Genomic DNA, 60,948 nt, shown 5'->3' on the forward strand with positions numbered 1-60,948 from the left:
CTATTTTATAGAGAACAAAGAGCCAAAATATTTCTAAAATTAAGCAATTTCTTATCAAAATTGCTTAATAAACATTTATTTTGTTTATTTGTATTTTATTAGTATTTTCCTTAAGTGTGTCAAATATATATTTTCTCATCTAAATGTCCACTGCGTTGTGAGCCAGGGGGCGGTAATGCGCCTTAACATTGGTTGCCAACCAAGAAGAAGAAGAAGCTGTGAGCCAGGAGGGAGGGGGTGAGTGAGTCCTGAGTGATTCGTTCGCTCTTTGATTCAGCACAGTAGCTCAAATGTGCTGTTAGCATGTTAGCAGCACGATGCTACTGTGAACCGAGGAGCTATTTTCTTGATGTGAGTTCAGAGCAGAAATGCTTTTGTTACGAAACTGGCTGTTGTTTTCCCCCCCACAATTTTAATTATAAGCTAGATATATTTCTACTAATGGAATTAGTTTGCTAACAGCAACAGGGATGAGTCAGTGAGTCAGTTGGGCTTGTGAATCATGATTCACGAGTCAGTAAAGTGATTCTCGAGTATTGAACGATTCGTTCATGAATCGAACGTCACTAGTACCTGTTTGTCTGTGTCTATGGCTACGTTCACACTGCAGGTCTTGATGCTCAATTCCGATTTTTTGATCAAATCCGATTTTTTTGTCTGCTCGTTCACACTACAAATAAAATGCGACAGCAAACGCGCTCTAGTGTGAACGCTCAAAGCGGCCCGCATGCGCAAAAGAAGATGTCACACACAATGCGCTCTGTTTAGACCCAGAACAAACAGTATTGTTTGACTGATGGCCGTTAATATAAAGACTTCGGACTTTACGTTTCCCAATTTTTGCTTTAAGTTATTTTGTTATTTACATAATAATGTAAATAACCTAATAATGATCCTTATTGCCGTTTAAGAGAGGAGCGGTGCTTCAAAGGATAGCTGCAGATTTCTGTCAGAATCTGCAGATTATACAGTACAAATAAAATGTTTACGTTGTCTTCCCAACAGTTTCACTGACATCTACACTGGATGGCCAGGAAGCGTTCGCGATGTCTTCTCGGGCGCTTCTCTGGCGCTGATAATTGGCTTCAGTCTTGTGTCAGTGACGTAAAAGGCGGATTTAATGCGACTTGACCGTTCAAACAGCAGTCGCTTTCTAAAACATCGGATATGTATCGGATTCAGTACCACATACGAAAGTGACCCAGATCGGATTTGAAAATATCGGATTTGCGCCGTTCACACTGTCATAGCATGATCGGATATGGGTCGCATAGGGTCAAAAAAATCGGATTTGATGCGCTTTCGCCTGCAGTGTGAACGTAGCCTGTATGTCAGGTCGGGTCTTAGGCTACGTTCACACTGCAGGCGAAAGCGCATCAAATCCGATTTTTTTGACCCTATGCGACCCATATCCGATCATGCTATGACAGTGTGAACGGCGCAAATCCGATATTTTCAAATCCGATCTGGGTCACTTTCGTATGTGGTACTGAATCCGATACATATCCGATGTTTTAGAAAGCGACTGCTGTTTGAACGGTCAAGTCGCATTAAATCCGCCTTTTACGTCACTGACACAAGACTGAAGCCAATTATCAGCGCCAGAGAAGCGCCCGAGAAGACATCGCGAACGCTTCCTAGCCATCCAGTGTAGATGTCAGTGAAACTGTTGGGAAGACAACGTAAACATTTCATTTGTACTGTATAATCTGCAGATTCTGACAGAAATCTGCAGCTATCCTTTGAAGCACCGCTCCTCTCTTAAACAGCAATAAGGATCATTATTAGGTTATTTACATTATTATGTAAATAACAAAATAACTTAAAGCAAAAATTGGGAAACGTAAAGTCCGAAGTCTTTATATTAACGGCCATCAGTCAAACAATACTGTTTGTTCTTGGTCTAAACAGAGCGCGTTGTGTGTGACATCTTCTTTTGCGCATGCGGGCCGCTTTGAGCGTTCACACTAGAGCGCGTTTGCTGTCGCATTTTATTTGTAGTGTGAACGAGGAGACAAAAAAATCGGATTTGATCAAAAAATCGGAATTGAGCATCAAGACCTGCAGAGTGAACGTAGCCTTAGACTCCACCTCTCTGGAAACTCCCAGGCCCTTCTGGAGGCCTTTCTCCCCTCACCACACTCCCTGCCGGTGGCTGATGCCCTCAGAGGTCGGTGCGTTGGTGGTTCTTGGTGTCCGGGGCTGGGCGCTCAGGTATGTACCAGCTCACTCTCGGTGGCTACTTGGCGGGGCCTAGGTGCACACAGGTGTTCACTGTTCGTAGACTTAATAACGTGATGGTGTTGTGTTTAGTATGTTGCTCTGGTTTTTTGTTTTGCTTGTTTTCTTTTGTTTTTCTCTCAACAGGTGATCCAGGAGATTTTTTTTCCCCTTTCTCACTGTCCCTCGTCCCTTCTGTTTTTCTTTTCCTTCATCTTTCTCTCTCCCTTTCCTTTCCCTCAGTCATGTCTGTCCCGTCTGTAACAACTGAAAATATAATAAATAATAAAAACAAAGGTCGATCAAATGGACCAATACGGCAATGCCATGATGATCCATTTGGCAAAATAAATCCATTGGGTCTCCTTGTTGGTCTTCAGACAACAATTCTGATGGCTAAAGAACCAAATGGGACAGGCAAAAGGAAAAAAACAAAAACGAATTGAATTGCATTAAATTGAATTAACGAAAAAGGGGATCCGGCTACTCTGTTCAATAAATGATGTTTTACCCCTTTTTCCCAGAAGGCAGGAAAAGGACATTTCACTGTGTCCTTGTCAGGGGCGATTTTAGCCCCAAAGATTTCTTACTTTTTTGACAATATTTGCTGTTTTTGTGACACACTACTAAAAACGATAACAAAGATGAAGACAACAGACGATGAGGACAGGGAGGAACAGGGGTTTAAATGCACCAAGGAGACAGTCACAGAGAACTCTGGACAACTGGAGACATTTAAGGATGCAGGGACTGACAGAGACGGGGAGGAAGTCTCATCGTGACGTGTAAAGTTTATTTTGCCTGGCTGGGCAGCTCTCTGGGTGCTCAGCGCCACCAAAGCTCTGACCCTAGAATCGCCTCTGGTCCTTGTCAAGTAAGCATTTATAAAGAAAGACCTGTTCACAGGGTGCCCCCTGATGGCAACAAGAATTAATCGCTGATAAAGTGGACTAACTGAAGGAGAATAACTGTAACATCAAATTCCTTTAAGGAGTGGACTTCCTTTGTATTACTCACTCGCAGTTGTCAGATTAAATTTTTGTGATGACTGGTTTTTACTGATGGACTGCTGTCACTGATGGTGACTAATGAACTAATGGTGAGCAACCCAGTCTTTAAATCCAGCTGGAACCTTTCTCATGGTTTTTCCACCCACTTTCCATTTTCACAGTGAACGATGACTTTGTTCTCTGGACCATAAAACCAGAGGCTCTGATATCTACGGTGCTGTTCTGTGATTTCACTGACCACAGTGATCTCTAACCTGGACTGAAACATGTTACGATACTGGTCTGAGGGGTTTTTGCACTTCCAGGTTCTTTCACTGTGTTTGTTCTTTAGCAGGAGTTTGATTAGAGGAAAGAAACCGGAGTTGTTTTAATGTGGTCGTAGATTTTTGTTGTTGTGACATTGAGTTTTGCCAGCAGGTGGCAGTGGCGGCTCAGATAAATAAGTAACTGGCAAAGTAATCCCTTATTACAAAAGTAATGCAGGCCAGTCAAGGTAATGGAAACCAACACTAAGACAGAGCTGCTATTTTGCTGTTTCTGAACACCTGGACGAACGCTGCCTTCCTTCAGTGTGTAAAACAATGTTGGCATTATTTTAACACATGCTAAGTAATGTCTGTAAATCTTAATTTGTAGGAGTTCTAGAAACAACAGCTTGATCTCTTCAGAAAGTTAAGACGAACTCTGTCAACTAAACTACTTTCAGCAGTAGCTGAATGTCTAATACTGTCATTTAATGATTAACCTATTACTTACTTTGGAGGAGTGTGCCAGGTCCCGTGGGTGTCTTTGTCAGCAAAAGTGCTGCAAAACAGAAAAATTTTAAACAGTTTTTACAAAATCTGCCTTTTTGCTTCTGTGGTTTGGTCCTGGTGTGTGTTTCTCTGTGGCTGTGGATTTTCCACTTTGTTTTTCAACGTTGCAGGTTTGCTGCAGTGTCCTCGATGCACCTCCTCACAGTTCTTACATTTCCCCTGACATTCTCAAACACAGTCTCCCTCAATGATAAACTCTGTCAGAGAACGTTTTTGGGACGTTTTGGAAAATCAAAAATCTGGTGTCGACTGCTCCATTCTGGATGTGCAAAGCTTGCTCAGTCTCATCATCAGATTCAAACTGTAACAGGCTAACAGCAGCAAACTCAGCACAGCTTTATCTCTGACATCACTGAGTGAGTCTTTAGACGGGTCGGTCTCTCTTTAATGTCAGCTGATGTCATCTCTCATAAACAGCTTTTCTAAACATTTAGAAGCTGCGTTTACACATGTAGTGTTACACACTTACTCGTTAGTGTTACTCATCTGTAGTCGCTGAGAAACTGGGAAGATTTGCTAAACTACATGTGTATATATATCAGTTTTACTATGTAAACTGAGTCGGAGCTTTTTAAGACACCTGGAAAAAAAAACATGTTTAATTACCTCATATTAATCAATATATGTAATTATCAATTACTAAGTAATAGTGTATAGCTTTAGTGCAGTTCTTAAGTTTTTAAAAGTAACACTTCAATTTCAAACTACTTCTGAAAAAATCTGTTGTTTCTGCCTTATGGTCAAATATCTATAGTCAATATGTGAGTCACGATGATGAGTTAAAATTTTTGTGGCAGCTGCAAAATAAACCAGCTTCAAATACCATAATTCTGGTAGTTTGTTGGAAATATAAAGAGGATTTAGAACAACTGAGTTTACACACAAAACGTCCCCCATGCAGGACTGAGTGCCATTTTGGGCACATTACTCTTTCTGATATATTTTTTTTAGCATTTTCCACCTTTGGATGGTGTAGAACAGAGACTGCACAGGAAACCAGGGACAGAGTGGGGCTGATTTGACAAGACAGCACCTCATACATGAAACAGAAAATGCCGTCTGATCTGGACTTTAGGCCTCGGTTGGTGACCTCAGGAACACAGCTGCTTTCCCATCGTGCCGTTGCTTAGATTTGTACAGTGGCTTTAACTAGTTTACTGTTTTCATTGGGTTTTTTTAACTTGTTCTTTTGTAGAAGTTGTTCCCGTTTGCTTAATTATAGAGGCACCGGCTCACATTATACTCAGCTTTTTACTTCTCTCACTTGTTTTGTTTGTGACTGCGCTCACTACCTGTGTAGTTTATGTGGTGTAGTTTTACAACATGTTTTCACACACAATAAAGATGTGATGTGTAGACTTCAATTTAGACTTTAATTCAAGGAGATTATAGAAAATACTAAGACCAAAGACTTGCATTTTAGGTTAACTTGTCATTTTAGATGAACTTATTACTTTAATATTATAAGCAGACAATCTTCATATCAAATGCAAGATACAGACGCAAAGAATAGCTACTAGTGACTACTCTCTACTCAAATGTATGGTAGTGGGCCTATGGCAATGTTAAAATGTAATTTTTCTTGCTACATTCTCTTCCCACAAATATCCTCAGTCACACAGCATGAGGGTGCAATGGATGGTTTCATGAAGATTAAACGCTGTCACTAGAGCTAAATCCAGGTAAACACCTCTGTCAATATTTACTGATATAGATTGAAGCAGCTCTTCCTCCTCTTACACCCATGGCTTAAAGACATGTTCAAATAAGGGCATGAAGCCATTCAGAGGGTTTGGCCATCATCAGCCTGCCCTCTATAAAGGTGTCTTCTCCTTGTAGCTGCATCCACTGCAGCAGCATCTCGTCCTGAACAGAGCCTCCAGCATCAGACCTTTCTCCACCACTGCAGGTAACAAAGGTTTAAACTGGCACAATATTGATTAGAATTCAGAATAATGTCTGACATGCTGCAGACTGTGAGAGTTTTTTAGTTTTTTTTATTAAAGACACTTTAAAATGAATTTTTAGACAAACACCTCCTGAAAGAGCAGAGCTGTTAATCTGGTTAATTATGGTGAGTTTTGGAGAATAGTCTGCAGATATTTGGACACTGTTATATATTGACTCATCTAATTTTTCCATCCTTGTTAAACCCACTCAGATGGCTGCTCCTTACTGGGTTTCTGTAGCCGTCCTTGTTTTGATAACCGTTACAAACGGCGAGACTGTTATTGACCCACACCAGCTCGCACCAATTGTAGATGACATTCTGAACAGGTGAGTGAACGTTCTGTGAAATACAGAAGAAAACTGAACATGATGATGATGATGATGTTTACAGCAGCTGTTTTTAACAAAGAAACTGTAGCAACGTGTGAAAATGAATACAGAGTAACATGTGGCTAATATGCTATTAAAAGCTGTATCACACTGGACTGTAACACAGATCAGCCTCTGTTTAACTCTGTCCAAACTCTCAGTGAAACAAACCAACACTGTTGTGGTTTCATGTAAATCTTTCCAAGTGAAATCAACATCAGAACCTGTGTTTGTGTCTTTTGGCAGGTACACACCTAGCTACAAAGGTGCAAACAACCACAGGTCAGTAACAAAGGTCACTTTAATCTGCAGCACAGTACTTACAGTGTGCTTTATAGTAACGTGGCAGAAACAGAGATCATTAGAGCTACATGTAGAAGCAGAGACTGAAAGAACAAATGCAGCATTACATACTCACTGTTATTTGTAACTGGATGTTTAAGTTGTTCTCAATTTCAGGGCTTAAAAAAACAAAAAAAAAACAAAAAAAGAAATAGACTGGTTTCCTCAGCAAAATGAGACTGAACTCACTTTGACTGGTTTAACACTCTGGATACTTTAATCTGCACGTTATAAAGAAAATGTTTTACAGGTGAATATTCTCTGTTTACTTCGACAGACAGTTTCCCATGTTCAGTGTGGCCGTGAGCGTCCCACGCAATAAAGACAAGTTTGATATGAACAAAGTCACTGATGATGGTGAAGCTGTGAGGACGAAGATTCTAAACTGTGACATATACATAGGTAACAGAGTGGTGGCAGCCACAGTGCTGAGATGGCCTAATGTTCGATATCAGTGTCCTAATGCTCCTGTACAGTGGTGTGTCCCAAAAAAATGTAATGGAAAGGAGATAAAGACATGGGCTGATATTGACAAATTTTGTGATGAAGAATATATTGAAAATAATCTGTATCCTCAGGCTGCTCATGCTGAGTCCCGAACCCTGGACTATTTCAAAGAAAACGACAAAATTAGGAAAAACTCCAAAGATGATCTGATGGTTTTCTACGTCCGTGCCTCCCCATGTGATGAAACATGTACCAACCCAGGGAATAGGGATGGGTATTGATAAGATTTTAACGATTCCGATTCCATTTTCGATTCTGTTTAACGATTCGATTCCTTATCGATTCTCTTATCGATTCTTATTTTTAAAAAAGGAGAACACTAAGGTCGATTAGCTTAGAACTTTGTTTTATATCTTCTCTTTGAACAAGATAGAAATTTAGGAGTAACATGGCCTTACAAACCCAACAGTGGGATCTTAAGAGATCCAGCCTACGGCTCTTCAATGGGGTGTCACAGGGTCCCCAGGAAAAAAAACGTATATGTAAAATAATAAAATAAATATTCTCCTGTAGCAATAACAAAGTTTAACATAAATTATTCTGTAGCAATTACACAAGAATATCCAGTAATGTCCCTGCCTACAATTAAACACATTCACTTACCAAAGTGAAATCGGGGGCATCTGCTGTGGCAAATGGGTGCAAGCCTTTGACCACAAACTTAGACACTGCTGGGTGACGTTCGTCTATCCTGGCCTGAAAGGAGACGCTACCGGTAGACTGCAGCGAGAACTGCCAGCATCTGAGCCAGCCAGACTCTGTCTCTCTCATCATGGTTATCTAAATGCAACGCACAGTAATAGCAGGTTTTGTAATAAGGTAAATCGCGCTAACATAATATGCAATGCTAATTGATTAGTTACCTGCAGTATTAACGGGAGAGGACGTGGAAACGCTACCGCTGCTGCTGGGTTGAGCTTCGCTAGTCCGGAGCGGATCAAAAACACGACATTCGTTGAAAGCAATCGCGTGTTTTTTGAGCAAATGCTTTTGCATATTCGTAGTGTTTCCTCCCTTTGATGAAATCTCTACTTTGCAAGTATTGCACGTTGCCCTGTTGTCATCCTTTCTCATAAAGTGTAACCAAACTTTTGAGCGTTTGTGCCGCTCAGGCGCCGTGTTTCCTACTGGGTAAAAGACGCTACTCAACGTGATGACGTCATTCGGGGCGACTGGAATCGATAAGGGAATCGTTTTTAAAAGTGGCAAACGATTCCAAGGAATTGAAACAGTGGGAACCGGTTCTCAACAAGAACCGGTTTTCGATACCCATCCCTACCAGGGAATACTCGGAATATTCTCAGTAAAATACCAGCGATAAGGAACTGGAAGAATTATGTTGTTGTGTTTTCAGATGTATTTAGACCTGATGATAATAATAATAATCGTGTGAATGCACTGCGTGGATCACTTGAGAGGCTTGGGGACGCAATCGCAGAAGAAGGGACAAAGGAGGAAGAAAAAAAGTCAAATGGTCTAAAGCATATATTCCGATGCTACAGGCAGCAAAATATGAATGAAATGAAGTGTCTTATCTGCAATACCAATGGTGCTGTTGCAGAAAAATGTATTAAAACTGCTTGGCAACAAAGGGGAGAAAGAGAATAAGACCAAGCGGAAGAGTAACATGCAGAGAGGAGGAGTGATGAGAGAAAATCATCAGAATTAACCAGAGAGGGAAAAAGAAAAACAGAAAATGTAACCCGTGCTTTGCATCGTTTTCCTGCATCCGTGTTTAACTTTTAAATGTGTGTGTTCGTCACAGCAAGATTAACATGTGCTCCTGAAATCACAGCTGCATCGTGCACTCTGGTCATTCTGGTCCACGATACTGTCGGCGCCTCTGATTGTGTGAACTGAAACACAAACAGTGTGTGTGGAGTGTAATCCATTATAGCCTCTGATACTGTCTCTGATTAAAGCTTAATAAGCTGCATCAAAACATGTCACAGCTTTGTGGTGGATTTTTGTGTGATATGTATAACTATGTAACTATATACACTATATATCTATGTGAACTGAACATATATATTTTAACTTTCATGTAGAGTCTTAAGCGCAAGACATTTTGCTTCACCGAGGTTTATTAGGGTGGCACAGTAACAGGGCAGTTGATGCTGTTGAGAGTTCACCTGAATAACTCACTCTCCAGCTCCGGTAACCAACCTTCCCTAATACTCACTCAACGTCTTTCATGCAGCACAACCAAAACAGTAACATTGTAACAGAGATCCTGAACACATCACAATAAAATATCATACGATATAATCACACACACACACACACTTTGAACCACACTGAAGTGTTTTTATATATGAGAAAGCATGTAACCTATGTAGTTATAAGATTATATGTTATAAGATTGTGCCACTTGCTGTATAAGATTTAATAATTAGGATTAATGTGTGATGTTTGACCGTGTCATGACCTCTTGTGATAAGCCAGAGCAGGGGGTAGTCAGAGTCCTGACTGGCCTCTGGCCAAGACCTTGGCCGCTACCTGACCCCTGCAGCTGTGTTTGAATGGGTGGGAAAGTTACGCAGCAGCAGGGGGCGGGGATACTGGTCCCTATATATTAGGGGACCAGAGGACACCCCCAGCTCTTTTTTCCCCTCTGCTGTTGCTCTCTGTCCATCTCTGTGTTGCTCTGCTGTCTGTGCTTAAGGCTGTACACCCCGGGGTTTTGCTTTGCTTGCTGTCTGCTTTGTAATTCTCTTGCTAAATGTCTGTATGTATTTTTCCTGCTGTTCATATGACTCAGTGTAAAGATGCTGCAGGTTTCCTATTCACGGGTCACTCCACAGAAACTCTGTCATACAAACTGTCGGCTCCCAGATTTGAAAGCCAACATGGTAACCTCCTCCAGCCAGCGGTGTGGAGATCCAGCTTTTTAGATCCAATTACAATCAAATCACTCAAAAAGATCCTCTGGAAACAGCAGAGTTATTGAAACAGAATAAACAGAATCACATGAACACTGAAACATTACAACACACAGCAAAGCAAGCTGAGAAAAGCCCGAGTCTAGAGCCTTAAACACAGAGAGAAAAGAGCCATGATGTCACCTCCGTCCCTCCATAACCCCTCCTGCAGCTGATGGGTAACTTTCCCCTTGTCATCCAGCTAAAAACAACAGGTGCAGGTCAGGGGTCCGGCCAGGCGCCATCTTCAGGTGGGCCAGCTTTGCTGTGTCACAGTCGGCCATAACGTGATTAAAGTTACACATCGGTCCTAATTATTAAACCTCGCTACAAGCAGTGCACACCAACAGGTGGCATAAACCGATGATATATGTGTGAATAATACTTAACATGGTGATTCCAATCAAGGGTGTAGATTTGGTTTTGGCATTGGTGGGGACGGATGATTCAACCACTGAACCCTGCCCCGTTTCTTTATTTCCCCTTTTCGTCTTTGCTTCTTGATAAAAAAAAAAAAAAAGGAGAAATATACTTGCCTACATATGCTATTCTACCTGCTTTTAAACCATTTAAAATCACAATTCATAGTTTTATATGTGAATTATATAATGTTAAATTACTATTAAACAAATGACTGACTAAATAATTTTAGGCTTTAGTTTACTTCAGCCGTATTCCATATAACTCAGGTATCATACAAAAATAAAAACAGCTTCAAATACAGTCATGACAATAAAAGAATATGACTTTAAGGACTTAACAACATTACTTCAGTTATAATACAGTGGGGCAAAAAAGTATTTAGTCAGCCACCGATTGTGCAAGTTCCCCCACTTAAAATGATGACAGAGGTCAGTAATTTGCACCAGAGGTACACTTCAACTGTGAGAGACAGAATGTGAAAAAAAAAATCCATGAATCCACATGGTAGGATTTGTAAAGAATTTATTGGTAAATCAGGGTGGAAAATAAGTATTTGGTCAATAACAAAAATACAACTCAATACTTTGTAACATAACCTTTGTTGGCAATAACAGAGGTCAAACGTTTACTATAGGTCTTTACCAGGTTTGCACACACAGTAGCTGGTATTTTGGCCCATTCCTCCATGCAGATCTTCTCGAGAGCAGTGATGTTTTGGGGCTGTCGCCGAGCAACACGGACTTTCAACTCCCGCCACAGATTTTCTATGGGGTTGAGGTCTGGAGACTGGCTAGGCCACTCCAGGACTTTCAAATGCTTCTTACGGAGCCACTCCTTTGTTGCCCGGGCGGTGTGTTTTGGATCATTGTCATGTTGGAAGACCCAGCCTCGTTTCATCTTCAAAGTTCTCACTGATGGAAGGAGGTTTTGGCTCAAAATCTCACGATACATGGCCCCATTCATTCTGTCCTTAACACGGATCAGTCGTCCTGTCCCCTTGGCAGAAAAACAGCCCCATAGCATGATGTTTCCACCCCCATGCTTCACAGTAGGTATGGTGTTCTTGGGATGCAACTCAGTATTCTTCTTCCTCCAAACACGACGAGTTGAGTTTATACCAAAAAGTTCTACTTTGGTTTCATCTGACCACATGACATTCTCCCAATCCTCTGCTGTATCATCCATGTGCTCTCTGGCAAACTTCAGACGGGCCTGGACATGCACTGGCTTCAGCAGCGGAACACGTCTGGCACTGCGGGATTTGATTCCCTGCCGTTGTAGTGTGTTACTGATGGTGACCTTTGTTACTTTGGTCCCAGCTCTCTGCAGGTCATTCACCAGGTCCCCCCGTGTGGTTCTGGGATCTTTGCTCACCGTTCTCATGATCATTTTGACCCCACGGGATGAGATCTTGCGTGGAGCCCCAGATCGAGGGAGATTATCAGTGGTCTTGTATGTCTTCCATTTTCTGATGATTGCTCCCACAGTTGATTTTTTCACACCAAGCTGCTTGCCTATTGTAGATTCACTCTTCCCAGTCTGGTGCAGGTCTACAATACTTTTCCTGGTGTCCTTCGAAAGCTCTTTGGTCTTGGCCATGGCGGAGTTTGGAGTCTGACTGTTTGAGGCTGTGGACAGGTGTCTTTTATACAGATGATGAGTTCAAACAGGTGCCATTCATACAGGTAACGAGTGGGGGACAGAAAAGCTTCTTACAGAAGACGTTACAGGTCTGTGAGAGCCAGAGATTTTCCTTGTTTGAGGTGACCAAATACTTATTTTCCACCCTGATTTACGAATAAATTCTTTACAAATCCTACCATGTGGATTCATGGATTTTTTTTTCACATTCTGTCTCTCACAGTTGAAGTGTACCTCTGGTGCAAATTACTGACCTCTGCTCGCCAGGTTCGAGCTGAGGCGGGTCCAGAGCTACGCAGCTACGCAGTGGACGTGACGTTTGATCCAGACACAGCAAATCCTTACCTCGTCCTGTCTGATGATGGGAAACAAGTTCACGATAGTGACGTGAGGCAGAAGCTTCCAGACAACCCAGAGAGATTTTCTTACTGCATCAATGTTTTAGGAGAGCAGAGTTTCTCTTAAGGCAGATTTTACTTTGAGGTTCAGGTTAAAGGAAAGACCGAGTGGACTGTGGGAGTGGCCACGGAGTCGACCAACAGGAAGGCTCAAATCACACTGAGTCCTGGGGACGGTTTCTGGACTGTGAGGCTGAGAGATGGATACAAGTACAACCACAGGTTGATTTTTGGTAACACCAGCAGTAACCAAAAGTTACCGTTGGTGTTAAATCTTGTGCTAACAGATAACTAACAGTTTATGGGTTTGAAGCTTGCAGCATAACTGCACAGGATGACGTTATGTACAGTTGAGATCTTTAACTCATCTGGATCATAAAGAAATCATTTCCTTTTTATTTATTTATTTATTTATTAATCCTAACTCTGAAAGCATGTAGTTTTGTGTATATGGATACAATTATACTTATCAGAACTATTTGAAGTCAAACTGAACTACCTATAATTTCCTAGTTGTGCCACTAGAGGGCGTCATTGTTGAAGCTTAAACTAAAGTTCTAGTTCAGCCTGGAAAAAACTCAGCAGATAATCCAGTAAACATCATGTATTTGAATCTTTGTCTGCTACAAAAGATAAACAAACATTATGACGATGAACTGTTTCACAGCTGGATTTTATTTTTCTTTGTACAAACCGCTCGGCCAGAGCTGTTTAAAGCTAAGAAGTAGTCCCACCCACAAAGCAGGGTAAAGTATTTTTGGATGTTTTGTGATGTAAATAATTTAATCATGTGTTTTCTTAGGCAGACTGTTATCATGTAACTTGGCCAATCAGCAGTGGACTTCCAGAGACACTTGCTGTTGACCTTGATCATTTGACCTTAATCTGCATGCACAGAATTCATCCTGCTCAGCCGGAAGTCAGGAAAGTCGGACATCTTGTTAGCAGAAAAGCGTCAGCTAGCCGCTAAGCTAATGGCTACAGTAGAGAGAGTACTGTGCTGGCAGCATTAGTGTGTGAAGTGTAGGGATGGGTATTGATAAGAGTTTCACGATTCCATTTTCGATTCTGTTTAACGATTCGATTCTTTATCGATTCTTTTTAAAAAAGGAGAACACTAAGGTCGATTAGCTTAGAACTTTGTTTTATATCTTCTCTTTGAACAAGATAGAAATTGAGGAGTAACATGGCCTTACAAACCCAACAGTGAGATCTTAAGAGATCCACAGCCTACGGCTCTTTAATGGGGTGTCACAGGGACCCCAGGAAAAAAAATTGTAAATGTAAAATAATAAAATAAATATTCTTCTGTAGCAATAACAAAGTATAACATAAATTATTCTGTAGCAATTACACAAGAATATCCAGCAATGTCCCTGCCTACAATTAAACACATTCACTTACATCTGCTGTGGCCAATGGGTGCAAGCCTTTGACCACAAACTGAGTCACTGCTCGGTGACATTCGTCTATCCTGGCCTGAAAGGAGACGCTACCGGTAGACTGCAGCAAGAACTGCCAGCATCTGAGCCAGAATCGTTTGCAAAAATGGCAAACACTTCCAAGGAATTGAAACAGTGGGAACCGGTTCTCAACAAGAACCTGGTTTCGATACCCATCCCTAATGGTGACCCTCTTGGCGTGGCTGGTGTTGTCGAAGAGGCTGACCAGGCCTCCTGGTCTTGCTGGCCTCCTGCAGAGCCATGATGGTGGAGCACTGGAAGCGCTGGTCGGTCTTGAAGTCCTGAGTAATCTCTTACACCAGGCCCATTAGGAGCAGTTTGCATATGAGCAGCTTGGAGGATTTCTGCTAACAGCAGACCTCTCAGAGAACCACGGGCCAGGGCCTGTAGCAGTGAGGCTTCTGGTCGCTGCTTCAGAGGTGCTTTGCCTCCAGTGGCTTTGCAGTCATCCTTTCTTTATGTCTGCTGTCAATAGGAGAATATGGAGGAAGAAGAGTGCATGCACGGTGTGCAGGAGCAGCTGTGATGCTGTGGCTCCTGATTGGTGAGGAGACCCCACCATCTCAGCGTGCACTGCTCATGTATAGCAAGTCACTAGTGCCATATATCGACACATGTCCATCCCGTCCAGTGAACAAATCAGCACTATTTGCTTAACATACTTGTTAAGTGATTCGTTCGACTGCAGTTCCGCGTGGGTCGTGTCCACCGGGGCTAGCCAGAAACGCTGCCCGTGGCAAGGATCATACGGATCATACGCACAACAACGAGGGGCTCAACAAGCTGCTGGGTGGAGTCACCGTCACTCAGGGTGGAGTGTAGCCCAACAAACAGACAGTGCTGCTGCTCAAGAAGACCAACAAGTCTGTGAAGATCCAGGAAGCACAGCAGCAACAGAAGTCCAGCTGCAAACAAACACAAAGACTCTTTTAAGAACTGCACACTGTTCTGTCTCAGCAAACATCGTTACCAGTCTAAACTTATTCATCATTCCTTTTTGTTTTTTCATTTTATACTGTTTTCCAAATAATCCCAAATAGGTAGAAGAAATTAAAAATACATCCCGAAGGTTAAACTGTCACTGAAACTACTTTCAGCAGTAACTGAATGTCTAATAGTGTCATTTAATGATTTATTCATTACTTATTTTGGCGGAGTGTGCCAGGCTCCCGGGATCTATATGCCAGTAAAAGTGCTGTAAAACAGAAAATACAGTTAAAAGAAAACTTCCTTTTTGTTTCTGTGGTTTGGTCCTGGTGTGTGTTTCTCTGTGGCTGTGGATTTTCCACTTTGTTTTTCAACGTTGCAGGTTTGCTGCAGTGTCCTCGATGCACCTCCTCACAGTTCTTACATTTCCCCTGACATTCTCAAACACAGTCTCCCTCAATGATAAACTCTGTCAGAGAACGTTTTTGGGACGTTTTGGAAAATCAAAAATCTGGTGTCGACTGCTCCATTCTGGATGTGCAAAGCTTGCTCAGTCTCATCATCAGATTCAAACTGTAACAGGCTAACAGCAGCAAACTCAGCACAGCTTTATCTCTGACATCACTGAGTGAGTCTTTAGACGCCGGGTCAGCTGATGTCATCTCTCATAAACAGCTTTTCTAAACATTTACCGTGAAGCTGCATTTGTTTGCACATGTGTGTACATGTAGTGTTACCAGAGATGGGCAGTAACGTATTACTTTTTTCAAGTAACAAGTGAAGTAAGGGATTACTATTGCAAAAAAGTAATTAGATTACTGTTACTTTTTTATTGCGTTACTAAACTGTGATGTTGTTTGTGAGAGCGTCTCATGACAATGACGTACGAGTGTGCGACGTCCATGGCAGCAACAGACGTGTGCAGATCAACAATGGATAACATGGAGTGATGGAGAGAGTACGACCATGCATCGTTTAAAGTGTGGAAGTACTCACATTACTTTGAGTTTGATTCTGTAAAAAGTGTCTGAAACTTCTTTTTACAGCGAAAAAAATCCTAAACTTCTGACCAAGCAGCGAGCACGCTGCCACGGGAATGTGACAGAGAAACCCCGGATCCTCCCACTGACATGACCGCTGTGGGCAAACCTCCACCCGCCCCACTCCTGCTAAACAGGTGACAATAGATTAGACAGATCTATGATTTTAATTCTTTTCTGCTGTGTTGTATTTGCATCTATTTGAAAGAGTGTAAACACAAAACATGATTTTATTTTATATGCTGGATTATGCAGGAAATAGGTTTAAATGTTAAACACATTTCTTCAAGTCAAAGACTGTTGCATATAATATAATTGTTGCCTAATGCAATGTGCAGTAAGTTAAAAGATTAAAGCTGATAAAACAATTTTAAAAAGAGATTTTTTCATTTGATTACATTTCATTTGATGATTAAGCAGAAAAAATAGAATGGGGCTGAAAGGTCTGTTGCTTCATTACATATTCAGGTTGTGTATCATATTTAAAAAAAAAATACAAAGTAATGAAGCAACTAGTTACTTTTGAAAATAAGTAATCAGTAAAGTAATTGGATTGCTTTCTTGGAGAAGTAATCAGTAATTAGTAACTATTTACTATTTTTAAGTAACTTGACCAACACTGAGTGTTACACACTTACTCGTTAGTGTTACTCGTGTGCTGTCGCTCATTGTCACCTGGAAACAGGAAGATGATAAACTATGTGTTGTGTTAGTGTTGGTGAGTTTCTTTAGTGCACTTCTAAAGTTTTTCAAGGTAACTCTTCAAACTTCTTCTTTTGAGTTGAACTGTTGTTTCTGCTTTATGGTCAAATGTCTACGGTCATTACTCGCGTCACAATGATGAGTTAAAGTTTAAATAATTCAAGTTTTACTAGTTTGTTGAAAATGTGAGCAAGATTTAGAACAACTGAGTTTACACACTGCAGGGACATTTCCAATAGACCAAGTTCAACAAAGGACAGACCTGAGTGGATTTTTACTGAGTGGTACTGGTTTGGGGTAAATGTTACATGTTGTATGATTTTCATAACATTAAAGCTCTCAGACTCACTACCCGTGTAGTTTATGTGGTGTAGAATTACACCATGTGTTGTGGCCATTTTTGTTGAATGTTTATAAAATGCAATTTGTATTCATTTTTGTTTTTTCTTTAAAGGTGTAAGAATATTCTGACCTGGTTTTGTTATGTAAATTTGTAATTAATTTTATTGGAGAAGCTTTTGGAAAGTGATTGGTTTATTAGCTTATGGACCCTCCCATTAATCAAGAGATTAAGAGCACCCCGGATGGGTGTGGTAAAGGTTTTTCGTTTTTTGTTTGCCAAATGTCAGATGGGAAGACGGGAGGGTTAGAAAATGATTTTTTGACCACTTTTGAAGTTGTTAAAGCAAATTAAATTAGCTTTCGTTTAATTTTAAGTTTAAAGAAGTTATTTGGTTGATTTTTGTTTATAATTTTGCACGAAATAAACCACATATGATTTTTAAACAATGGAGTCAGAAGTGCGTTCTAAAACAAACCTCCCGTTGCCACCCACGGCCTTTTCTTGGACTTTTTTGGTGTTTGGAAAGTAAAAGGCCGCGACATTTAAGTCAAAAAATCATTTTGTCTCGCTTGGATGTCAACTTGGAAGATGGAAAAGCTTGCAAGATTGGACTTGGAAGACTGGATCTTCGCAGAATGGACTGAAAAAGAAATGACGCAAAGTTCGTGAGTAAATGCGAAACTTTGTTTGGATCAACCGAGATGCTGAGCTGCAACATGAAACATTTGTATTAAACAATTATCTTTTGGACCCTGTGAAACGAATTTTCTGGTTAAAATGGAGGAACAAGAAAGAGAGCTTTTTAATTTAATTAAAAAACGCAGAGCGAAGCTTGGCGTTCTGACAAGAAAACGAAATGACATTAATGCTCTCATTGATGCTGGAGAATCAAAAGCCTCCATAGATGAACACATGAGAACATTTAATGATTATTTGGGAGAGTTTATGGACTTACAGACTTCAGTTCAAAAATTGCTGAACGATGATGAAAAGGAAACTGATCACAGCGATTGGTATGAACCTAAGCTGATCAGTTTTAAAGACTTTCTGCATGAAATTGACACTTGGATAAATGCAGACCCTGATCCACAAAAGGATGAATTTGCAGCCTCTAATGTTGAATCAAAGGTAGCATCTCATGACAGTGACATTGCGCCGCATGATAGTGTCTCACAAGTAGCGCAAGAAGCGAGCGACATGATTTCTGAACGAGTTGCTAAACCTGTCAGCAAGGGCTCTAGTAAAGCGCCCAGTAATGTTACTGCAGCCTTAAGTTTAAGGAGTAAAAGCTCGCGTGCGGCTTCAATGGCGCTGATGGAAGCTGAAGTGGAAAGAGCCGCTTTAAAAGCGGAGGTGGACGCACTGCAAGAAAAACATGCGCTCGAACTGGAAGAAGTTCAATTAAAAGCAAGAAAAGAAGCATTGGCTCTAAGAACTAAGTTGGTAAAGGCTGATGCAAAAAGGCAAATTCTCACCTCTGCTCAGGATCGGCAGAGCCTTGCATCCAGGGCTGAGGTTGAATCAGAAGGCGGGATTACAGCGCCTTCTGGAACATCTACTGAGTTCATACCTGCTGCTACAGCTCAAAAGGCTCCAAGAACAAAGAAAGCCCCTTTAGTTCATTCTCCTTTGCCAATGCCCCTAGAGACACATGCACCTGCTAAGGTCAAACCAGAAGGGGAAAGCCCAAGGCCAATCTCTTCACAGGTTGATGTTCACAGCAGTGCCCTAATAGAGATTATGACAAAGCAAAATGAAATTACTCAGATGCTTGTAAACCAACAGAGGTTGTCACTGCTTCCAGCTATAGACATTCCTGTTTTTGGTGGGGATCCTTTGCGTTTTAGATCCTTTCTTAAGGCTTTTGAGCAAGGAATAGAAACTAAAACTGATAACATGCAGGATAGGCTTTATTATTTAGAACAGTTTACTACAGGACAGCCCAGAATTTTAGTGAGAAGTTGCATGCACATGAGTCCACAGACAGCTTATGTTGAGGCAAAAAGGCAGCTTGAGTGGAACTTTGGTAACAGAGCAAAGATAACATCTGCATTTATAGACAAGGCTCTTAACTGGTCAGTTTTAAAGTCTGATGATGCTTCAGCATTACGTGCTTACACATTCTTTCTAAGAAGCTGCTTCAACACAATGGATGAAGCTGGGTTTCTTGATGAGCTGGAAAATTCAACCAATATGAGGATTCTTGTTTCAAAGTTGCCTTTTAGACTTCGTGATAAATGGCGACTAATAATCGTTGGTATAACAGAAAAGTGCGATCGCAGAGCAGGGTTTAAAGATCTTCTTGATTTTCTTGAAAAGCAAACAAGAGCTGCATTAGATCCTGTTTTTGGAGAAAGTCAAAACACAAAAGAAAAGATGGCTTCAAAACCATCAAAGACACTGCTTAAAACTAAAAGCAGTAGCTTTGCTACTTCTGTAGCTGTAGTTTCAGAACAGATCAATGACAAACACAAACCGGAACGGATTCAGATAAGCCATGAAGTTAAAGGGTTAAATCAAACTCGATGCTTGTTTTGTGACCAAACTCATTTTTTGGACGTATGTGACTCATTCAAACTAAAAGCCAACAAAGAAAAGGTGACATTCCTTAAAAGTAAAGGTTTATGCTTTGGTTGCTTAAAGAGAGGCCACATGAGTAAAGCTTGTCCACATCGTTTGACGTGCCACACCTGTAACAAAAATCACCCTACTGTTCTTCACATAGACTCAAATGAACGGCAGTGGCAAGCAGCTAAAGCTGAATGTAAAGAATCATCAGTCTCAAATGCTCTTGTTTCTTTGAACTTTGGTAGCCATACTGGGGCCGGGTCTAATGAATGTGCCTTGTCAGTTGTTCCAGTAAAAGTGAAATTGGAAAATGGGACGAAGGTTGTGGAGACGTACGCCTTTCTTGATCCCGGCAGCTCTGCAACTTTTTGCACTGAGGCGTTGATGATGCAGTTAAATGCATCTGGAAAAAAAGTGGAAATCATGTTAAAGACTATGGGTCAGGAAAGGCCAGTACGTAGCTATAAACTTTTTGGTATGGAAGTAGCTGCTTTGAAACAGAATGAGTATTTGAGGTTGCCTGTTGTGTACACTCAAAAGTTTATTCCTGTCACTAAAGAAAATATCCCTAAAGAAGAAAACTTAAGAAAATGGCCTTACTTAAAGGATGTTGAGTTGACACCGATAAATGCTGGCATTGGGCTGCTTATTGGTGTAAATTCTCCCAAAGCGCTGGAACCTTGGAGAATCATTAACAGTGAGGGTAATGGACCCTATGCTGTGCTAACTCGTCTCGGTTGGGTTGTCAATGGGCCACTCAATCAGGGTAGTGAAAAGGATGAGCATGATGCTAGTTTTGTTCAGGTAAACCGCATTTCTATAAGTAGTTTAGAGGAAATGCTGGTTACGCAGTATAATCAAGATTTTGTGGAGAACCAGTGTAATGAGCGTGCAGAAATGTCTGTAGAAGATAAACAGTTCATGAACATAATGTCAGAGTCAGCTGTACTTAAGGATGGCCATTATTACTTGAAATTACCCTTTCATAAACCTGAAGTAAGAATGCCAAACAACAAGCAGGTGGCTCAGCAGAGGGCGCAATATCTGCTAAAACGGTTTCAGAAGGATCAGTTATTCTTTGAAGAATACAAAGAATTCATGCACAATGTTAGTATGGAGGGACATTCAGAAATCATACCACAAGAACAGTTGAAGAATGAGGAAGGAAAGGTGTGGTATATACCTCATCATGGGGTCTACCACCCCCGCAAGAAAACACTGCGTGTTGTGTATGATTGTGCTTCAACATTTTCTGGAACATCACTGAACAAAGAGCTATTACAAGGCCCAGATCTGACTAGCACTTTATTAGGTGTGCTGATTCGCTTTCGGCAGGGTCCAATAGCACTTATGACAGACATTAAAGGGATGTTTCATCAGGTCAGAGTAGCTGAGGAACACGTAAACTTTTTACGTTTTCTCTGGTGGCCCGATGGTGACATCACAAAACAGCTGGTGGAACATAGAATGCTAGTCCACATTTTTGGTGCAGTATCCTCCCCCAGCTGTGCCACCTATGCACTACTAAAGACTGCTGATGACAACCAACATCTGTACCCAGAGGAGGTTATACATACAATCAGGCATAGTTTTTATGTAGATGACTGTCTTAAATCTACTCAGTCTGTTGAGCAGGCCATCTCACTTTATCAGCAGCTTACTGAAGTGTGTGCCAAGGGGGGATTTAAGCTCAATAAGTGGGTATGTAGTGATCGCTCTGTCCTCTGTCAGATCCCGGAGGAAAATAGAGCCACAGGTGTAAAGATGCTGGACCTTAGTCGGGATCAGCTACCCACAGAAAGAGCTCTCGGTGTGCAATGGGATATTGAACGTGATGTTTTCACATTCAGTATTGTGAACAAGAACAAACCACTTACAAGACGTGGTATTCTGTCCAATGTCAGCTCCATTTACGACCCTTTGGGTTTCTTAGCTCCAGTCATTCTGCCTGCAAAACAAATTCTGCAACATCTATGTAAACTGAGGTTTGGCTGGGATGAGACAATACCAGCAGAAATGGCACAAACTTGGCAAAAATGGGTTGAGGATTTAGTTCTTCTTAACAAGTTTAGTATTAGTAGATGTGTCACACCCAAAGGATTTGGGGAGATAAAAAATGCACAGCTGCATCACTTTTGTGATGCCAGTGAAACTGGGTATGGTGCTGTATCATATCTTAGGCTATCTAATAGCAAGCAGGAAGTGTGTGTTTCCTTTACTATTGGTAAAGCAAGGGTGGCGCCGTTAAAACAAGTCACCATCCCACGTCTTGAGCTGGCTGCTGCAGTTTTAGCTGTGCGCTTGGACAAAATGCTATCAGTTGAACTCAATCTTAATCTGAGTGAGTCAGTCTTTTGGTCTGACAGCACAACTGTGCTACAGTACATTGCAAACACAACCACACGGTTCAAAACGTATGTAGCTAATAGAGTCTCCACCATTCATGCTTTGACAAAAGTTGAGCAGTGGAGATACATCAGTTCAAAGCTGAATCCAGCTGATGCAGCCTCTCGAGGAATGACAGTTGGCTGTTTCCTGAAATCGTCCACCTGGATCAGTGGTCCAGAATTTCTCAGTAAACCTGTTGTTCACTGGCCTGTAGGCATGAATTGTGTATCTGTCCATTTGGAAGCTGACCCAGAAATAAAAGGGGAGGGCCTGATGTGTGCAGCTGTGCTGAAAGAAGATGTGTGTCCCACTACTAAGCTGCTGTTGTACTTCTCCAGCTGGGCAAAATTAAAAAGGTGTGTGGCATGGATCCTGAAAGTAAAAGAAAGACTTAAACTGCAAACAAGGAAAAGACAGAAGTTGCTGGGCACGCACTGTGGAAGTCAAATATGTGTTAAGCAAGATGATAAATGGAACACTCTGCTCAAAACTGAGGATTTGTCCAAGGCTGAGGAAGCTATAGTGAGCTTTGTGCAGAGAAAACATTTTGCTGATGAAATGACTGCCCTAAACTCTGGCACTGTAAGGAAGTCAAGTCATCTGTATAAGCTTGATCCTGTAGTTGCTAATGGTGTCTTGAGAGTGGGTGGAAGACTGAGCAAAGCGGATTTACCTGAGGAAACAAAACATCCTGCAATTTTGCCAAAAGAAAGCCATGTTTCAAAGCTTATTCTTCAGCATATTCACAAAAAGATTGGTCACAGAGGAAGAAATCACATGCTTTCAACCCTTCGCCGTCAATACTGGATCCCTCATGCTAATTCAGCAGCTAGAAAAATAATCAAAGATTGCATAGTGTGTCAAAAACAACGGCAAAAGCCAGGTGAGCAGAAAATGTCTGATCTTCCTATTGACAGAATCTCAGCTGATCTTCCACCATTTACTTATGTTGGTGTTGATTATTTTGGACCAATAGAAGTAAAGAGAGGCAGGAGTCTTGTTAAGAGGTATGGAGTTCTCTTCACATGCCTAACCTGTCGTGCAGTCCACCTTGAGGTGGCACATTCTCTTGATACAGGCTCCTGCATTAATGCCATCAGGAGATTCATCTGCCGCAGAGGACAGGTCAAAGAAATCCGGTCAGACAATGGAACCAACTTTGTCAGCTCAAATCGTGAGTTAAAACAAGCTATGTTAGAGCTAAACCAAAGTAAAATCCAAAAAGGTTTAGCACAGGATGGCATAAAGTGGACCTTTAACCCGCCCTATGGGGCCCATCATGGTGGAGTATGGGAGCGCTTGGTGCAAGAAATAAAGAGAATATTATGCTCTATCACAAACCAGCAAGTACTAGATGATGAAACCTTGCATACAGTTTTTTGTGAAGTGGAGGCTATACTGAATGACCGCCCAATCACACCTTCATCTGATGATCCTAATGATGTAGAAGCTCTTACTCCAAATCACTTGCTCCAGTTAAAAGGCAAACCTGTGCTGCCACCAGGTTTATTTAAAAAAGAGGATCTGTATCTGCGAAGACGATGGAAACAAGCCCAGTATATTGCGGATCTATTCTGGAAAAGGTGGGTGAAAGAATACCTTCCTATGTTGCAGGAACGACAGAAATGGAACAAGATTCATAGGAACTTTTGCATTGGTGATGTTGTGCTTGTTGTTGATGGAGCTGCACCAAGAAATTCTTGGCCCATTGGCCGCATCACTGAAACCATGGCCGATGCACACGGAGTAGTTCGCCGTGTTAGAGTTAAGACACGAACAAATGAGCTGGAGAGGCCAATCAACAAAATATGTCTCCTGGTGGAGGCCATCTAGAGGAAACAATGAATGTTTGCCTCCAACTGAGCCAAGTTCTGGAACCTCTGGCTCTACATTTACACTGACACTCACTTTGCTCTACACTCCATTATGCAACATACACCTTTTTTGAATACACACAAAGCAAACACATGAACATCAGAGACTTGAAATCATAGAACATTGACCTTTCCTTTTGTTTGTTTTTTAAGAAGACCTATACGGATGGACTACTGAAGAAAATTATTGGTATTGCATTTTGTGATGGCCACTTAGAAAGAATTAATTCATGTTACACAAGAATTAGGGGCCGGAATGTTGTGGCCATTTTTGTTGAATGTTTATAAAATGCAATTTGTATTCATTTTTGTTTTTTCTTTAAAGGTGTAAGAATATTCTGACCTGGTTTTGTTATGTAAATTTGTAATTAATTTTATTGGAGAAGCTTTTGGAAAGTGATTGGTTTATTAGCTTATGGACCCTCCCATTAATCAAGAGATTAAGAGCACCCCGGATGGGTGTGGTAAAGGTTTTTCGTTTTTTGTTTGCCAAATGTCAGATGGGAAGACGGGAGGGTTAGAAAATGATTTTTTGACCACTTTTGAAGTTGTTAAAGCAAATTAAATTAGCTTTCATTTAATTTTAAGTTTAAAGAAGTTATTTGGTTGATTTTTGTTTATAATTTTGCACGAAATAAACCACATATGATTTTTAAACAATGGAGTCAGAAGTGCGTTCTAAAACAAACCTCCCGTTGCCACCCACGGCCTTTTCTTGGACTTTTTTGGTGTTTGGAAAGTAAAAGGCCGCGACACCATGTTTTCACCACACAGTAAAGATGTGAGGTGTGGACTTTCAGCTTTATTCAAAAATACTACATTACCTGTTTAGGACAGTCCCCTCTATTTGAGAGGTTCAAAAGTATCTGACAAGCAGTTTCAAGGGTGGGTGAGGCCTGTTCTAATTATTCTATCATTTGATAATAATCATCATCATAATAGGGTGCCTTTCTAAAACCCAAGGTCACCTTACAAAGAGGAAAAAAATATTATTACTTAAAATACTATTATTATCATTATCATTAAGGATACATCTGTCACCATCTTACAGTGCTATGATTGCAGCCATTCCCCAACTCTATGTGACTGGTACTGATGGCCATTGATCAGTGGTCATGACAATTTGCATATTAATGATCATAACCTGACCTCCCAGCCATTGTTCCATCACTGGGCTGGTTCCAGTCAAATGTGCTGTTTATAAGGTTGGAAACCTGCAGTCAGCTGAGACTGAAGGAGTGGGTGAGTGATGAAACGTTTCTCCCACTGAAAACATCCAGATGAACAGAATCAACTTTTGGGTTATGTGTAGGCAGTCAGGATTTTTACTGTGTCACCAGCTGCACACAAATGACTCTTTATTGGATGCTTTTGTCATCATCAAGACTCAAACGTTTTTCACTCCATAACGATGATTATTCTGACCCTGTTTTGGTCTTTAGGATGGCCTGGTTTATAAGATTGAGTCTGTAACAGCATCATGACAGTTTTATGGAAAAGTAATACATAAGCTTGTGCCCCAGTCACAATTTGTTGTTTTTCTTTATTTCAAGATGCATGATGACCAGAAGAACTAGTCATCCACCAAGCAGAAGTCTTCATCTTTATCTGGTAATGACTAAGCAGGTTACAGCTCGCACAACTGAGGCTGTCGCAACAGATTTATGATCACAACGCCTTTGCTCATCTGCTTCCTGCTTGTTTTCAGAAACCTCTGCTTTCATTTGAGACAAATAACCGAGAGCAGGGTGACTGTTGGGGTGAGAGTGTTAAAGTGTGTTAAGCTTTAAAGCTGTGCTGCTTTGAGTGACATGAGGCTGTCAGCAGCTCCCACTGCTAAAAGTTATCCTGAAACACAAGTCTCTGTATGTGTGTGTCTTCCTCCTCTTACACCCATGGCTTAAAGACATGTTCAAATAAGGGCATGAAGCCATTCAGAGGGTTTGGCCATCACCAGCCTGCCCTCTATAAAGGTGTCTTCTCCTTGTAGCTGCATCCACTGCAGCAGCATCTCGTCCTGAACAGAGCCTCCAGCATCAGACCTTTCTCCACCACTGCAGGTAACAAAGGTTTAAACTGGCACAATATTGATTAGAATTCAGAATAAACCACAGAGAGAATGTTTTGTTTTTCATCATCTCAAAGTGATGAGTAAATTTAACAACAGTAAACATAGAAAACAGGCAGACAGTTTTTTTTTCAGAGTCATTCTAGAGTAAAACAAAAGTTCAGTGAAAATCTGCACTGAAAAAATATTTAGACTAAGACCAAACTCATGTCTGTGAAACTGAGCCTAAAACTCTCATTTAGTCCTGACATCCTGCAGACTGTGAGAGTTTTTTAGTTTTTTTTATTAAAGACACTTTAAAATGAATTTTTAGACAAACATCTCCTGAAAGAGCAGAGCTGTTAATCTGGTTAATTATGGTGAGTTTTGGAGAATAGTCTGCAGATATTTGGACACTGTTATATATTGACTCATCTAATATTTCCATCCTTGTTAAACCCACTCAGATGGCTGGTCCTTACTGGGTTTCTGTAGCCGTCCTTGTTTTGATGACCGTTAGAAACGGTGAGACTGTTATTGACCCAAACCAGCTCGCACCAATTGTACAAGACATTCTGAACAGGTGAGTGAACGTTCTGTGAAATACAGAAGAAAAACTGAACATGATGATGATGATGATGTTTACAGCAGCTGTTTTTAACAAAGAAACTGTAGCAAGGTGTGAAAATGAATACAGAGTAACATGTGGCTAATATGCTATTAAAACTGTATCACACTGGACTCTAACACAGATCAGCCCCTCTGTCCTTTCACAAACTCTCAGGGAAACAAACCAACACTGTTGTGGTTTCATGTAAATCTTTCCAAGTGAAATCAACATCAGAACCTGTGTGTGTGTCTTTTGGCAGGTACACACCAAGCTACGGTGCAAACAACAACAGGTCAGTAACAAAGGTCACTTTAATCTGCAGCATAGTACTTACAGTGTGCTTTATAGTAACAGAAGCAAGCTGAGATCATCAGAGCTGCATGTAGAAGCAGAGACTGACAGAACAAATGCATCTTTACAAACTCACTGTCATTGACAATAATAGTCTCTGTTATGTTCTTTAGCTCTGACACGCTGGGTGTTGGTGAGACGAACATGAAACTGTCGTTAACCACAACCTGCCAATGTAACATGCAGACTTTATAGATCAATAAAACAAGTGTTGATTATTGAAGCAGGAGCATAAACACACAAACACAGCCAAAAGCAGTTTGTGTGTAATGGTGAGGTGCAGGTGGTAGAACACTTTATCCCGAACGTCGATTCTGTTCATCTGGTAGAAACGTTTCATCATCATCCAGCTGACTTCTTCAGTGTCAGCTGACTGCAGGTTTCCAACCTTATAAACATCCAGATGAACAGAATCAACTTTTTGTGGATTTCCTTACCTGATGCTTGAGCTGCATGAAGATGTGTTGCTGTTACACTTTCAAAACAACCAAAAGATTTAAATCAATTTTCCAAAAGTCAGAAAAAGACTGATTTCCTGAGCAAAAGGAGACTAAACTCACTTTGGCTGGTTTAACACTCTGGATACTTTTGTCTTCACGTTATAAAGAAAATGTTTTACAGGTGAATATTCTCTGTTTGCTTTGACAGAAAGTTTCCCATGTTCAGTGTGGCCGTGAGCGTCCCGTACAATGAACAAACAAACACGTTTGATATGAATGGAGTCCCTGATTATGGTGAAGTTGTGAGGGAGACGATTCTAAACTGTGACGTATACCAAGGTAACAGAGTGATGGCAGCCACAGTGCTGAAATGGCCCAATGTTCTCGATCAGTGTCCTAATGCTTATGTACAGTGGCCTGATGTTTTGCGGAAATGTCATAGAGAGCAGATGAAATGGGCTGAAGTTGAAAGGTTGTGTGGTGCTGATACAATCAAGTATGGCAGAGCTGATCATGCAGAGTTTCGAACCCTGCAGGATTTTCAACCTTTACTCGCAACACAATCCAAAGATGATCTGATGGTTTTCTACGTCCGTGACTCCCCATGTGATCAGAGATGTACCAACAAACTCGACGATCAGAATATTCTCACTATGATACAAGACATAACAAACTGGAAGAATTATGTTGTTGTGTTTTCAGATGTATTTAGACCTCGTGATAGTGGGCACCTACTTATGAATAACCTGGGTGAATCACTTAAGTGGCTTGGGAAGGCAATCGCAGATCGAGGGTCAAATGGTCTTCAGAACATATTCCGATGCCATGGGCAGCAAGAAATGAAGTGCTTTAGCTGCAATAACAATGGTGATGTTGCATTTGAATGTATTTTAGATAGTTTACCAACCTAAAAAGCAAACTATCTGATGTTGGGAGAAGTCAGGATAGTGGGGAGAAAGAGTAAGGGCAAGAAGAAGCAGAAGGGTAACATCCAGAGAGGAGTGATGAGAGAAAATCATCAGAATTAACCAGAGAGGGAAAAAGAAAAACAGAAAATGTAACCCATGCTTTGCATCGTTTTCCTGCATCCATGTTTAACTTTTAAATGTGTGTGTTCGTCACAGCAAGATTAACATGTGCTCCTGAAATCACAGCTGCATCGTGCACTCTGGTCATTCTGGTCCACGATACTGTCGGCGCCTCTGATTGTGTGAACTGAAACACAAACAGTGTGTGTGGAGCGAGTGTAATCCATTATAGCCTCTGATACTGTCTCTGATTAAAGCTTAATAAGCTGCATTAAAACATGTCACAGCTTGGATCTGGTCTGTCCTTCTTTTAAAGCTCGATGTTGTATTTTCTGTTTCTATGATTAAATATGAAGTTTGAGGTAAAGATGCTGCAGGTTTTCTATTCACGGGTCACTCCACAGAAACTCTGTCATACAAACTGTCGGCTCCCAGATTTGAAAGCCAACATGATAACCTCCTCCAGCCAGCGGTGTGGAGATCCAGCTAATTACAATCAAATCACTCAAAAGGATCCTCTGGAAACAGCAGAGTTATTGAAACAGAATCACATGAACACTGAAACATTACAACACACAGAGCAGCAAGCTGAGCAAAGCCCGGGTGTAGAGCCCGATGTCACCTCTGACCCTCCATAACTCCTGCAGCTGCTGATGGGTAACTTCCCCTCCTTGTCATCCAGACAAAAACAACAGATGCAGGTCAGGGGTTGGGCCGGGCGCCATCTTCAGATGGGGCAGCTTTGCTTTGCTTTGCTCTGCCACACAGCCGAAACATGACAGAATGCATGTTTGTAGTGATGGGCAGATGAAGCTTCATGAAGCACTGAAGCTTTTCATCCAATTGGTTCACCCCAGCACAAAGCTTCTTGAAGCTTCATTTGCTCTAGCAGGACACCTACTGGACGTAAAAATATTAGTTGGCATGAATTTGAAGAGTGTGGCCTTTTGCACACAGCCTGTAAATGTCAACAACAAAAGGAGTGTGTAAAACATGTATATTGTAGTGATGCAGTATACTGTGTATATTTATACTGGCAGTATGGGAAATGATCATTTACTGTGAGGTGAGGTGTGGTTGGGGTGTGGACAGTGGTTGTGCTTTTGTAACGTTGAGGTATGGACAGCTACACACTGAGGCTTTGAGCCTCAGTCCTGCCTGTTCACATTTTATTCTGTAAAAACTAAATTTTTACTGCTTTTATGACCTTTAGTGGGGAGAACATAGCTGGGATTTAATGATTTAACAAATCTTTTAAATCCTTTGTCCTCCACAATGCTAACTGGCTGGGAGTCCTCAATCACCATGGTAACCAGGTCTTCATCTATTGGAGATTGTTCTCCTGAGGAAAGACAATAAAGACAAAGCACAAATATAAATATCACACATGTAACTTATAACAGTTGTATAATATTGTTATATCATTTAGTAACATTACTGCATGCTATATTATCATGGCATTTGATGGCTCACCTGGTCTTGCTCCACAATCGGTGTCCCCCTTATTCTCATGCAAAGCTCTGTAGTGCCTAAGCATGGATGAGGTGTTGTTGTTATATCCCAGCTCCCTGGCACAGAGCAAACACTTCACCTTGTACAAAAGTCAAGACAGCTCAACATAAATTGTATTGCACCATCAGTATCATGAAAATACATCTTCTGTAGAAATTTACATACCTTGTTGGGAGGAATAAGATCAAAATGTTCCCACACAGGGGAGGACATCCTCCTCTTCTTAGCTGGCTCCATTCTCTCCTGACTTTCTCTCCTCACTCTCATAAACCTCCAAACTGTCTCTAACTCTCACTAACTGCAACTCTCCATCAAACACCCACATTTTGAATGAAGTCTGAGGGGTTTATATCTGTCATAGCTCGCGGCAAAGTTCGAACAACTTCATGAACCAGTCACGTGGTACAGCCGGGCAGCGAGGCTTCGGACGTCATCATTTTCAGCTCCTCCCATAAATAAAGCAAGCCTCGATACGCGCATCGCGGAAACGCCCCCTCCATTACTCGACACAAGCTTCGAAGCCTCAATACAGAACGTCACGTCACTACATGTGTGTGCCTGTTAGTGATGGTAAATTTGATTTTTTTTACTGAATCGAGTGTTAATGAGTCACTCACCAAAGTGAATTGGGTGTTTTGAGTCATTTGATTCACTGAGTCAGTTGACCAGAGAGTGCAAAAATTTTACATTTTCACTCAAACTTAATTTGTTTGACTTTTCATGTAAATCCCACTGCTAAGATGAATGATTAAAAACAACAACAACAACAACAACAACAACAACAACAACTATTTTATAGAGAACAAAGAGCCAAAATATTTCTAAAATTAAGCAATTTCTTATCAAAATTGCTTAATAAACATTTATTTTGTTTATTTGTATTTTATTAGTATTTTCCTTAAGTGTGTCAAATATATATTTTCTCATCTAAATGTCCACTGCGTTGTGAGCCAGGGGGCGGTAATGCGCCTTAACATTGGTTGCCAACCAAGAAGAAGAAGAAGCTGTGAGCCAGGAGGGAGGGGGTGAGTGAGTCCTGAGTGATTCGTTCGCTCTTTGATTCAGCACAGTAGCTCAAATGTGCTGTTAGCATGTTAGCAGCACGATGCTACTGTGAACCGAGGAGCTATTTTCTTGATGTGAGTTCAGAGCAGAAATGCTTTTGTTACGAAACTGGCTGTTGTTTTCCCCCCCACAATTTTAATTATAAGCTAGATATATTTCTACTAATGGAATTAGTTTGCTAACAGCAACAGGGATGAGTCAGTGAGTCAGTTGGGCTTGTGAGTCATGATTCACGAGTCAGTAAAGTGATTCTCGAGTATTGAACGATTCGTTCATGAATCGAACGTCACTAGTACCTGTTTGTCTGTGTCTATATGTCAGGTCGGGTCTTAGACTCCACCTCTCTGGAAACTCCCAGGCCCTTCTGGAGGCCTTTCTCCCCTCACCACACTCCCTGCCGGTGGCTGATGCCCTCAGAGGTCGGTGCGTTGGTGGTTCTTGGTGTCCGGGGCTGGGCGCTCAGGTATGTACCAGCTCACTCCCGGTGGCTACTTGGCGGGGCCTAGGTGCACACAGGTGTTCACTGTTCGTAGACTTAATAACGTGATGGTGTTGTGTTTAGTATGTTGCTCTGGTTTTTTGTTTTGCTTGTTTTCTTTTGTTTTTCTCTCAACAGGTGATCCAGGAGATTTTTTTTCCCCTTTCTCACTGTCCCTCGTCCCTTCTGTTTTTCTTTTCCTTCATCTTTCTCTCTCCCTTTCCTTTCCCTCAGTCATGTCTGTCCCGTCTGTAACAACTGAAAATATAATAAATAATAAAAACAAAGGTTGATCAAATGGACCAATACGGCAATGCCATGATGATCCATTTGGCAAAATAAATCCATTGGGTCTCCTTGTTGGTCTTCAGACAACAATTCTGACGGCTAAAGAACCAAATGGGACAGGCAAAAGGAAAAAAACAAAAACGAATTGAATTGCATTAAATTGAATTAACGAAAAAGGGGATCCGGCTACTCTGTTCAATAAATGATGTTTTACCCCTTTTTCCCAGAAGGCAGGAAAAGGACATTTCACTGTGTCCTTGTCAGGGGCGATTTTAGCCCCAAAGATTTCTTACTTTTTTGACAATATTTGCTGTTTTTGTGACACACTACTAAAAACGATAACATAGATGAAGACAACAGACGATGAGGACAGGGAGGAACAGGGGTTTAAATGCACCAAGGAGACAGTCACAGGGAACTCTGGACAACTGGAGACATTTAAGGATGCAGGGACTGACAGAGACGGGGAGGAAGTCTCATCGTGACGTGTAAAGTTTATTTTGCCTGGCTGGGCAGCTCTCTGGGTGCTCAGCGCCACCAAAGCTCTGATCCTAGAATCGCCTCTGGTCCTTGTCAAGTAAGCATTTATAAAGAAAGACCTGTTCACAGGGTGCCCCCTGATGGCAACAAGAATTAATCGCTGATAAAGTGGACTAACTGAAGGAGAATAACTGTAACATCAAATTCCTTTAAGGAGTGGACTTCCTTTGTATTACTCACTCGCAGTTGTCAGATTAAATTTTTGTGATGACTGGTTTTTACTGATGGACTGCTGTCACTGATGGTGACTAATGAACTAATGGTGAGCAACCCAGTCTTTAAATCCAGCTGGAACCTTTCTCATGGTTTTTCCACCCACTTTCCATTTTCACAGTGAACGATGACTTTGTTCTCTGGACCATAAAACCAGAGGCTCTGATATCTACGGTGCTGTTCTGTGATTTCACTGACCACAGTGATCTCTAACCTGGACTGAAACATGTTACGATACTGGTCTGAGGGGTTTTTGCACTTCCAGGTTCTTTCACTGTGTTTGTTCTTTAGCAGGAGTTTGATTAGAGGAAAGAAACCGGAGTTGTTTTAATGTGGTCGTAGATTTTTGTTGTTGTGACATTGAGTTTTGCCAGCAGGTGGCAGTGGCGGCTCAGATAAATAAGTAACTGGCAAAGTAATCCCTTATTACAAAAGTAATGCAGGCCAGTCAAGGTAATGGAAACCAACACTAAGACAGAACTGCTATTTTGCTGTTTCAGAACACCTGGACGAACGCTGCCTTCCTTCAGTGTGTAAAACAGTGTTGGCATTATTTTAACACATGCTAAGTAATGTCTGTAAATCTTAATTTGTAGGAGTTCTAGAAACAACAGCTTGATCTCTTCAGAAAGTTAAGACGAACTCTGTCAACTAAACTACTTTCAGCAGTAGCTGAATGTCTAATACTGTCATTTAATGATTGACCTATTACTTACTTTGGAGGAGTGTGCCAGGTCCCGTGGGTGTCTTTGTCAGCAAAAGTGCTGCAAAACAGAAAAATTTTAAACAGTTTTTACAAAATCTGCCTTTTTGCTTCTGTGGTTTGGTCCTGGTGTGTGTTTCTCTGTGGCTGTGGATTTTCCACTTTGTTTTTCAACGTTGCAGGTTTGCTGCAGTGTCCTCGATGCACCTCCTCACAGTTCTTACATTTCCCCTGACATTCTCAAACACAGTCTCCCTCAATGATAAACTCTGTCAGAGAACGTTTTTGGGACGTTTTGGAAAATCAAAAATCTGGTGTCGACTGCTCCATTCTGGATGTGCAAAGCTTGCTCAGTCTCATCATCAGATTCAAACTGTAACAGGCTAACAGCAGCAAACTCAGCACAGCTTTATCTCTGACATCACTGAGTGAGTCTTTAGACGGGTCGGTCTCTCTTTAATGTCAGCTGATGTCATCTCTCATAAACAGCTTTTCTAAACATTTAGAAGCTGCGTTTACACATGTAGTGTTACACACTTACTCGTTAGTGTTACTCATCTGTAGTCGCTGAGAAACTGGGAAGATTTGCTAAACTACATGTGTATATATATCAGTTTTACTATGTAAACTGAGTCGGAGCTTTTTAAGACACCTGGAAAAAAAAACATGTTTAATTACCTCATATTAATCAATATATGTAATTATCAATTACTAAGTAATAGTGTATAGCTTTAGTGCAGTTCTTAAGTTTTTAAAAGTAACACTTCAATTTCAAACTACTTCTGAAAAAATCTGTTGTTTCTGCCTTATGGTCAAATATCTATAGTCAATATGTGAGTCACGATGATGAGTTAAAATTTTTGTGGCAGCTGCAAAATAAACCAGCTTCAAATACCATAATTCTGGTAGTTTGTTGGAAATATAAAGAGGATTTAGAACAACTGAGTTTACACACAAAACGTCCCCCATGCAGGACTGAGTGCCATTTTGGGCACATTACTCTTTCTGATATATTTTTTTTAGCATTTTCCACCTTTGGATGGTGTAGAACAGAGACTGCACAGGAAACCAGGGACAGAGTGGGGCTGATTTGACAAGACAGCACCTCATACATGAAACAGAAAATGCCGTCTGATCTGGACTTTAGGCCTCGGTTGGTGACCTCAGGAACACAGCTGCTTTCCCATCGTGCCGTTGCTTAGATTTGTACAGTGGCTTTAACTAGTTTACTGTTTTCATTGGGTTTTTTTAACTTGTTCTTTTGTAGAAGTTGTTCCCGTTTGCTTAATTATAGAGGCACCGGCTCACATTATACTCAGCTTTTTACTTCTCTCACTTGTTTTGTTTGTGACTGCGCTCACTACCTGTGTAGTTTATGTGGTGTAGTTTTACAACATGTTTTCACACACAATAAAGATGTGATGTGTAGACTTCAATTTAGACTTTAATTCAAGGAGATTATAGAAAATACTAAGACCAAAGACTTGCATTTTAGGTTAACTTGTCATTTTAGATGAACTTATTACTTTAATATTATAAGCAGACAATCTTCATATCAAATGCAAGATACAGACGCAAAGAATAGCTACTAGTGACTACTCTCTACTCAAATGTATGGTAGTGGGCCTATGGCAATGATAAAATGTAATTTTTCTTGCTACATTCTCTTCCCACAAATATCCTCAGTCACACAGCATGAGGGTGCAATGGATGGTTTCATGAAGATTAAACGCTGTCACTAGAGCTAAATCCAGGTAAACACCTCTGTCAATATTTACTGATATAGATTGAAGCAGCTCTTCCTCCTCTTACACCCATGGCTTAAAGACATGTTCAAATAAGGGCATGAAGCCATTCAGAGGGTTTGGCCATCATCAGCCTGCCCTCTATAAAGGTGTCTTCTCCTTGTAGCTGCATCCACTGCAGCAGCATCTCGTCCTGAACAGAGCCTCCAGCATCAGACCTTTCTCCACCACTGCAGGTAACAAAGGTTTAAACTGGCACAATATTGATTGCAACTTAGAGTAAACCACACAGAATATTTTTCACTACGTTCAAGTGATGAGTAAATTTGTCTCTCTTTAAAGACAGATAAAGTAGAAAACAGGCAGACAGATTTTTTTCAGTGTCATTCCAGGAGAAAATAAAAGTTCAGTGAAAATCTGCACTGAAAAAATGTTCAGACTAAGACCAAACTCATGTCTGTGAAACTGAGCCTAAAACTCTCATTTAGTCCTGACATCCTGCAGACTGTGAAATGTTTTTTGTTACAGACACTTGAATTTTTAGACAAACATCTCCTGAAAGAGCAGAGCTGTTAATCTGGTTAATTATGGTGAGTTTTGGAGAATAGTCTGCAGATATTTGGACACTGTTATATATTCACTCATCTAATTTTTCCATCCTTGTTAAACCCACTCAGATGGCTGCTCCTTACTGGGTTTCTGTAGCCGTCCTTGTTTTGATGACCGTTACAAACGGTGAGACTGTTATTGACCCACACCAGCTTGCACCAATTGTACAAGACATTCTGAACAGGTGAGTGAACGTTCTGTGAAATACAGAAGAAAAACTGAACATGATGATGATGATGATGTTTACAGCAGCTGTTTTTAACAAACAAACTGTAGCAAGGTGTGAAAATGAATACAGAGTAACATGTGGCTAATATGCTATTAAAAGCTGTATCACACTGTGTTGAGCAGTGCAGTGTCAACTCAAAGGGAAAATATTGTTTACTTCTCTGGAAACACATCCATACACAATACATCCTGTTAGAAAGTCCTCCTGTCCGGTCATGCGTTACCTGTGTAACCCCTGGTCAGCTTCTCTTTCCAGCGCTGTGTAAATAAAACTCTCTGGACTCGAGGTAGGTAGAGCTCAGGCGTGATTTATTCCCCTTTTTGCGGGTCCCTGCAATAACATGGGACATGAATAACCATGGGTTTCAGCAACAGGATTCCGCCCAAACACAGCGAAAGCTTCATTGCTACTCACTATAGGCTTATGATCGTATAGTGGAACTCTTAGTTTTCCCAAATAAATAAAAACAAATATTGATTGAAAAATAAAATGGCAACAATACTTATCACGGAAAATAAAATAGAAACATTACTGCGTTGTGGTTTAGATAACAAAAGAAAAATTAATTCACTTAAATGCACATTCATGTAAATATAAATAAACCAAAGCCAAAATTCCCTTTTACGTACAATAGTAAATGGAACAATGCTGCCATCTACTGGGCAAACTTAATAAGCAATATGTCTTAAACAGAATTAGCCTGCAGCTCAACCATATACATGTTTCAAAGTACCTGCAATAACATGGGACATGAATAACCATGGGTTTCAGCAACAGGATTCCGCCCAAACTATTGAGAGAAGTTTCAAAATTATTAGACACGACAGCCTCCTCTAGCTGTTAGCCGCTAGCTCCACGTGTCCATTTTTCCTACCGTCTAATCTATTAACTGCAAAACACGGTCATAAACCTGAAATCTACTCAAATACTGCCGTATGGGCAGTTCATGCAATTAGTGCACTGTCATATTAGCTTCAATGAGGATTTTCAAATATGTTTTAAACTCATGCTCTGTGAGAGCGGACGGAGAGGAACTTACCACAGCGAAAGCTTCATTGCTACTAACGATAGGCTTAGGGGGTAGCCCGTTTACCAGTAGCAGACTACCGCTGCGGATTTTCAAAATAAAAGTTCCAAAATAAACCCATGGTTGCAATCCCAAGTTTAACAGGAATTTAACAACAACAAAACCATATCCATTCTTTTACATCGTTACATACACCCCCCTTAAATTCTGTTAAACTCCAAACCAGTTCAAGGGAGTATCAAGGGCCAGAAACAAAAGAACTATGAACAGCAGGTGCTTCGGGGTAAAATCGATACACTAATATTAATCATTGTCGATACAGAATCCTTTTATATAAAAGTGTCGAGACATTGGGTGGTACCAAGCCCAATACCTTCAACAGACTAGAGAAGATGCCATCTACACCTCCTTAACATCACATATAAGAGCACCCGAAATAATACTCCAAATCACATCCTGGACCACACAAAAAAATAAGTCGAAAGATACATGAAACCAAGTCAATTCCCTCAGAGCTAAAACATACTAGTCAGAAATGCAAAAACTGACCCTGAAACAGAAGAAGTTTCCTCAACTTTCTGCGCTGCCATCTCACAAATCAGTCTCTTGGGAGGCCTAACACTTCTCCCATACCTAGTGATAGCTAACCCATCCATGCCCGCCTGAATACTCTGAGGCTGTGTGCAAATAGCAAGATCTAAGTCAACATCAGCCATGGGAACTACAGGAGCCACGGCAACAGGTTCAGAGCCTTGACGGAGAGCAGCATCACTGCTCACGGGAGCAAGCAAGGGGAATTCACTAATGGAGTTTTCAAACACTTCAGCATTAACTTCAGGGGGTGGGTCCTCCGCTGCGATAGAGCCACTGCTGGGGTCCACATCGCAGAGGGAACCTTCAACTTCCACCGGCTCATCATTAGCGAGACCCTGTATCTCTGGCGTTTTCAGCAGCCAGTCCAGTGTCCTGTCATGATGATCCATCTGTGTTGACCTCACAGACCCTTGGTCATCTCCACTGTTCGGGTTCCCTCCGTCCAAGTCAGCACGGGAGGCCAGACTCCCTTCCACACCTAAGCCCAGGAAGTTAACAGGGAGAAGGAGGTTCCTGTGTACAACTCTTTCCTTGCCTGTGTGGCTCTCTCTTATCCTGTACACATTGAGCCCAGACCTAACTGACACAACATCATAAGGCGTGGGATCCCACTTGTCGGCTAACTTTCTTTTTCCCCTTTCACCACGATTGGCCAACAACACTCTATCACCTACAGCCAGAGGTGAGCCTTTGACTTTGCGGTTGTAGAGTCTGGCATGGCGCGCTTGCTCGTGAAAAGCGTGGTTCTGGGCAATCTGTGAGGCATCAAACAGGTCTTTCCGCAACCGTGAGACAAACTCATGGTGGCTGATCACATCATCATTTTGCAGCACATGTTGGAACATCATGTCAACAGGGAGCCGTGGGACTCGCCCAAACATGACATAAAAGGGGGCCAAACCAGTCGTCTCATGCACTGTGCAATTGTAGCAGAACGTGACAGTGCGTAACATCTGAGGCCACCTAGCCTTGGCTGTAGAAGGGAGAGTCCTCAGCATATTCCCAAGTGTCCTGTTGAACCGTTCAGTGACCCCATTGCCCATAGGATGATATGGCGTAGTATGCGATTTCTGCACACCTGCCATCTCTAAGAGGTCAAATTCAAATTCAAATTCTAATTTTATTTGTCACACACACACAACCATACACAGTATGACATGGGGGTGAAATGCTTGTAGCTGTACAATGCCCGACCATTAATTAATTAACCATTAGGTCCTTCAACAGTCTGCTCTCAAAGTTTGATCCCTGATCCGAATGAATCCTCTTGGGAAAGCCATAAACACAAAAGAAATCATCCCACAACCTGCGTGCGACATGTTTTGCGGACTGGTTTCGGCAGGGGAAGGCATGTGCCATCTTGGAGAAATGATCGGTTACGACCAGGACATCCACTTTCTTATTATCGCTGAGCTCAGCAGTCCAAAAGTCTATGCACACTAGCTCCATCGGCTCTGACGTCTGGATGTTCTCTAGTGGTGCACAGGCATGAGGTTCAGGTGTTTTTCCAACCACACATCTCTCACACTGTTGAACATGGTTGGTTATGTCTCTCTCCATCCCGACCCAGAAAAACCTCTCACGGGCGAGGGAAAGTGTTCGTGCCTGGCCCTGATGGCCTGCATTATCATGAAGGCTGAGGAGGACTTGAACCTTCAGGCTATCAGGAACAACAAACTGAAAAATCTTCTTACTCAAGCGGTGATGCCTTATCACCCTGTACAGGATGCCGTTCTGTACTTTAAGCTTCTTCCACTGCCTGAGAAGTCCACCAACACCACCTGGTTCTGAAGCTGCTTCTCGCCTCGTAGCCTTCCTTTTTCTTCGCACATAGAAAAGGACTCTGTTTATTGCCTGATCTTGTTGCTGAAGGCTCGAGAGCTGGCTTTGGGGAAGAGGAACGACCGGGTCCACCTCAGGGAGCTGTGATAAAGGTGGGTTGACATTGGTCAAACCATGGTCACACTGCGCACTCAGCACAGCTGACACCTCATCAGCATCGATCGAACCCCTCTCGCTCTGAAGGTCGCACTCAGAAACAGAGTCTGGTGAGTCTGGCTCTGTGTCTTGAACAATGTGGCAATTGTTAGTCAGCCGAAAAGCATCCTGCACAGTACCTCTCACAACCCCGTTGACCTCATCTAGCAACATAAGGTTCTTTCAGCAAACGATGACCAATACATGACTCGACAAATGGTTCACGGCTCAAAGCATCAGCAACTGTATTTCTAACCCCTGGCACATACTTTAGATCAAAATCATATGCCGCAAGCTTCGCCACCCATCTCTGCTCACAAGCATCTAAACGTGGCTTTGTCAAGATGTAGGACAAGGGGTTATTGTCTGTCCAAGCCGTGAAGTGCCTTCCTTTCAGCCAGTGGCTGAACTTGTCACACACGGCCCATTTAAGCGCCAAGAACTCTAGTCTGTGCGCTGGGTAGTTCATCTGAGACCGTGACAATGTCTTGCTGGCAAAGGCAACAGGTCGAGCCACTGTCTCGCCAGGAGAAACCTGTGAGAGTACTGCCCCGATGCCATCAAAGGAGGCATCAACCGCCAGGATGAAAGGCTCACTAAAGTTGGGATGAGCCAGGGTGACAACATTAGCTAGTTCCATCTTGAGCGTTTGAAATGATGTGCGGCATGCTGATGTCCAGTCACTTGGTGTCAGAGATGGTTTGGCAGAGGGTTGCTTCCTGAGCTTCTTTCCTTTCCTCCCATGGGGAATTGCCTGTCGTCCCGAAAGTAACCTGAACAAGGGCTTGGCCTTCGCAGAACAATCAGGGATGAAATGTTGGTAATAGAGGATCATTCCTAAGAAGGACCGGATCTTCTTCTGGGAGGGAGTCACACCATCGCTCTCCATAAGCTGTTCTTCCCTGATGTTGGTAATGGTGTTAACCTTGTCCGGATCAGTTCTCACACCATCCGCACAAATGACATGTCCAAGAAATCTAACTGACCTCTTAAGAAGATGGCATTTCTTAGGGGCCAGCTTAAGGTTGTGACTCCTCAACCGAGAGAAGACCATCTCAAGACGCTGAAGGGCAGTTGCCTCGTCAGGTGCAAACACCATCAAGTCGTCCAAGTAACAAAGCAAGCTGCTGAAATTCTCGTCACCAAAGATCGACATCATCATTCTCATGAATGTCGCCGGACTGTTCGACAGGCCCTGAGGCATCCGGTTGTACTCATGGAGACCAAAGGGCGAGGAGAATGCTGTGTATTTCTTGTGAGGCTCGTAGAGAGGCACATTGTAAAATCCAGAGGTCAAATCCATTGTTGAAAAGAGAACATTTCCACTGAGAGCAGCCAGGGCGTCGGCTTGGTGTGGCAGCGGGTGCGCGTCTTTAACAGTCTTTGCATTGAGCCATCTGAAATCAGTGCAAATGCGCAGGCTGCCATCCTTCTTCCACACCAAGACCAGCGGCGATGCATACTCACTGTTCGACTTCCGGATTATGTCCCTTTCTTCCATCTCATTCAGAGCAGTTCTTAGCTTCTCATACTGACTTGGCGGTACTCTGCGATAAGGCAAACGGAAAGGCTTCTCATCCACAAGGTGTATTTTGTGGACAAAATCGGTAGCTTCTCCACAGTCCATTTTATCCTTAGAAAAGATAGACTCATACTTTTCCACAAGCTGCAGAAGCTGATCTTTCCATCTGTCAGACACCTCACAACTGTCTAAGTCCAAGTCTTGTAGTCCTAGTCTGTGCAAGAGTTCCTTCCTTTGTTCAACAGACCTTATGGGAACAGAACCCTGTTCAAAAGAGTGGCTGTTAGACATGATCTTTTCAGGGGGAGACAGCTCTTCAACTGCGACACAGGGGTAGACATCAGCGATTTTACAGTTCTTCCTCAGAATCACACGCTTGTTGCTGGGGTTAATCACCTTGAGAGGAACCCATTTGTCACCCCACAATGATGAGACGGAGCGGCCAACCAGGAAGTCTCTGGGTCTACACCGTGACTGTGTAGGCTCAACAATAACAGTGCAGCCTGCTGATAGAGGTGAAGAGGGAGGTAATTTACCCCACACAAGGTGTTCCTGAAGGGGTTCCAGCGTAACACGCTGTCTCAACTTCACTGTGCCAATCTTATCAGGCACCGCCCCTCCTCGCCAACGCTCAACATTGGAAAGCATGGATAAAAACTGTCTACAGTCATCATTGGTGACATCACCTGAAATAGATACAAGCCTCCAATACTCATCCGTATTCTTCATTACATGAATCAACGACTTAATAGCGTTACTGCCAACAATCATGTCGTCACTTTGGCCTGGAATAACCAGCGTGGGGATGAGCAGCTTGAAACCATAAAGAGTCACTTCCAAATCACAAACTGCTTTAGGTTGGAACTGGTGACCCCCAGCACCAACAAAAACAATGTCATTAGCTGGTTCGAGCTTCAGATCAGGGCAGGACTGTAAAAGCCGCGTAGCAGTAGCCTCACTAATAGAGCACGACATAGAGCCACTGTCGATCATGGCTCTCAGTGAAACTCCGCCCACAGTCCCCACAGTCATATAAAACAAACTGTCAGATTTCTTAATTCTTTGCGTCATTTGGAAGACAACTGTCGTACCAGGTGGCGAAGTGGAGCACAGAGATTCATACATGGATCCCAGGTCATCGCTGTCGCAAGTGGGAGAGTCACTCAGATGATCCACACTTTCCTCCCTCAAATGTGGATCAACTAGTTTTCCGACCGTCGAGGGGCAGAAGACGACGAGGATCCAGGACAGGCACGCCTGGTGTGGTCAGGTGAGTGGCACAGAAAACAGAGTTTGTGATCTCGGCAGTGCATGAAAGCTGTGTGAGACATATCATGACAGACGGAGCAGGGCTTATCATGTAGGCCCTCAATCCTGGAACGTCTGGAGTTAGGCCGCGTGGTCAAACCAGGCTGAAAGGATCTTTGCAGAAGAACCTTCTCAAGCATGCCTATGAGCCGCTCCAAAGTAGCTGAATCTGTCGACTGTGGCTGAATGTGCTTCTCTGTTGGCTGGACAGGCAACGCTGTTGATATCTGCTGCGCATTCACTGCAACTCTCTCGGCCGTCGTGCTGCTTGAGTTCAACGTTCCTCCAGAGTGGGACTCACACAGGATTTCCTGGACCTCATTGGCTGTCCATTTATCAATTGTCTTTGATCTAAAGATCATGGCAAGCTCAGGGGAGGGACAGTTTTTGATGAACATTTGGGTGACCTCAGTGCTGGGGCTACCCAATGCCTGTCCTCGTTCCTTCAGGCGCTCAACAGCAAGATCAACAGCACGGTGCAGCCTAAGCCAATAATCGAATGCACTTTCGCCTTTCTCTGGGAGAGTGGTGTAGAAGTCTGCCAGTGGAAGAGGTGAGCACTGAGCAGAGTCAAAGTGTCTCCTCAGGATTCCAAAAATAGCCTCAGGATCACGTGTGACATCTACGACACTGTTTCTAATGCCAACCTGGACCACATCCTTAGCCTTGCCTCTCAAATGAACAAGAATCTCCTCAGCCTGTTCTTCGGGTCTCAGACTCCCCAGCTTTATAAAGGCTCTCATCAGATCCTCCCACTCTCTCACAGAAATGAGATCAGAACCATCCCCTCTGAAGCATGGTGGGTCCTTAAGCTTCCTGTGGGACACAAACTGCACCGGCGCAGCATCAACAGCAGATGTAGATGACACAGCATGGAAAGGTGTGGCCGTAGGTGCAGGTAAGGGGGTACTAGCAGACGGGCTGAGCTGGGTTAAGATACTCTGCGCTACTCTCTGACCAACCAGTTGGATCACATCCCCCATCTGACTCACAATCTCCGTGGCAATAGTATCTGGGTTAGGAGAAGGTGAACTGTTGTTCTGAGACGTGTGTGACACATGGCTAGGGGGAGGGACAACAACCCCTTCACTGGACTGGGGCCCTGGGATCCCCTGACTATCCCCCCTAACAAAACCACGCCCACTAACAGGAGTGTCATAACGCAAACGCAAAGGGGAACATAACAACCCCCTACCCCTACCAACAACATTAGGAGTACTCGATCCCTCCTCTGTGATGTCCATCACAACAACTAGAATAAAACAAAAATGCTATATATGCTCCTTTTTCTTTTTTTTTTAATGTGTCAGAAAGAACAACAATGAATCACAAACGTGCAGCGCTGAAACTGGCCCACGTTGCTGAGAGGAGTCCACCGTCCAAACACTCGATTGACGGCTCACGGCACCAATGTAACCCCAGGTCAGCTTCTCTTTCCAGCGCTGTGTAAATAAAACTCTCTGGACTCGAAGTGGGTAGAGCTCAGGCGTGATTTATTCCCCTTTTTGCGGGTCTCTGCAATAACATGGGACATGAATAACCATGGGTTTCAGCAACAGGATTCCGCCCAAACACAGCGAAAGCTTCATTGCTACTAACTATAGGCTTATGATCGTATAGTGGAACTCTTAGTTTTCCCAAATAAATAAAAACAAATATTGATTGAAAAATAAAATGGCAACAATACTTATCACGGAAAATAAAATAGAAACATTACTGCGTTGTGGTTTAGATAACAAAAGAAAAATTAATTCACTTAAATGCACATTCATGTAAATATAAATAAACCAAAGCCAAAATTCCCTTTTACGTACAATAGTAAATGGAACAATGCTGCCATCTACTGGGCAAACTTAATAAGCAATATGTCTTAAACAGAATTAGCCTGCAGCTCAACCATATACATGTTTCAAAGTACCTGCAATAACATGGGACATGAATAACCATGGGTTTCAGCAACAGGATTCCGCCCAAACTATTGAGAGAAGTTTCAAAATTATTAGACACGACAGCCTGTAGCTCAAGTGGCAGAGCAGGTCAGCCACTAATCAGAAGGTCGGTGGTTCGATCCCAGGCTGCACCCTGGCTGCATGCCAAATATCCTTGGGCAAGAGACTAACCCCGTGTTTGCCTACTGGTGGTGGTCAGAGGGCCCGGTGGCGCCTGTGTCCGGCAGCCTCGCCTCTGTCAGTGCGCCCCAGGGCAGCTGTGGCTACTATGTAGCTTGCTATCGCCAGTGTGTGAATGTGTGTGTGAATGGGTGGATGACTGAATGTAGTGTAAAGCGCTTTGGGGTCCTATGGACTAGAAAAGCGCTATACAAATGCAGGCCATTTACCATTTACCATCTAGCTGTTAGCCGCTAGCTCCACGTGTCCATTTTTCCTACCGTCTAATCTATTAACTGCAAAACACGGTCATAAACCTGAAATCTACTCAAATACTACCGTATGGGCAGTTCATGCAATTAGTGCACTGTCATATTAGCTTCAATGGGGATTTTCAAATATGTTTTAAACTCATGCTCTGTGAGAGCGGACGGAGAGGAACTTACCACAGCGAAAGCTTCATTGCTACTAACGATAGGCTTAGGGGGTAGCCCGTTTACCAGTAGCAGACTTCCGCTGCGGATTTTCAAAATAAAAGTTCCAAAATAAACCCATGGTTGCGATCCCAAGTTTAACAGGAATTTAACAACAACAAAACCATATCCATTCTTTTACATCGTTACACCTGCATGGGAGGAACGTCATCCCAGCAGTTGACGATAGAAACTATCAGTTGAGAACGTAGTCGGAGAGTAACGCTGCTGCAGACAAGTTATGGATGCATAATCAGTGAAAGAGATGTTTATTTTATTTCTTATTTGCACTAATTTCAGAAGCACATCCCTACACACCAGCTAGAGTGTGTGTTCAGTGTGTGCCAGTTATAAATAAAGTTCTTTAATACTGTGACATCGTTCCTTGTCTCTGACCGGGCCTTATTACCAGGGAACAGTGCAGAATCACGTTTCAGAGAGATCCTGTTATGGGATGTTACAGCATCTCTCACGTTAAATAATAAAGAGAACACCATACAAGATTAAGCATGAGCAGAAACAGATACCATGAAAAGATTATCATAACAACATTACAGGATGGCATAAACACAGAATTGTACCCAATTTAGCTTAAATCTCTCATTTGTGGGTCAACATCACCCTCTAGTGGACACAATTGCTCACTCAAATGCTGCTATGGTAACGGGTGCACACTCTGATTGGCTGATGGATTGTTTCTATCGTCATGCTCCTTCCGTGCAGGTAACGCCTGACCGGGCAGGGGGACTTCTTAACACTGTTGAAAACACGCAGTTCTTTGAATCTTTGGGCTGAAGGAAGGACAATACTCGGTGTATCAATGCTCAATCAACAATCATTTATTTCCATACAATTCAACAATAAGAGCATTACAACGTCCGGACGGGAGAGATGCTACCAGAGGGTCAGGCACATGTCTCAAAATGGTGACGGGTTGCTCAGCTTTTTATAGTCTCTAGTGGCCCCCAGCTAGTCGTAAAAGCCAAAACATCACATTTTTTCTCTGTTACAGCGCCTAAGTTATGACCTCGGCAGTTGTTTCTCTGCTTTCTGTAAGGTGGGGGTGTGGAATGTGGTCTATCTATCTCCCCTGTCTTTAGACACAGAGTCTCCTGCTTACAACCTTCTCTTCATGATTCAACAATTAAGCATGTCAAGAAAACAGTGTAACACATTCCCAGCAGATCAAGGATACAGAGTGATGCACATTTATCTAATGAACTAATATGTGAATATGTTCTGTTAACTCAAAAGTATAATGAGAACTAAACTACATACAGCTCACACACTCTATTTTAAAGGGTATAATGTGATCTACAGCAGTATTCTAATTCAACTACTTTGATTACATATATAAGGTAACATATAATAACAGAATAATTTAATAATTCCCCCTTTTGATCTCTGAAAGAGATCACTTACAACATGCACTCCAGGGTCGCAAGGTCCAGGTTTTCTTGATCCTGAGGCCCTCTGTCCCCCTTTAACGGGTGGACCATATGTGGGATGACCTCTATGTTCATGCAGTTCAGATGCAAGCCAAGTTAGATTTACAACCATAACAGCAGTTACAGATGACTCTCCCATCACTCCCCAATTCTCCCACAGCTTTATTTTGGTGCTCCAGTTTTCCACTCCCATTTTAATGCCCCCTTATACCTTTCAAATGTACTTAGACTAGAACCTCTGTCTAAGGAGCTTTTAACCTTTATTTTTATTGCTGCAGCTACCAGTGTCTTCCAGTTGGGTGATTCTCAGCTTCTTTCTTCGACCTCCGGGGTTAGACCACCCTTTAGTCATTGCACAGTTCTGGGGATTATTCTGCCCCGATTTCAAACAAGGATCTGTGTGTTTTGGGTTCACCGGCGTGTCCCCCTTTTTGCCAAGAGCCTCTCGAACCTCGTTGGTCTGGTGTTCCTGGTTTTCGCCAACCCCTTCATGGTTATTGCTGTGTTTGTGGGATCCATCTTCTCCAGGAGCCCAAACGTCATGACACTTGACCCCAGTTGCTGTCTCGGCAGTCCCTACATCTGTCTCTGCTGTGAAGGGTCCTCACATCTCCGTGTCCCCGTCTGGTGTCTGTTCCTTTCTCTGCAAGAGACAGAAAACCAAAACACCTCTCTCCCTAGCCTTGATAATCTAATATTGTTATCCATTGTTGTTCTAATGATTCAAATTTGGTTTAAAATATTATGTTCAGGACCTATTCTAATCATAATCTATGTGTGTGTAAAAGAAATCAAAAATTAGTGAACCCTTTCTAAGTCTAACACATTATAAGCTTAAGTTTTACCATAGCTAAATTATTAAACACAGAAATAACGTCATAAGATGTTCATAAAACCATTGTTTGATGTTCGGACTCAACTCCCCCTTTTTGACACACTCCCATGTGTCAATTCATTGGAGCTAGACACTTAAAAGAGAAGGTTAGTGACATCATATCTCAGAAAGTATCAGAAATTCTTCTCTCGAGTACCGTTGCTCCAGCCTTGTCATCCCTGAGGATCTTCGATCCCGAAAATGTCCCTTCTCCTCATGTAATAAAGTCTGTCATCCTTCCATGCCCTGGTAACTGGTCCATCCAGAGCTGTAACATTTTGAAATGTACATACAACAAGCCAAACCACACCTTGGTCACACCAACCCTTTTCTGCCCCGAAGATGTCCAATGCCATCCTAGTATGGACTGTCAAAAGTGGCTTTAACGCTGACTATCCTGACAATCCATTTTATAACGTTTCCTGGTCAGATTTGCCAATCTCTGCACCAGGGTTGTAATAGTTTTGCAATTTTCATCAGTTTTTATTTTTATTTAGCTTCGACTTCAGATTTTCAATTTTATATCAGTTTTAATTAGTTTTTACCAATTCTTTGCTAGTTTAGTGTAGTTTTTATTTTCTGAAAATCCTTAGTTTCAATATAGTTTTATTTGTGTTTTGCAAAAATTAAGTGTAACAAAATCCCAGTTCCATCATATCAGTCATGCTCTTCTGGTTATCCTTGGGTGTTGAGACTAATAACTATTAACTCTTGCCGCACCGTGTGGTCCTAATTTTGGTTCAAGTGAATTGATAACCTTTTGAAGGCGATTGTTTCACACCTTTATTTGGATGTCCCAGTCCTGTTATCTCGGGATACATCACGCTGCCTTATCTGGGGTTAGCTGTTTTCTGGGGATGCGGGTTGAGTGGGTGAGCTCTTCAAGGAGGGGGAGTGTGCTCCCCCTGATGAGGTCTTCTAGGTAAGCTAGGTTAACCTTCTTGTGTGGGCTTTTCAAGTGCACTTTAAGGTTAGTGGGACTTTTAGTTTTATAAATGTCCCTCATGACCCCCTGATGACCCAGTATTTCATTTTTGCACACTGTAGTACACATTTTAGTTTTTGCTTGTAGCTTGCATACTCTACTTGCCACTCCTCTAAGTCCTGATGTTTCTTAGAGAGGGCAACAGTACCTTTAAAATTATATCACACGTGTGGGGGTGTGGCCTTGCCAATTGTTTTGCCCACCTTTTCAAAATGGCTGGCGTGCCCACTAGCACATTTCATGGAAAAAGAAAGGTAAGCTTGATATTTACATTTAAAATGTTTTGTTAAACTCAGATTTTTATTCTATTCTTTTTGCAAGTACCCCTCCTCGGTGGCGAGAAACTGTTGGTGTGGTCAAGTGGGTGCTCTAGAAACAAACGCTCAGGACAGAACAGTTACCAGTCATGTACTTCCTACAAATTTTGCATATGTTTTATTCCATATTGATCCTCTGAGTGTAATGGTACATTTTAATTCGAATTTATCCAAACTAAACACAATATTTTCTTTATTTACTTTGCTCTTGTTCTTTTGCAGTACCACATCCTATCAAATGTCCCTGTCGATTATATTCGACATTTAATAACTTACTATTTCAAGTGAGAACCTAAATCATGTGGACCAATGTTTATTATTGCATATCTCTATTCTGAATGTGGCCAGTCATTCATAGGTATTGTTCAATTTTGGCGATTTTCCTCTATAAAATTTAATTGACTTTTACAGTGGCCTGCTATGGTTAATAATGACATGTTCCAGTCATGAGTGGCATCAAAAGTCTTCTCCACTGTAGCATTTGGCATTCCCAATAATATAACATGATACCTTACTCAAAACACAGCTAATATAGCACAGTTTTCTTAATGCAAACATCGGTAACTCAAAATCAGCAACCACAGTGTTAAGTCTGCAGTTCATACTTATGTGAAGCTAGAGTCTCCTCCTCCAGTCTCTCTTATCCTCCTGCTCCTGAAAAAACAAAACAAAACAAAGCGAAGCATCCACCCTTCTCTTGTCGGCTGGGTGAATTGTTTATGAATTGTTTATTGGCATTTACTAATCCTAAAGTGGGTGCAGTCATTGTCTCAGTATCAAGTCAGTCAAAACTTTTAGTCGTCAGTCCATCACAGTCCAGTCACATGCATACCTCCATACACATTCATACCAGATGTTGCTGATAATGGAGTCTCACGCGCAACCTATTCGAGCCTCCATCACCAGCAAGATGACGTCATCATTTTAAAGGAAAACAATTCCTTGTTGTTTTTTGGGCCGGATTGACTCGGTGCAATCCTTTTAGACTCAGAACTTCTCAGTGTTCCCTATAAGTGAATTTCTCCCAAGCCAATTACAATCATGGAGAAGCACACTTTGCAACTGTTTACAGTAATAATATTTTATAGCGCTTTAAATTTCAATCTTTCAGGCCTTGTTTAAAGAGCTGATTGTTAAATCATGAACTCACAAAATATCAACATATCACCACCGGTGGATCACACCTCTCATTTGTTTTTCCTCAGTGCACTGTAACAAAAACGAAAACAGACATAACCAACAAAATACTACTAAAATAACACAAACTAGGGCCCGTTGCAGACTTGTCCAAGCATAAAACTATCCCTCTCTCGCTTACGAGAAAGAACACAAGCCAAAGCTCACTGATAAAATCAAGCTAGCGCTAAACAAAACCAAACAATCAACCAGAAATTCACAGGAACATTTTGCTTCCTGCCGGGACAATATTGTGTGGGAATGAGAACCTCAGGTGCCGTAACACCTTTTGTTCCTCCTTGAATTAAAACTCAATCACAGAAAATGCCGTACTCCGACCTAAAACTTACACTACTAATTCATCAATTTCACTCTGTGCCACTGTTCCTCATCAGGGCTGTGTGAAGCACAGCAAAGAATTCAGTCAAGGCCTTGAGCCATAAACAGACATCACGCACAGACATTGTTTTCATAACCAAACCGTTTTAGAGCTTATTCCTAAAATCTACATAAATGCCCTCTGGGTGACATATAACACATTCTAAGTAATCAATGGCTCCTCATAATAATTATGCATTGGGATGTTTGTGTGCAGCATTTTGCATATCAGCATAAGCAAAGCATTCTTCATTGCATCAGCGTGTATGTGTGTGTGCGTGTGGATCACTCTTTATTGCACAAGCGTGTGCATGTGTATGTGTGTGCATCACTTCTCAGTGAATCAACATTCCCGTGTGTGTGTGTGTGTGTGTGTGTCATTTCTCACTCACTCAACGAGTGCACGTGTTCATGTGTGTATTTCACTTCATTCTGAATCTGTGTGTTTGTAGACGTGTGTGTGTGTGTGTTTCTCTTCATTCTGAGTCAGTGCATGTAGATGTGTGTGTTTGTGTGGGTGTTTGTGTTCATCACTTTCCTGTTCTGGTGTTCTGGGTAAACCACGGCCTGAAGCATGCCCTGGGGTCCTGCCCCCCCCTCCTTTTCAGTTTGTTTGCGACCATTGCTGCTGCTGCTGCTGCTCAAAATTCAGTCCGTCCTGGTTCTGACCCCAATTGGGGCAGTCCTTTCTCCAGGGTCGATGTTCACCGCAGGTGAAACCTGCCTCTTCTTCTGTGTTTTTGTCCATTCTGAGGTGCCTTCTGACCTCAGTTACTCCTCTTGTCTCGGTCACGCCCTTTTTCGCCACCCGATCATCCGTGTTGGTCCATCACTGTCCTGCACAGTGTGAATGCAAAGTTATCAAGGTCAGCATTCTTTCGCTCGGCCTTACTTTTCATTCGGGCTTGGCGGGCGTCTCGTCACAGCTCTGTCAGCTGACGCAGTCTGGGAATTTTCCCCCGTGTAGTGAAACGGGCCTTAGGTTTAGTGCTCTCCGTCTCGGCTGCATGAGATCACATTCCTGCAGGTCTGTTGACATTCTCAGGTCGTTGTTGTGGGTCCAGCTGTTGCAGCATTTGGTCAGTGTCACGTATGGGGGAGAGCAGGAGTCCAGTCAGCCTCGGCTTTCAGGGCCGGCAAAGCAGCCTGTAATTAAATATGTATAGAAAAAACAAAAACAAAACAAAACAAAAACAAACAAAAAACAAAAACAAACGAACAGGAAAATGTTGTTGTGTTGGCTGTGTTATTCAGAGGGGAGGCAATGGGGCCAGGCCCTGTGTCAGCCTTCTCTCCCCCTTTTTTTGTTTTTTGTCTCCCGATATAATCAACTCCTAACCCACCAAGTTGACAGGACAACACCGGTATATGTTAAAATTCTTAAGATCATGTTTAAAAGCCCAAAAAAGGAACTTTCTTTCATTCAGTAATCACTTTTATTAATCAATCAACAGAAAACATGTCACAATTTGAATCTTTTAACCACTAAATTTGTTGTGTCTTGCCTGGTTGGTTAGACCAGTGTTCCTTTTTTTTTTTTTTTAGTTAAATTGTTGTCCTGCAACCCAGAGGGTTTCTTTGTCAGTAATGTATAGACTTCATCATTTAAGTATGTTAATTTTTCTTTAACCTTGCTGGAAAATCTTCACGTGTTCATGAGTGTAAGCTGTTTCTTCATTGCGTGTATGTGCATTTGTATAAAAGCAGGTTAATTTTATCTTTTCTCAAACTAGGCGTTACCTTAAAAGGAGCCTTTCTCTCAGATTTCTCTGCTTGTGTGTTTTTGTTTCACCTTTTTGTTGTGATGCTCCGGACGCCTTCCCAACCTCCACAAGTCCGTTGGCCCCAGTTTTATGTGTTAAAACTTCTCTTAATTTCTCCTCTAATTCTCTCCTCGCTGCTGTCTGTTTCACAGCTGCTGATTCGTGCTGGGTGTGGTTCCCATTACCTATAATTTTGCTTCGGCCGCTGTGCTTGTGGGGGCAGTTGGTCCAGGTCCGCAGCTTCCTGTATTAACACACTAAGAGATTTATTTTAATTTCATTTTCATCACATGTTAAACAGATAAGCAGGCAACACGCCTACCTTGACAGCGTAAACTGTACGCCAGTCTCCCAACACATTCCTCTCTGTACTCCTCTATAATTCTCCACTGCACACCTCTTACTATCTCTCCTTTTTATTTTTATTACACCACAGAGTAATACACCCAATTATGCCCGTCTATCTCTATGTGGCTCCAAATTCCCTCTTTATTTTAATTTCACACTCGTCAGGGGACAGGCACACAACAATTTCAACCACTGAAACGAGGAATTCAACCTTTTTATATTTCTTTACTAATCTAGACTCAACCTTTGTTCGCAAAATGTGTCTTGTTCTAGTCCGGAATAAATGTGAACCCGTGATTACACGGCCGTTCCAGTGTTATTTCCGTGGCTATGCGGGGGCCCTCACCTCCCCAAGTCACCACCTCGGCACCCGGACGCCGCCGGTCCTGGCCAAGCGTCCCCGGACAGGAGGGTCGCCACTCCTAGGGCAAAGTTCCACAGGTACACTAGGCATCAACCTTTGATCCTAAAATGTGTATTTGCTCTAATGTCCTCCTAATCAAACACATCAACCGTCACTGTCACTGTGTTCACGCTTCACACTCCACACAAAAAACACACTCAGAGCGCGCCTCACTCACACTCTCACTCAGTGCGCGCTTTACCCACAAGACAGCACCCAGAGCGCGCCTCGCAGCTTCACACACACTCTCTCACCCAGAGCGCGCTTTGATACTCACACACAACACTTTTCCTCAGCGGGAATTTTACACAGAAACCTCTGAGCTCAACTATTAGATCTTCTTAAAGCACACTGCACCATAGACCAAAATACCCCTTTCTCTGCGATTATGACCGCCACCACGGGGCAAAGTCGCATCATAAAAGTGATGCTTGCATCCCCGAAGTTATACCTGACATCATAAACCAGGTGTTGCTATGTACTTAAATTTTTACTTTGTATTATGGCCGCAGCCCTTTATACTCGACTGACGCCACAAACCACCGTCAAAACCTCTATCCAATGTACTAAAACTAGCACCAACCACTACTGCACTTCACGGCCGCACCACCGGAACACGGCCATATCATAAACCAAACCTACGGACGTGTTTCGCTCTCGCGTTGCCAGCGTCCAACTGCACCGTGAAGCCAGCATCTGCTTGTCCTTAAATCAACTTCTATTTCATAGCCGGCAAAAGCCAGGACGTCACTGACACCATAAACAAAATAAACAAACCTCGACTTCAATGTACTGAACTAATGGCCGCGTCTTCAGAATAAATTCTAATGTATTATTGCTACAGAAGCCAGTATTAGACAAAATTAAATGTGGAAGGTAAAGTGGCTGCATCTAGTCCAACGTAGTATGTTATTAGTATCTCGGTAGAAGCAGTTTATTTAACACACTGGAATTCAGCCTCAACTTATGTTGTTAGTATCTTGCGCCAAAAACCAGACACCGACAAATTTACTGTGAAAATACATGTAACTCAGTGAACAGATTAATTTGGAAAGCCCAATATGCACATTTGGTATTTATAATACAACAGGCTGTGCTTACCTTTTTATTTTTGGACCGGTCCTCTGTTCACCTCGCCTCACGATCTCACCAAAGGTCAAATCTGCACCTCCTCAGCACACCAAAGATCCGGGTCACACGGCACCAAGTTGTTGAAAACACGCAGTTCTTTGAATCTTTGGGCTGAAGGAAGGACAATACTCGGTGTATCAATGCTCAATCAACAATCATTTATTTCCATACAATTCAACAGTCAGAGCATTACAACGTCCGGACGGGAGAGATGCTACCAGAGGGTCAGGCACATGTCTCAAAATGGTGACGGGTTGCTCAGCTTTTTATAGTCTCTAGTGGCCCCCAGCTAGTCGTAAAAGCCAAAACATCACATTTTTTCTCTGTTACAGCGCCTAAGTTATGACCTCGGCAGTTGTTTCTCTGCTTTCTGTAAGGTGGGGGTGTGGAATGTGGTCTATCTATCTCCCCTGTCTTTAGACACAGAGTCTCCTGCTTACAACCTTCTCTTCATGATTCAACAATTAAGCATGTCAAGAAAACAGTGTAACACATTCCCAGCAGATCAAGGATACAGAGTGATGCACATTTATCTAATGAACTAATATGTGACTATGTTCTGTTAACTCAAAAGTATAATGAGAACTAAACTACATACAGCTCACACACTCTATATTAAAGGGTATAATGTGATCTACAGCAGTATTCTAATTCAACTACTTTGATTACATATATAAGGTAACATATAATAACAGAATAATTTAATAACACATCGTTTCTTTCAAGGCTACCATTCCTGTGACCGCTCGCTTACTTGATCAGTGGTGTGATGTCACAGCATACGTTCATTCACAGTGGAACTGTGCCCCCTTGTGGTGACGACTAACATACTGCGTCCCAGTTAAACAACAACAACAATAATGCACTCCAACACGTTTCAAAACCTGAGTACACAAATCGAATATCTCATCACACTGGACTGTAACACAGATCAGCCTCTGTTTAACTCTGTCCAAACTCTCAGGGAAACAAACCAACATTGTTGTGGTTTCATGTAAATCTTTCCAAGTGAAATCAACATCAGAACCTGTGTGTGTGTCTTTTGGCAGGTACACACCTAGCTACGGTGCAGACGACAACAGGTCAGTAACAAAGGTTTACTTTAATCTGAAACACAGTACTTACAGTGTGCTTTATAGTAACGTGGCAGAAACAGAGATCATTAGAGCTACATGTAGAAGCAGAGACTGAAAGAACAAATGCAGCATTACATACTCACTGTTATTTGTAACTGGATGTTTAAGTTGTTCTCAATTTCAGGGCTTAAAAAAATCCAAAAAAAGAAATAGACTGGTTTCCTCAGCAAAATGAGACTGAACTCACTTTGGCTGGTTTAACACTCTGGATACTTGAATCTGCACATTAGAAAGAAAACGTTTTACAGGTGAATATTCTGTTTACTTGACAGACAGTTTCCCATGTTCAGTGTGGCCGTGAGCGTCCCACGCAATAAAGACAAGTTTGATATGAACAAAGTCACTGATGATGATGGTGAAGCTGTGAGGACGAAGATTCTAAACTGTGACGTATACATAGGTAACAGAGTGATGGCAGCCACAGTGCTGAGATGGCCTAATGTTCAATATCAGTGTCCTAATGCTCCTGTACAGTGGCCTGATGTTTTGAAAGGATGCCGTGGAAAGATAAACACATGGGCTGATATAAAAAAATTTAATTGTGAAAATGAAATCCTGTTTGCTCAGGCTGCTCATGCTGAGTCCCGAACCCTGGACTATTTCAAAGAAAACGACAAAATTAGGAAAAACTCCAAAGATGATCTGATGGTTTTCTACGTCCGTGCCTCCCCATGTGGTGAAACATGTACCGACCCAGGCAACGATCGGAATATTCTCAGTAAAATACCAGCGATAAGGAACTGGAAGAATTATGTTGTTGTGTTTTCAGATGTATTTAGACCTGATGATAATAATAATAATCGTGTGAATGAACTGCGTGGATCACTTGAGAGGCTTGGGGACGCAATCGCAGAAGAAGGGACAAAGGAGGAAGATAAAAGGTCAAATGGTCTAAAGCATATATTCCGATGCTACAGGCAGCAAAATATGGATGAAATGAAGTGTCTTATCTGCAATACCAATGGTGCTGTTGCACTTAAATGTATTTCAAATGTTTAGCAACCAAGGGGAGAAAGAGAATAAGACCAAGAAGAAGAGTAACATGCAGAGAGGAAGATCCATCCATGTCTAACTTTTAAATGTGTGTGTTCGTCACAGCAAGATTAACATGTGCTCCTGAAATCACAGCTGCATCGTGCACTCTGGTCATTCTGGTCCACGATACTGTCGGCGCCTCTGATTGTGTGAACTGAAACACAAACAGTGTGTGTGGAGCGAGTGTAATCCATTATAGCCTCTGATACTGTCTCTGATTAAAGCTTAATAAGCTGCATTAAAACATGTCACAGCTTGGATCTGGTCTGTCCTTCTTTCAAAGCTCGATGTTGTATTTTCTGTTTCTATGATTGAATATGAAGTTTGAGGTAAAGATGCTGCAGGTTTCCTATTCATGGGTCACTCCACAGAAACTCTGTCATACAAACTGTCAGGTCCCAAATTTGAAAGCCAACACGATAACCTCCTCCAGCCAGCGGTGTGGAGATCCAGCTTTTTAGATCCAATTACAATCAAATCACTCAAAAAGATCCTCTGGAAACAGCAGAGTTATTGAAACAGAATAAACAGAATCACATGAACACTGAAACATTACAACACACAGCAAAGCAAGCTGAGAAAAGCCCGAGTCTAGAGCCCCGATGTCACCTCTGACCCTCCATACCTCCTGCAGCTGCTGATGGGTAACTTCCCCTCGTCATCCAGACAAAAACAACAGATGCAGGTCAGGGGTCGGGCCGGGCACCATCTTCAGGTGGGCCAGCTTTGCTTTGTCACAGTCGGCCATAACATGAAGTTACACATCAGTCCTAATTATTAAATCTCACTACAAGCAGTGCAAATCAACAGGTGGCATAAACTTATCATATACATGTGAATAATACTTGACCAAAGTTTATGGGTCATGACACAAACCATTTGATAGCTGTTCCCAGGACTGCGCTCTTCTGGACAGAGATCTCCGATGTTGTTCCCGGGATCTGCTGGAGCCACTCGCCTAGCTTGGGAGTCACCGCACCTAGTGCTCCGATTACCACGGGGACCACCGTTACCTTCACCCTCCACATCTTCTCCATCTCTTCTCTGAGCCCTTGGTATTTCTCCAGCTTCTCGTGTTCCTTCTTCCTGATATTGCTGTCATTCGGAACCGCTACATCGATCACTACGGCCGTCTTCTTCTGTTTGTCTACCACCACTATGTCCGGTTGGTTAGCCACCACCATTTTGTCCGTCTGTATCTGGAAGTCCCACAGGATCTTAGCTCGGTCATTCTCCACCACCCTTGGGGGCATCTCCCATTTTGACCTCGGGACTTCCAGGTTATACTCGGCACAGATGTTCCTGTACACTATGCCGGCCACTTGGTTATGGCGTTCCATGTATGCCTTGCCTGCTAGCATCTTGCACCCTGCTGTTATGTGCTGGATTGTCTCTGGGGCATCTTTACACAGCCGGCACCTGGGGTCTTGCCTGGTGTGATAGACCCCAGCCTCTATGGATCTTGTGCTCAGAGCTTGTTCTTGTGCTGCCATGATGGTTCCTCGTCTTCCTCCTCTTTCTTGGACTTATGCTGCCTGAGGTATTCACTGAGCACACGGACGGTCGTGGCCATCTTACTGATGCATTCGTGGATGTTCGTTGTCTCATCCTGGACTGTGGTGCTGACACTCACCAGTCCCCGGCCTCCTTCCTTCCACTTAGCATACAGCCTCAGGGTGCTGGACTTGGGGTGAAACCCTCCATGCAGGGTCAGGAGCTTCCAGGTCATCAAAAAAATCCACAACAAAACCTGCTTAAATTGTTCCCTTCTTATAAATCTCACACTTTTCATGGTAACAACTAGCTTCATCTGCATTGATTACATGATTAAATATTTTTCTCACTTTTCTGCTTCAAAATAAAACCATTATTAGCCACACAAGCCTCTCCACCACAGTGAAATAGCGACTCCATGTCCAAGTAGCTTTAGCATGTGTTCATGCTGCTGTTTGTTTGCTGTTGTTCGTGTCAGAGTTTGGGCTCGTCTTTCTTACTGATGCTAACAAGCTCATGACATGTATTTGTGTATTTATGGTGCTGGAGGATATAAAATACTAAAGTTGATGAATGAGGTTCATCTGGTAGTAACTACTTCACTGTTTCTCTGGTTTGTTGGATGTATGATGGCAGTAATGTGGTTTATTGTTAGAAAACTGGAGGCTGGAACAAATTTCAGAGGGCTGAAGCTTCCAGCTCATAACCAGGCACCAACACACAGTCTGATATGAGGTCTCCAGCAGGAGGAGGACAGGACACTAACTTTCACATCACAGGAGCTGCTCAGCTGACACTGCAGGAGGCGGAGCTCCACAGGTTACAGGTAGTGATCCAGAAGCACTTTTACTCTGACACACGCTCAGTTCAAACACCTGTTGGGCTCTTCGCTTTCTCTTTTCTTTTCAAACAAACGTTAGTGTGAGTTTGTCAGAGTTCCCCATCAACACAGCAGAGCGTCTGTGGTGAGTACGGCTCGTGTCTTTAAGCATTCATGAAAACAAAGCTGATCTTTGCATCTTTTAGCTTCTCAAACAGATTTTTTCCTGATGGAATATTTCATGCAGATTTCAGACTTTGTATTTTAGTTCATTGCATCATGTAGAGCTCAGTAAACTCATTTATCTTAAAGCAAACCTGTTTGAAGGCTCATATTTCAGCCGCTCACCCTGAGCTCACTCTGTCATGTTTGCTTAGCTTTCACAAGACTTGTTGAAACTGCTTCATGAGCTCAATAATACACAAACACTGTGGCAGTCTGCTGTCACACACATTTAGCACAAGTTAAAGGGAAGTAACAATACAACAGAACGAGGAAAGGTTGTTGGATATGAGTCTTTGTGTGGATGAAGTTTCAGAAATATTTGTAAAAATCAGCTGTTAAAAGTCTTATGCAATAATTTTTAGTGTAAGTCTTAAATCAGTTTATTCTAAATGTTTTCATTCAGAGGAAATTAAGCAGAAACATCCTGTCGGCTTCAACAGGTTTGATAACAGGTGTAAACTGGTCGTTCACTCAGATCCATGAAGACGTTTCCAGCAGTAACAAATAAACACAAACATGCAAACAGCTGTGTAAACATCTTAGACACTTTTTAATATTCCTGACATCTTTCCCGTCTCAGTGTCCAAACATGGCTGCTGCCGCCCGTTTGCTGACTGAAGATCAGCTTCTGTGCTTCATCTGTCTGGATGTGTTCACCGATCCGGTCAGCACGCCGTGTGGACACAACTTCTGCAAAGCCTGCATGTGTAAATACGCAGATCCTGACGTCTCGTTCCAGTGTCCCGTCTGCATGAAGATGCTCTACCCAAAGCCCGAGCTGCAGGTCAACACTCTGATCTCTGAGATGGTCGAGGCCTTCAGACGCTCAGAGCAACGGCCAGGTAGACGGGTGGAGGTTCGCCATGGGGAAGGCTTCAAACTGATGGCGATTGTCTGCATGGTCTGCCTTTCATTACTTTGGGACTGCGTGAAATTCAATCATCCTCTGGAGGAAATGAGTAAAGGAGAGAAAGTGGTGAAGATGGAGGCTGAAATCCAGCAGACGATCGAGGAGATGCGACTGAAGATTGAGGAGCTCAAACGCTCAGTGGAGCTCGGTAAAGAGGACGCAGACAGAGAGATGACAGATGGTGCTCGGGTCTTTGCTGCTCTGAAGAAGTATGTCGAGAAACTCACGGAGACCATCAGAGAGAAGCAGAGACAAACAGAGCTGCAGGCTGAAGGCTTCATCAGAAAGATGGAGCAGGACATCCGTGAGCTGAAGAAGAGGAAGACGGAGGTGGAGCTGCTCTCTGTGCTTCAGCTGGAGGAGCCACTCTCTGAGGAGATGAAGAAGAAAGTACCCAAGATGCTCACCAGGTTCGAGCTGAGGTGGGTCCAGAGCTACGCAGTGGACGTGACGTTTGATCCAGACACAGCAAATCCTTACCTCGTCCTGTCTGATGATGGGAAACAAGTTCACGATAGTGACGTGAGGCAGAAGCTTCCAGACAACCCAGAGAGATTTTCTTACTGCATCAATGTTTTAGGAGAGCAGAGTTTTTCTTCTGGCAGATTTTACTTTGAGGTTCAGGTTAAAGGAAAGACCGAGTGGACTGTGGGAGTGGCCACAGAGTCGACCAACAGGAAGGCTCAAATCACACTGAGTCCTGGGGACGGTTTCTGGACTCTGAGGCTGAGAGACGGATACGAGTACAAAGCTAAGGCTGACCCTGATGTCGCTCTCTCTCTCCGGTCTGGTCCTGAGGGGGTGGGGGTGTTTGTGGACTATGACGAGGGTCGGGTCTCCTTTTATGACGTGGATACTGCAGCTCTGATCTACTCCTTTACTGGCTGCTCCTTCACTCAGAAGCTCCACCCATTCTTCAGTCCCGGTCTGAATGATGATGGTAGAAACTCTGCACCGCTAATCATCACCCCCATTGATTAGACCGGCCCCACAGCACCAGAGTAATAAGGTCAGGTTTCCCAGCCTTATCCTACACCACACTGTGAACTTGAAGCTCCTGTTGCTCGGTGCATCCTCTGGTATTCCAGTAAAAGAATACTTGGATTACTTGTGTTTCCTCGAGTTTCTATAAGTAGAATGGGAGGCAGCTCCCAGTTTGGCTTCAGGGGACAGACCCCCTCTCTACTTAAGACTCAGCTTCAAACTTCTCTCTTTCCAAAACAGCTGGGACTGGATCAGGTGACTGAGCCAGCCTTTAGTTTCACTGCCATAGGCTCAGGCCGAGTGAAAGATAAGTAAAGATTATTTGTGAATTATGTAACGCTACTCTAGAAATGCGGAGCTGATTGGGTCAAACCAACTAACTTCTTTTTGTCTTCTTCTTCACATTAAATCAATAATCCGACGCTTCCTGTTTATGTCACTGATTTTATTTAGATGTTATTTCATTATTCATGTTTCCACCCACGCAGGTCATGCTACTGCCAGGAATAACACACACCTGACTGATAGCATTTAGCCTCTGGGAGGTTTAAATGCCACAGATTCATTTTCCCCTGAACGGCACATTTGTTAACAGAGGCCAATAACTCATATATTTTTAATACCTGAGCTGTGGGAACGACACTTTAACCTCATCAGCACGGCTGGTGTTAGAAGCCTGCAGCCTTTCTAGTTTGAAGAGCAGCTGACTCAGCTAAGACAGAACCAGTGACCTGAGATTTTATTTAACTTTAT

At 42.4% G+C, this 60,948-nt stretch overlaps 4 protein-coding genes across 11 annotated transcripts; 3 read left to right on the forward strand and 1 right to left on the reverse strand.

Annotated features, from left to right (window-relative positions):
* Nucleotides 1-2,190: 2,190 nt before the first annotated feature.
* Nucleotides 2,191-7,434, forward strand: LOC113023365 (uncharacterized). The gene is made up of 6 exons (XM_026169373.1): nt 2,191-2,214; nt 5,885-5,954; nt 6,074-6,119; nt 6,207-6,322; nt 6,611-6,646; nt 6,984-7,434. Exons 3-6 carry the CDS (start codon nt 6,117-6,119, stop codon nt 7,432-7,434), a joined length of 606 nt encoding a protein of 201 aa, XP_026025158.1. The 5' UTR covers nt 2,191-2,214; nt 5,885-5,954; nt 6,074-6,116.
* An 18,220-nt stretch (nt 7,435-25,654) lies between these two features.
* Nucleotides 25,655-28,653, forward strand: LOC113024842 (uncharacterized). Of its 2 annotated transcripts, XM_026172207.1 has the most exons (5): nt 25,655-25,961; nt 26,283-26,328; nt 26,416-26,531; nt 26,818-26,850; nt 27,558-28,653. In XM_026172207.1, the coding sequence occupies exons 2-5, from the start codon at nt 26,326-26,328 to the stop codon at nt 28,258-28,260; spliced, it is 855 nt and encodes a 284-aa protein (XP_026027992.1). In that variant the 5' UTR covers nt 25,655-25,961; nt 26,283-26,325; the 3' UTR covers nt 28,261-28,653. The 2 variants fall into 2 exon arrangements, with proteins under 2 accessions (XP_026027992.1, XP_026027993.1); XM_026172208.1 differs by lacking the exon at nt 26,283-26,328.
* A 2,739-nt stretch (nt 28,654-31,392) lies between these two features.
* LOC113023555 (E3 ubiquitin-protein ligase TRIM21-like) lies at nt 31,393-60,617 on the forward strand. 7 transcript variants are annotated; one of them, XM_026169640.1, is made up of 7 exons: nt 31,393-31,417; nt 34,863-35,157; nt 35,450-35,511; nt 35,599-35,714; nt 54,641-54,673; nt 57,912-58,082; nt 58,882-60,617. In XM_026169640.1, exons 6-7 carry the CDS (start codon nt 57,987-57,989, stop codon nt 60,190-60,192), a joined length of 1,407 nt encoding a protein of 468 aa, XP_026025425.1. In that variant the 5' UTR covers nt 31,393-31,417; nt 34,863-35,157; nt 35,450-35,511; nt 35,599-35,714; nt 54,641-54,673; nt 57,912-57,986; the 3' UTR covers nt 60,193-60,617. The 7 variants fall into 7 exon arrangements, 5 of the variants coding, with proteins under 5 accessions (XP_026025425.1, XP_026025426.1, XP_026025427.1 ...); XM_026169641.1 differs by lacking the exon at nt 31,393-31,417 and having other exon boundaries at nt 32,140-34,930; nt 35,004-35,157; XM_026169642.1 differs by lacking the exon at nt 31,393-31,417 and having other exon boundaries at nt 32,140-34,930; nt 35,088-35,157.
* LOC113023556 (uncharacterized) lies at nt 36,321-38,471 on the reverse strand. The gene is made up of 2 exons (XM_026169646.1): nt 36,799-38,471; nt 36,321-36,549 (listed from the first exon to the last, which is right to left on the reverse strand). Exon 1 carries the CDS (start codon nt 38,463-38,465, stop codon nt 37,302-37,304), a length of 1,164 nt encoding a protein of 387 aa, XP_026025431.1. The 5' UTR covers nt 38,466-38,471; the 3' UTR covers nt 36,321-36,549; nt 36,799-37,301.
* Nucleotides 60,618-60,948: the final 331 nt, after the last annotated feature.

The sequence above is a fragment of the Astatotilapia calliptera genome, chromosome 6, assembly GCF_900246225.1.
Source record: "Astatotilapia calliptera chromosome 6, fAstCal1.2, whole genome shotgun sequence".
Taxonomy (NCBI): domain Eukaryota; kingdom Metazoa; phylum Chordata; class Actinopteri; order Cichliformes; family Cichlidae; genus Astatotilapia; species Astatotilapia calliptera.

Bases quoted from the DNA above. Each gene is read 5' to 3' on its own strand.
- LOC113023365 (XM_026169373.1), top strand. The intron at 6,323-6,610 runs GTGAGTGAACGT...GTCTTTTGGCAG, and splicing joins GTAGATGACATTCTGAACAG to GTACACACCTAGCTACAAAG. The intron at 6,647-6,983 runs GTCAGTAACAAA...TTACTTCGACAG, and splicing joins AAAGGTGCAAACAACCACAG to ACAGTTTCCCATGTTCAGTG.
- LOC113024842 (XM_026172207.1), top strand. The intron at 26,532-26,817 runs GTGAGTGAACGT...GTCTTTTGGCAG, and splicing joins GTACAAGACATTCTGAACAG to GTACACACCAAGCTACGGTG. The intron at 26,851-27,557 runs GTCAGTAACAAA...TTGCTTTGACAG, and splicing joins TACGGTGCAAACAACAACAG to AAAGTTTCCCATGTTCAGTG.
- LOC113023556 (XM_026169646.1), bottom strand. From the start codon at position 38,465: ATGGCAGGTGTGCAGAAATCGCATACTACGCCATATCATCCTATGGGC.
- LOC113023555 (XM_026169640.1), top strand. From the start codon at position 57,987: ATGAGGTCTCCAGCAGGAGGAGGACAGGACACTAACTTTCACATCACA. The intron at 58,083-58,881 runs GTAGTGATCCAG...TTCCCGTCTCAG, and splicing joins CGGAGCTCCACAGGTTACAG to TGTCCAAACATGGCTGCTGC.